We start from the raw sequence: 60740 nt of genomic DNA on the forward strand, positions 1-60740 counted from the left end.
TGCCCTGCCCCCAGCTCTCTTCTCTCATTTTCACCTAAACTCAGCAAAAGCAGGTCTGTCTTTGCTCCACTCAGCAAGTCTTCATTTTACTTCTCTCTGAATTCCAGCAAGAAAGAAAAATAAAAAAAAGACAGAAAAAGAGCAAACCTTGCCCTCATTTTCCCATCGGCCCTGTTTGCATTTCCTGCCGAAAGCAGGTCCAGTGGGTGGGACACCAATGCTGCCTCCAGACCCTGGAAACCAGGTCACAGACAGGCCTGGAGCAGAGAAGGGGCCGGGGGAGAGGGAGAGGCCACCCAGTTCAGCGCTCCTGGGGGCTCAAGGTGCCCCACCTGTCCTGTGCCCGGCCTGCGACCCGCAGTGTCCAGGGCATGGGTGCCTCTCCCTTTTGGATTTTCCAGGTGGTCAGACTCTCCCCGGGGCATGCCCTGCCGCTGCTGTCCCCGCCTCTCCCGGAGATCTCTGGGAAGCCAGCCTTGACCCAGGACATTTTAGCCTCGTGATCTTCGAGGAACAGTCCTGGGACTTAGGAAGCTGGAGACGGGCCGCTGGAGGGGCCTGAGGAGCCCCCGGGCCCCGGCTTCAAGCTCTGTTCGCAGAGGCCTCCCCTGACCAGTTGTTACTGAAGTCACACCCCACACCATGTCAGTTTAAAAAATAGTTTTTGAAGCAATCTCAAACTCACAGAAACTTTTCAAAGGGTGTTTCTCCTGACCACGTGAGGGTGCGTTTGCCACTCTGTGCCCGCCACCCGGGGTCGTCTGCCCCTCAGTAGCGTCTCTGGGGGGCTCAGAACCACGCGGTGTGTTGGTCTTGGTCAGGCGTGACCGCCCCCTCGGAGGGCGCTGGGCGCCGGGTGAGCTGTCCTGGGGCCTGGACGTGGGCTGCTTGGTGACACCCAGGGGTAGCTCTGTCCTGGGTTGGGGGCTGTCATCCCAGCGTCTCTTGCTGCAGTGACACTTTCCCCTTTGCAATGAATAAGTTATTTGGGGGAAATACCACAGTCCCCTTCACACTACCAGTGTATTCATTTTGATTGACCTCTGAATAGACGCACGGTTTATTTTAGCCGGTGGATTATAATCATTATTTTGTTGCTCAGATTATCCTGCTGGCAGGGGAAGCCCGCCCGTGCTGGCCTCTGTGTCCTTCTGATGCATCTGTGACTCTTTGAGCACTCTGTGCCCTGGACCTGGAGCCACCCCTGGACCTAGCGTGGATGTGCTGCCAGCCTTTCAGTGGGCACATGTGTGGACACACACACATCTGGCTTTACTACTTGCTGAGAACCACACGTTCACACTGATGCCTCTGCCTCCAGTCCCCCAGGGTACATTCTAGATCTCTCCCTTTCCGCATGAGCGGCTTCCTCCTTCGGCAGTGAGGGGCCCAGTCTCCTTCGTCTGCTCACTTGATCAACACGTTTCTGCGCCAGGCCCTCCTCACCCTTCCGCACGCGCTCGCCTGGCCTGTGAGCTCTTGACACCCACTCCCGTGGGACGCCCCACACTCCACTCCAGGCCGGGCCTTCATGGGCTCCGTTTGCCCGGGACTGTGGGTTCACAGGATGTGGGGCAGGACAGACCCTGCAGGACTTATGGCCTCAGGACCAGACTCTTCTGCCACTCTCCATCCCAGCCACCGGCTGGCCGCCCCTGCGTAAGGCTGAGTGACATCTTTATTCATTCATTTTCACTTCTGCGCCCAGTCATACACACCAAGATTATTTCTCATACAAGTTTTGCTTTTCTTGTAGATAATTTTCCCGGTCCCCTCCACTAACTTTCTTAGTGTCCAGCGGGCAGCATGCCTTTGAGGTTGTCTCTGGAGGTGTTTTAATTCTACTGTTTTCCTTGATTGATATTTTGTCTGGACCCAGAGGGCAGAGGGAGTTGATTTTCAGCCTTACGGTTTGCAGGTCTGGCTTCGCTGTTGGAATGCCATCCGCCATCCCAAGGATATCTTCCGTGGGTGACCTTCCCGCTGCGGGAGCTTTCAGGCCCTCTCGTTTCTCCTGGTGTTTTAGAATTTCACGGTGCTTGGCTTGGTTGGAGCAGGTCTTTTTTTCATTCACTGTGTTGGGCACTTGATGGGCCTTTCAGTCTAAAAATAGAATTTCCTTTAGTTTTGGGAAATTATTTGTTCTTATTTAGTACATGTTTCCCTCTCATTTTCTTGGTTCTCTCTGGAACTCGGGGGTTGGCCATTAGGCCCTACGCAGCTTTTCCTCCTTTTCTGCCATCTCTCTGTCTTTTTCTTTCTTTCTTTTTTTTGGCTGCACCGCACGGTATGCAGGGTCTTAGTTCCCCAGCCAGAGACCGAACCCTCGCCCCCTGCAGTGGAAGCGCGGAGTCTTAACCACTGGACCGCCAGGGAAGTTCCTCTCTGTCTTTTTCTTTCATTTACTTTTCTAGCGTGTTTCTTTGACTCTCTCTCCCAACTCTTCCACTGGATATTTCATTTCGGTTTTACATTTTATTTCCAAACTGGGGAAGACAGATGTGATGGTGTGAAGCCTTCTAAAGAAACTCCCAGACCAATCTCTACCTGCTCCTGCCGGGGCCAGGCCACCTGCACTCTGTCCAGCCGTTGCTGGCTCTGTCCTGGCTCCCGCTCCGAGCCGCTGTCCACACCGCAGAGGAGGGCCGCTTCCTGTGATGCTTACTTGCTCATCCACTGAAGGTGCCCAGGTGCATTCCACACCCCACCCTGCCCAAGGTTCTGGCCCACAGGTCTAAGGAAGGTCCTGGGAACTCCCTTTGATGTTGGAGGGATGCTAAACCTCCTCCTGCAGCCCTGGGAGCTGTGCAACGTGGCCTGGGCCCTCCAAGGGCCTCCCGTGTCTGGGAGCACCGTCTGCACCTCAGGGCTTTGGGGTCAGAGGTTCTCTGGCTTCAGAGGGTAGAATTCTGGGCTGTGGCTGCACACCCCCCGCTCCCCCGCCCAGTGTCTACTGCGACCTGTGGTCAGTTTTCTGTGGGCCTTCAATTGTTGCTACAGTTTTATTCTGACCCTTTTCTTCCTGCCTTTCTGGGCTTTGCCTTAAACCCGAAGAGCCGGAAGGTGAGGGCGAATGAGGATTGAGATGAAAGTAGGAGAGAATTTTTCCTTTTAAGTGGAAGGTGTGTTTATATCGTCGTCCTTGGGGCTCTGCTGGGGTTGGTTCTAGGACCACCGCTCCAGGATTCCAAAATCCACAGAGGCTCGAGCCCCTCATAGAAAACACTGGAGTGTTTGCCTGTAACCTGCGCACGTGCTCCTTACACTTCCGATCATCTCTAGAGTACTTATAATACCTGATACAACGTAAATGCTGGGCAAATCGTCGCTGGCAAATTCAAGTTTTGCCCTTTGGAACGTTCTGGAATTTTGGGGAGTCTATTTTCCGTCCATGGTTGGTTGAATCCGTGGATGCAGACCCTGCAGATGTGGGGGCCGACTGTACCCGATTCCAGGGCCCAGGCTTTCAGTGGATGTGTTTGGTTCATGGCTTTGAGGTGGAGAATGTTCTTCCAAAGTTGCCTGAGGGCTGGTGAAGGCTGAGGAGGCCTGCCCTCTCCAGGACAGTGGGGCCCCCGGCGTGGCAGCCCCACCGATGCACAGGCCAGACCCGGGGCCACGTGGTCAGTCTTGGGGGTGGGGGAGGAGAGGTCGGCTGCAGCCCTGGCTCAGCCATGAGCTGCCGACGGTCCTGACGTGGCAGAGTAGGGCTGCGTGGGCTGCTTGGGGTCACGGGGCCCCTGCTGCACAGAAGCACTTGTCTTCTCCTGGCCTGTGTCCCCAGAGCTGCTGCGGGGTGGGGTCTGAGACGCCTCGCCCTGCCCCCCAAGGCCCGTCCCACACCGCTGCCGTTAGCCGTCCTCTTCCTGCACCCCTGGACCCATCCCTGCCTCATCTCCAGGTGGGCCCGGAACACAGGCCCACAGAAGCCAGGCTGGGGGAGCCAAAGGCAGCCTGCTCACACCTGCTGCCCCGTACAAGGGTCTTGGGTTGGGGGGCCTCACGGACCAGCCCCAGGCCTCCGGGCCAGCGGCTCACACATCACGGAGGATGCAGTTCACCTCTTGTCCTGCAGCTCCTGTCGTCAGAAATTTATTTTTGATGTGAGCCTCCATTACTTGGATCTCCTACAGCACCCAGAGCACACCGAGCCCTCCTATTGGCTGGACGGCCCTGGCAATCAGAGCATCCCTCGCCCGCCCTGCGCTCCTGGGGTGGACGGGAACCCCTGCCCTGCTGGTTTCCTCAGGTTTGCTCACTTGGGCCGACCCGCGGGCCTCCGCCCTCTTTTTTTTTTTTTGCGGTACGCGGGCCTCTCACTGTTGTGGCCTCTCCCGTTGCGGAGCACAGGCTCTGGACGTGCAGGCTCAGCGGCCGTGGCTCACGGGCCCAGCCGCTCCATGGCATGTGGGATCTTCCCGGACCAGGGCACGAACCCGTGTCCCCTGCATTGGCAGGTGGACTCTCAACCACTGCGCCACCAGGGAAGCCCCCTCCGCCCTCTTTAAAGTCGGTCATCGTACCCATGTCCGGGTGGGAGTTCGTGTGTCCAGAGCTTGCCTGTGGGACTCTCACCATTATGCTCCCTCGTGTGTGCCACTGACTTTTAAAAAACAGCTTTACTGAAATATAATTTACTCGCCACAAAATTCACCCATTAGAAGTACACAGTTCAGTGGTCTTAGCATATTTATAGGGTTAGGCATCGATCACCACAGTCTAACTTCAGAGCAGTCTCGCCCCCACAGGAAGAGACCCTGTGCCCGTGAACAGTCGTGCCCGCTGTCCCTCCCCTGAGCCCCGGCACCACCAATCTACTTTCTGTCCCTATGGGTTTGCCATTTTTGGACATTCTGTAACTAAGGAACTGTACAGTCTGGGATCTTTTTCTTTGTCTGACTTCTTCCGCTGAGCTTCCTCCCCGGAGGTTTCTGAGGTTCGCCCGCACTGAACCCTGGACTTCAACCGCTTTTATTGCCAAATACTATCCCGTCATATCGTGTCGTCCGTTCAGCAGTTGATGGACATTTAGTTTTTTTCCACTTTTTGGCTAGTATAAACAAACCTGTGATAAAGAGTTGGGTACAAGGCTTTGTGTGGACATACGTTTTCACTTCTCTTAGATCTGTACCCGGGAGTAGAATTGCTGGGGCCTATGGTATGTCTATGTTTAATATTTTGATGAACCACCAGAATGTTTTCCAAAGTAGTACCGTTTTACACTCCCATCAGCAACGTACGAGGGCTCCAGGGCCTCCACATTCTCCCCAATACTTGTTATTGTCTGTTTTTTTTAAAAAAAATTATAGCCATTTTAGTGGTGTGTGCAGTGGGATCATATTGTGGTTTTGACTTGCATTTCCCTGACGACTAGATGATGAGCATCTTTTTTTTTTTCTTTTTGCGGTACGCGGCCCTCTCACTGTTGTGGCCTCTCCTGTTGCGGAGCATAGGCTCTGGACGTGCAGGCTCAGCGGCCGTGGCTCACGGGCCCAGCCGCTCCGCGGCACGTGGGATCTTCCCGGACCGGGGCACGAACCCACGTCCCCTGCATCGGCAGGCGGACTCTCAACCGCTGCGCCGCCAGGGAAGCCTGATGATGAGCATCTTTTATATGTTATCTTTGGAGGAATGCCTACTCAAATCCTTTGCCCACTTTTTTTTTTTTTTTTGGCCACACCACGCGGCTTGCAGGATCTTAGTTCCCCGACCAGGGATCGAACCCGGGCCCCAGCAGTGAAAGCACCGAGTGCTAACCACTGGACCACCAGGGAATTCCCCTTTGCCCGCTTTAAAATTGGGTTATTTGTTTTATTCTGGAGTTGTAAGAGGTCTTTCTATACTCTGAGTACAAGTCCCTTATCAGATATGTGATCCTGCAAATGTTTTCTCCCCGTCTGTGGGTTGTCTCTTCACTTGACTGGTGGTGTCATTTGACTTCCCAAAGTGTTCAACTTTGATAATGTCCAGTTCATCCATTTCTTCTTTTGTCACTTGTGTTTTAGGAGTCAAAGAAACCACTGCCTAACTCAAGAAGTCAGGATGATTTACTCCTGCGTTTTCTAGGAGTATTAACTCAGATGTTTAGATCTCTGATCCATTGTGTGAATTTTTACGTATGGTGTGAGTCAGGGCCACCTTTATTGTTTTGGTTATTCTGTGTTCCTTGATCTGCCATATCAGTTTTAGAATCAGTTTATCAATTTTTGCAAACAAAACAAAACAGCTGGAGAGGTCAAAAGTGCTCAGATACTGGTGAGATTCAGAAAATAACAGGCAGGGCTCAGAGCGCAGGACAGGCAGCAGGGAGGGGAGAAGTCAGAGGAGGAGGTGGTAGGATGGCCAGTGGGGCAGAGAAGCAGAGGCTGGGGGCGGCCGGCGTGCCCCAGGCGAGGAGGGAGGGGGAGAATATCGCTGCAGGACGGGCCGGCGGCCAGGATGGTACCGGTGACCCTTCAAGGACTGCTGCTTTGGTGGAGGGCTGGGAGCTGGCCTGGGGAGCAGGGACGGAGTCAGCTTCTCGGGACCCCGTAAGAAATCAGGTTGTGAAGTGGGTGGAGATGTGGAGCCCCGGGGCTGGTGTGCGGAGTCCAGACACATTGTGTTCTGTGAATGTGGACGCCTCAAGCTCGTTGCAGAGTCGAGAAGCCCCAGGAAGGGTCCAGTTAGGGCGGGTGAGCAAACATTTGAGAGGAAGATGGTCTGTGGTTGCTTCTCCGAGGACACTTTAATTGGCATTGGGAAGAAGGGCCTGACAAGCCCCGCGGGGAGAGGTGGGCTCAGCCAGGACGGGACGGAGCGGGGACAGAGGAAGGCGGGGGATCGGGGGCGACAGGTCCCACCGGGTGGGGGCATGGGGGAGCCAAGATGGGGGCTCCCTCTAAGCAAAGAGCCTCCTCCTTTGCTTGCTGGGTGGGAGGCCGGTAGTGACAGCTCTTGGTTCCACCGGCAGGTCACCAGAGACACAACAATCCAGTGAAGACTCTGAAAACATTTTGACAGGAGTTTCTCTTGAGTCCACAGGGTCTCTACTGCCTTCGGACCTAAACAATCCACATGCCAGAGTGGCACGTGCTGGGGAGGCCTGATCTGACCCTGAAGGCTGGCGTCATTAGGAGAGGGACAGACCTGACTCTGGCCCCAGGAGGGGGATGCCAGTGGAGCTCCCAGGAGCCTCCCTGCCCTGCGGGCCCGAGTGTGGCTGTTAACAGGCCCTGGTTGCTTTTCTGAGCTTGTCTGCCAGTGGAGTCCTGCCAAAGTGAGTTTGGGGCCTCTGTGGGGTCAGACGCTGGGGCGACACGGAGCAGGCCGTCCCGAAGAGAGGCCACGGCCAGGGCCAGCGGCTCCCAAGCGGCCTCTTTGTTCAGTGTGTCTGGGAGCAGGGCTTCAGATGAGCTCACTAGAGACCTGAGAGCCCAGGAAAAGGGCCTGTCTGGAGGAGAGCGCTCCCCACTTGTGATCCCGGGCAACGGAAGCAGGCCGTCCTCACGCGGCCACCGTGCGCCAGGGGCTCAGTCTCCGATGGCTCTTCCTTGCGCCCTGTGGCTGGCAGCCCGGTTTGGGCGTGTGTGGGCGTCAAGTGCTGCCTCTATGGCAGCCGGGCTGCTGCAGCTCAGTGCGTCCACACAGCGGAGGGCTTGTCTGCGGGGGGACGTAGGCGGGTCCCAGCGGGGGACCAAGGGCGCCCCCGGGTCATCTCTAAGCAAAGGAGAAGCACCATCATACTTTACCGTGGTGGCTATGGTTTGCTACCAGAAAATTCCCGGGAAAAGGAAGGAATCGTGTCAATTACGGACCCACGTCGTGTGGTTCTGGTCTCGGGGTGTGTGACTCCTGCAAGTTCCCTCCGCCTCCCAGGGCTGGTGCTGGAGACATCGCTGGGGCACTGTTGTGAGGGAGATGCTGGGCACCTGTTGTTTTTACTCTTTTCTCTTAAGCTTTACAGACCATAGTCTTTATTTTATTTTTATTTATTTATTTATTTTAGGCTGCGTTGGTCTTCGTTGCTGCGCGTGGGCTTTTCTCTAGTTGCGGCGAGCAGGGTCTGCTCTTCGTTGCGGTGCGCGGGCTTCTCATTGTGGTGGCTTCTCTTGTTGCGGAGCACGGGCTCTAGGCACGCGGGCTTCAGTAGTTGTGGCACGTGGGCTCAGTAGTTGTGGCGCACGGGCTTAGTTGCTCCGCGGCATGTGGGATCTTCCCGGACCAGGTCTCGAACCCGTGTCCCCTGCATTGGCAGACATATTCTTAACCACTGCGCCACCAGGGAAGTCGGGGGTAGATGTTCTTAAGGCCCTCTTGTGTGGCCTGAGCAGGCGTGGGGCACAGGGAATGCAGGTGAGGGGAGGGCTCCCCTCGACAGGGCTTCGCTTCAGGAGGGGGCGGCGAGGCCCCGTGAGCTGGCTCCCTCCCGTCACAAACCACAGAGGCCCCTCGGCACAGACTCGCGCCCTTCACCTGCTGGGCTTCTCTGGGAAGCACGTGGGACCGAGAGCAGGAAGACCTGGGAGTGGGGCTTCCAGGACACCTGCTGGGACGCCGAGGGGGAGGGAGCCGTCCTGCTCCCAGCGGCACAGACCTCAGGGTATGTCCTTCCCTCCAGCTGCCAGGGAGATATGCCCCGTTACCCCACTTATTCACGTATGTCACCATGGTAAGAAGTTCTGCTGGAGCCCCGCAAACCAGCCCAGGGTGAGGGTTCCTGCAACGTCTCCTCTGACGGGAGGTACGTGTGGAAAGGGAGCCCCATTTGTGGCCAGGGGTCTTCCAGCCTCCACTGTCACTCTAGATGCAGAATTCCTACCACCCGTCTTCAAGTGCAACGCACACCCTGTGGCCAGAGCCGTTCTCGTCAACCCACCTCCCAGGTTTCCTCCCTCCCATCGCCTGTGGAGGAGACTGTCTGCTCCCTCCGCAACACAGGTGCTGTTTGCTGCCTCCTCCTCCTCCGGGGTCCGGGGCCCTGGGCGACTCTTCTCATGGGTTTGGTTGGGTGGGCCTGGCTCCTCTTACCGTGTGCTGATGGCCGTGGGGTAGCTGGCCCGAGATGTCCGGTTCACACCTCTCTAGCGGAGTCCAGTCCTCAGGGGGGTCCCCTGCAGGTGACCCACAGCTCGGTGAGGGTGAGGCACACAGTTGGTGCACACAGTAGGTGCCACATTCTGGTGGTATCACCCATTCCTTTGAAGACCGTGCATGAGGCCGTCTCCTTGACAACCAATCTGCTTCCCTCCTGTGCTGGCCCTTTAATGGGATGGAGACATTTCCAGACAAGAGGGCACTGTGGCCGGAGCACAGGGCTGAGCGGGGCAGGAGTGGTGGAATTATAGCAGAACAGCATTTGGGGCTGCACATCAGAAACGTGAGGGAGGAAGGATGCCGGGTGTTAGAGCAGGTGTGCCTGGCCTGCCTTCAGCGGAGCCCAGACTCACCTCCAAGGAGAAGCGGAGAGCGGAATGCAGGAATAGTCATTTCCTGTTTTTATTGTTGGTTACTTCATGACCTTCCTTTGAAACGCTGCAGTTGTAGAAAGCTGGTTGTCATGGAAACAAGGGAGTGCCGTGCAAGGAATAGGTACACAATGCATTTCTTTGTCCGGTCCAGCTGATGCCTTTAGCCTCTGCTTTGACGTGTGAATTTATGTGAGGAATTAAATATTAGCTGGAAGTATTGCCCTGGAGAGAGGCAGAAACACAGGGAGAGGAAAGATGCCGGGAACCCGGGCCAAGGGGAGGCAAAGCGCTGGACCTCACCTGACTTGTGTCAGGCCTCTGGTCGGAGTGGCTGTTAGTGGAAATCCACCCCCACTTCCTGACATGTTCCATAAAACAGCGCAAGGGCTGGGACGATGGTGCAGGGCTGAGGGTGCTAGAAGCCTCCGAGGACTGTCCGAAGCAGAGAGTGATTTTCCCCCAAGAGCTCCTGTCCTTTATTCCTGAGACGGTCTTGGGGCCATGACCTTGGGTGTCTTTCTGGTGGATTCCAGAAAACAAGGATCGTATGAGTGCTGTGTACAAGAGTGGCCCAAGTTTCTCGATTTCTCCCCTTGAGCTGGCACACCTGGCGTTCATTAGGTTTTCTTTTTCTGACTCTCAGAAAATGAGTTCCGGGGTGAGCTGCTGAGTCAGAGGTGGACGCACGGAGACAAGACCGACAGCTGCAGGGCCCCGAGACTCCTCCTGGGCGGACACGGCAAGGTGAGGTGCTTGGAGCGCAGCCCCCAGCCTGGGGCCCCAGGGTCCGGGCAACGGTCCTTCTCACTCCTTGGCGTGGAGCGTGGAGGTGACTTTTGGTCTAGTCATTATCAGTCTAGATTAGGCAAAGAATAAGTGGAGGCTAGGACCATCAATGATCTTGTTGCTTCAAAATGAAAGGAAGAAAAGTGACTCTGGGTAGAGTAAAACTAAAATGTGACAGCAGGTCCCACGTCTGCCAGGTCCCTGCTCTGGGCCCCGTCCCCCCCGGGATCCCCGGTGCACTTCAGTACTTGCTGTTCTCCCCGCTGCTCGCTGGGCAGCCTTTGCTGCAGGGACTCCTGAGGTCTGCTGGTCTGGTTTATTGCAGTCGTCCCAAGTGGGGGCCTGTGGTGCCCTGCTCATACCTCCTGGAACTCGCTGGTGGAGGTGACTCGGGCACTCCACCTCCACAGGGATGCTCCAAACCCAGACATCCCATGCACTCATAGCCACACCAAACCTCTAATTCTGGATGTGCTCACTCCCCATGATGTGCTCTGGGTGAAGCCAGGTGCCCAGGCTCAGGTGACCCTCAGAGATGGAAGTGTGGGTGACAACCGGCTTGGTGAGCATCCCTTCCCAGATCTCAGGTTCTGATCTCTCATATTCTTTGACATGTAGACACTCTCCGTCAAGGATCCAAGCCATGACCCAGAGCATGGCCACCAAGAAGTGGCAGCCCAGGGTATAGACAGGCAGGGCTGTGAAGTTTTAGGTGGCAGCCTCATTTGAGGGTGCTGGTATTTTACTCTGGAAGCCCAGCATTTTTCTTTCGAATCTGGTGACTGGAGTGTACATGGAATGGGTGTGTCCTAGCACCTCATCAGGCACCTCCACTCACACTCTTATTCCTGTGTGATCATCAGTGCTCTGCTGAGCCATGTTGGAGCCTGAGGCAAAAGGAAAAGACAGTAATGCTGGCCCAGTCTTTATTTAAAGTTTTGTTATTTTGCTCATCATGGAATTTTTGCATTAATTTAGATGTTTTAAAATATTGCATTAATTTATTATTTAATTCGATCACTTAGTTTTGTTTCCCCCTTAAATGTGCACCTGACTGAATGCCCTGCTCGCCTCACCCATCTGGCCCTGAGCACTCAGGGATCACGTGACCAAGAAGCTACTTGATGTGAGGCCAGGGGCTCTGGATGCCGTGTCTTCACAGTGGCTGGCGTTGTGTAAGGGACAGGTAGGAAGGCTGCAGTCACCCCACAAGCTTGGAGCGTGTGGGACCTGCTGGGAACGTGCCTCGTGGCCACGCTTACCTTCTACCCCAGCGCCTCCTCCACTAGGGTCATTTCCTCTAGTTTGGGCAGACAGGGCCAGAGTTACTGCTCTGAGCAGAGAAGCTAAGAAGAGTGAGCCAGAGGAGGAGGGACTATGGGGCTGGTGCCGGGGGCACCTTCTGACTGAGGAGGCCGAGGGGGGGTGGGGACACAAGAGGGCAGAGCTCGCACAACGGCAGGACTGGCCCGAGAAGGAGGCGGGCAGCTGGGGAGCTCGGTGCCCGGAGGGCAGCGGGGGCAGGGCAGCCCTGTGTGGGGGGTGGTCGCGGCCGCCTCGGCCTCTGAGTTCAGCACCGGGCGTGTGGACCGCTCGCAGGTGGGTTTGGAAGAGGCTGTTAGACAAGATTAGGTGGTTGTGTGCTTTGTGGGAAGTGCTGGGCATCGGGCTTTTTTTTAAATAAACTTAAGGAGAAAAGGAGTAGGTATGGATGGTAGGACCTTAAACCTCTTCTTGACCTTGAAGAATGAAGCATTGGGCCCCAGATCATGGGTGTTTGGTGGACGACTAGAGACATGCAAGCCAGGAGCAGGGTGATTGATTGCGTGGGTGCTCAGCAGGGCCTCCTTCCTGGCACCCCAGTGGACGCTCCTGACGAGGGAACGAGGTGGCGCCAGGTGTGTCCTCTGACCTGCCTACTTGGGTGTGGCTAGATTTCTACCCCGAGAAGGTGGAAACTCCATTTATGCTGAAGTTTTAGACAGATGGACCCAGTCATGGCTGCTGTATCAGGGTGTCTATTATATAGTTGTAATTTTAATGTAGGTGTTGGAGTGAGCCATGATCCGATGCTTGGAGATGCCAGGAGGTCCCCGCCCAAGACATGTATTAAATAATGCTCCATGGGGTGTCCTTTCTACAACCCAAGGAGAGGGCTGGTCTATTCAGCTGCCAGTCGGTTGAACAATGGGTGGAGCGTCAGAGATTTTCAGACACACAGTCAGACGTCCTCCAAGGGGACACAGGCGTCACCGCCAGGAACCAGGGGTGCTGTGACAGCTGTCAAGAGGTGCAGGGGTGCGGGTGTGTGGTTTAGCCTCAGCCCTCAGAGAATGGAGAGCAGGGTGTATGCTGAGGGTCCCTGAGACAGCAGGACTTCAGCGTCTTCAAAGCAGAAGGCTGCTCTTGGGTCTGCCCTGCTGCGGCTTGCGGGCTGGGCTGGGAGATGGGGAGGATTCCGCTGGAATGCTTGGTGGGAGACGGAGCAAGGAACGTACTTGAAAGCTGCTCGGAAATCCTTCGGGGGGGCGTCTCCCCAGAGGTAGGAGCATGGATTTGTCCCAGCACTCTGCTCCCAGGCTGTGCGCAAGGTGAGAGGATAAAACCAGCCCAGACGGTGCCCCTCCTCTGCCCTCCTCTCCCCACGTCACCCCCTCCTTCTAGGCAGGCTGCCTGGTCCTGCGAGCCAGCAGACACTCCCCCTTCTTCGTCTGGGTCTTCCCGGAGGAAAAGGGACGCTGTCACCCAAACAATCTTGTGCATTCTAAAAATTGTCCTAAGTCCATTCTAATCCCCAGCTTTGCGAGCTGTTGCAACGCATTCTAAGTAAAATGGAGCACTAGCCTGAGTTGCTGGACTTACCCCTCCAGCCCAGGGCCAGGGTGAGTCCTCTGTGGTCCCAGGGGCCCTGGACTCTCCAGCAGCTCGGGGCTCTGGTCTCTGCTCTGACGGCTCCTGGCCACCTTCCCCAGCTCCAGGGTCTCAGAGACGTTTCAGATTGTCCCAATTTGTCTGTCCCTCTGCCAGTTTGTCTGACCTTACACAATACGACCCGAGCAGTAAATGAGGTCTCTGCAGGGAGACACTGACCTCAAACACATGGATGATTGAGCTTATTCCAGATGGAGATGAGCAGGCCCGGGGGAGAGTGAGAGAGGGTGTGCAGAGAGTGAGGACGCAGGCCTGACCGCTGAGAGGTGCTGGCCACCCAAGGGTGCACCTTCTCCACGGGTCAGGGGCACCCGCCCCCTGAGGCCCTCTCCCTGAATGTCCTCAGGTCCTCTCTGATCCACGGGGCCTCCCCACTCCCACCCAGGCTCCCACGGCGGAGCAGCCCCTTCCTCTTGAGCTCCGCCCCGACGCCCTGACATCTCCCCTTCTCTGCAGTGAGGGACCTGCTGCCTCGGGTCCCATAGCTGGTGCTACTCAGGCCAGGACAGCCCGCAGGGGCCAGAGCGTCAGGCGACGTCCAGGGCTGCTCAGGGCCAGGCTCCAGCGTGGAGTCCGTTTTCCGTCTGGCCCTTAGCCGTGGTGCAGAAGGGCGGGGGCGTGGTACAGGGTGGAGACGGGGGGAAGCTCTTCAGCTGTGAAGGCCCCGGGAAGAACCAAGAAGAAAAGAGAATGAAAGAGAAACAGAGAGAGACAGAGAGAGTCAGAGAGAGGGAGACAGGGACGGAGGGAGGGAGTCGGAGAGACACAGAGAGACAGACAGACAGAGGGAGGATGACTGAGCAAGAAAGAGAAGCGGGGGAGGCGCCCCTCCGGAAACCACCTGCAGGTCCCTGAACGTGGCAGGGGGTGGGCAGACCTGGATTCTGGGGGTAAAGTTGAAGATCGGCGCACAGCCCGTTGGGCCTCTGACCGGACACTCCTAGGGGAGGGTCCACCCTGTCAGCTGTGTTACTGGCTGTGCGTCTGGATTCTGAGAGCCCTTCTCACAACCACAGCCTAGGACGCTACTGGTTTCAAGGTTGCTCAGCACGTTTGCTCTCTTGGTCCCCGTGTTTGTAAACATCCAACTCGGGGAACTCAGGTTTGGCAAGGGTGCCATGTGGAAGGGGCTGGTTTTGGTAACAAGTCATTGTGAGAACCGTTTACATTTAAGAAGAGCTTACACGATTACCCTTGACTTTACTAAAAACTACAAAACGGAACCAAGCATTGCCACCCCCTTGAGTGAGACCATCACGTGACACAACAAAGCAGGTTCAGAAGAAGGGCGAAGAGACTGTTCTCGCTGGTTAAGAGATGTGTCCAGGGACTTCCTTGGTGGCACAGCGCTTAGGAATCTGCCTGCCAATGCAGGGGGACACGGGTTCGTGCCCCGGTCCAGGAAGATCCCACATGCCGCGGAGCAGCTGGGCCCGTGAGCCATGCCCACTGGGCCTGTGCGTCTGGAGCCTGTGCTCCGCAACGGGAGAGGCCAAAACAGAGAGAGGCCTGAGTACCACAAAAAAAAAAAAAAAAAAAAAGAAAGAAAAAGAGAAGCCACCGCAATGAGAAGCCCACTCACCGCAAGGAAAAGTAGCCCGCCCTCACAGCAACCGGAGAAACGCCTGCGTGCAGCAACAAAGACCCAACGCAGCCAAAAAATAAACAAACAAACAAACAAACAAATAATTAAAAAAGAGAGATGTGGCCAAATGGGGTGTGTTTGCATTTGTAAATTATTCTCCCATAGTTTTCCTACTGAAGACAGAACGACTGAAATATTAATTAGAGTGAAGAGCTGGTGTAGGGAGCCCAGGGCGGCCGTAAGACCGGCCGCTGGAAGGCAGGTGGCATCACAGAAGCAGTGTGGACCAGTTCTTGAGAGATCGCTAGCCCCACAGCGGGGGCACTGAGGCCGGCTAGGCCGGGATGGGGCCTTCCACCCTCCAGGTTGGAGGTCACTCAACTATGTGTGGGCCTTTCAGAAACAGACTTGACTGGTTTGTGCTCGGAACAAGGGAAGAATTTTAAAAAATAAAGTAATGACAAATTGGGAAGTGTCTCACTGTCTTGGCCTGTCTTGCTGTGGTCGGGGCAGAAAGCGGGGTGGCCAGCAGGCTGAGCAGGGCCACCCGTCCACCCGTGAGGCACCAGTGCTGAGGGTGGGAGGATGCAGAGAACCACCCTCCGAGGAGGAAAACAGTGAAAACCCGGTGGAGCTGGCTCAGAAACCAAGGCTTCCCTGCTTGCCCGTCGACGGCGGCGTCCGGCTCTTAGGAGCTCGTTCTCGTATTGGAGCGCTAACCCTAGGTCTTCCTCCTGTAGTTCAGTTTTCCCCCTTTTCACATCAAAGCTCCGTGCACTGGAGAGAACTTCTCAGTTATTGACCATTTGATGCAGATACATTGCAAATGGAAAGGTGCTTGGCAGAATGAATGCCACAGCTGTCAGCTCTGTCAACGGGAGCTTGCAGTGTGCAAGCAGCGCCCGTACGCATCCTGCAACCCTCTCTATTCTGTGCTCTTTGAATAATTTATCTTCAGGAAATCCAAATTGCCAAGGCACGCTTTAACCTAGCAGAATGCTCGCCAATTTCCTTGGGAAAACTGACAAAAAAAAAAAAAAAAAAAAAAAAAAAAAGAGCTGTAGATTGCATTTCAGCTGAGAGCGGCCTGGCAATCAGACGCCTTGGCCCCTTTGTGCCACTGCATCGGAAGCCGCTGTGCTGGGCTCAGCGCAGACGACATTTGAAGACTCATAAATGTAATGAAGTCCCTTTGACACCTGCTCCTCTCTTCACTTTAAATGTGAGCCATTGGTCCATGGGGAACTCTGCTTTAAAAATAGAAATTATAGTAATTGTCTTCCGTGCTGTCAGGAGGCTGTAAACGCACAGCTCTCAGCTCTACCGCCTGGAGTCGACGGCCGCATAAATTACCCCAGGTTGTGATTTCCGTCCTTAACACAGCACATGAATCTCTGTGCGTTCGCGCTGCCCGGGGTGGGGGGCTCACTTTGCAAGTTCTAGCTGACGAGCGGGGGAGTTCACGGGAGGGGTCCCTTGTCTTTCTTCCTGAGCGGGACCTTAGCTGCTTGTCCTGTGCTGGCCTCTGGGGACTGAAGCCCCATTCCCCGGCTGCTCCTTTCCCACTGGCTGGCTTTGCTCTGATGGCCTCTTGGGGGCCTCGGAGGTGGGGCTGCTCCCTCCCCCCCCAACCACAGGGCACACCTGCTGGGAAGAGGGCCCCTTCTATCTCCCGCTCCGCTCCTGCCCAGACCCGGCTAGGGATCCCGTGTGATGACCTGTGCCCCGGGGCGTCCCTACCCTCCCGGGGCTGTGCCTCGTTCCCTGGAAGGACGCGCGCAGCATCCCCCATGGAAGTGGGTCTGAGGCAGAGAACGCGGGACAGGAGCTGATGGGCTCAGGCAGGGGAGCCAGAGGACGTGTGGGGTCTGGACAGTGCGGGGTCCCCGTCCCCCTCCTGAGGCAGAGAACGCGGGACAGGAGCTGATGGGCTCAGGCAGGGTAGCCAGAGGACATGCGGGGTCTGGACAGTGCGGGGTCCCCGTCCCCCTCGAAGGCCTCCACTCACTCTCTCCTGGGGGAGTCAGCATCTCTGGGAGGGTGGCTGTGTGTCGGGTCCAGGGGATGTCTCGGCCTGCACTCCTACCAGCTCTCACCCCCGTCTGCTTCCCACCTCCAGAGCCAGTGCCGTGGCCGTGGGCCCTTGGCATGTGGCTGGTCAAACTCAGAGGGGCTGTGAGCCCAGGAGATGTGCAGGATTTCTAAGAGTTAGCACTAAACAAAATCCCATTCATAACTTTTTCTATTGATACTGTAGAAATGATAATGTTTTGGAGAGATCGGGCTAAGTAAAGTTTAGTATGAAAATCAATTTCACCCGCTTCTTTCTACACTTTTTTTTTTTTTTTTTTTTTTTGTGCGGTACGTGGGCCTCTCACTGTCGTGGCCTCTCCCATTGTGGAGCACAGGCTCCCGACACTCAGGCTCAGTGGCCATGGCTCACGCGCCCAGCCGCTCCGCGGCATGTGGGATCTTCCCAGACCGGGGCATGAACCCGTGTCCCCTGCATCGGCAGGCGGACTCTCAACCACTGCGCCACCGGGGAAGCCCTCTTTTTACACTTTCAGTGTGGCTATTAGAAACTTTTAAATGATGTGGATGACCTGCACTCTCTTCCACTGGGCAGTGGTGCCTGGAGGCCCCTGTGCTGCTGGGAGCACCTACGCATCAGGGTGCCCATCTCATGTTGAGGGTGATCAGGTCCCCAGGCTCAGGCTGCACCCCTTGGGCTCCGTGGGACAACACACGGTGGACAGCGAAGCCCGCTCAGGTCCCAGGCACCTGTTTCTAACAAGACGACCCTCGAGTGCCGGGGTCGCCAACTCCCAGGGGAAGCTGGGCTCTCAGCACGGCGGGGTCAGAGTCTGCGGTGGGCGGTGTCGCCAGGGGACCGTGTGTTGCGACACCCCGACGTTAATGAAGGCTTGGTGGCTGCAGCTTCCTCCTCGGATGTGAGCCTGGGGGCAGCAGGAGGGCCCAGAGTAGGAGGTGAGGGACACGATGGGGCCAGTGGTCTCCGCCCTGAAGCGCCTCCGCCTCACGTGCTCGCAGGCCATTCCTGCCCTGTGAGCTGTTCCTTGTCTCCTGCGTCAGATTCACAGGCACCGGTGAAGCTTGAGACAGAGAATGCCTGGAGGTGACGCTGCAGACACAGGGGGTGGCTCTGCCCGTCTTCCTGTTGACAGCGCAGTTGTTTTTACTTGCAGATGAGCTTAGAAAATGACGAAAAGAGAGCTCGTACAAGATCCAAGGCCGTCCGAGGTGAGTTCCACCCTCCCCTCCCAGCAGGGTCTGGCCTGGGCCGTCCACAGCCTGTCTCTGGCCAAGAGTCCCGGGTCCTAAAGCCGTAAATGCCACTTTCCGCAGCAGTTGTCCTTAGGAGGACAGAGTCCCGCAGCAGTGTGTTGCCCCTGGGACGCTCCTCCCCTACGCCGGGCACCTGGTGGCCTCGGGCTTCTTCAGCCTCAGGGTGCATTTGAGGGCCACGGCCACTGGGGGGCTTTTGGCCCAGATGCACCTGCTGGGGAGCAGAGGAGGTGGCAGCCCCAGCGCTGCAGAGTGGGGGAAAGCAAAACCTGGTTAGACCTATTCTGTTTGGGAAGGAGAGGCCGCCAGCCTCGCATCACCAGCCTCTCTGCCTCCCGGGAGATTAGTCTTGGCTCTGAGGGCACTGGGATGTTGCTGGGTTGAATGGCACTGGGGTGGGGAGAGGCGCTGAGGCCCGGCTTGCTCTGCAAGGACCAAGTCCCGACCCCCTGGCCAGCCTTGCCACCCCGACACCACAGGGCACACACTGCTCCTGTGCGTGGGTGGCCCTCAAGGAGGGGCCAGACGCCCCGAGCTTCTCAAGTGTCTGCCAGTCAGACTAATGCAAGTTCTTGTCCCAGTGGCCCCATCACTGAGGGACCAGGTGCTTGGACCACCTGTTCTCTTCTCTGGCCGGCTTTATCCTCTGGGTCCTCTTTCCAGCCAGAAGCTGACTTCTCCCTGAGATTAGAGAAAGAGATGCTGTCCCAGGGAGCCTGTCTTAGCTGGGGCCTCTGTCCGACTCTGCAAAACCAGCAGCCACCGGGCGGGGGTGGGGGGGTCTGACATGAGCACCGGCTTGGAGGAGGCAGCTCCCTCCGTGAGACCCTGGAGAACATTCTAGGAGGCCAGGGAAAGCGGGGTTCAGGACGGGGGTCGCCCCCGCTCTTCAGTCGCTTGTGCTGTGAAGACACACGTACCTTTTCAGTTCTGCTTCCCACACGAGTTTCCCTGTTTCTCTTTCTCTCACTCAGCTCCCCCAGAGCCCACAGGTGCCGACCTCAGGTAAGAAAGGCTTCCTGCCCGCACCCAGCATGGTGCACGCCTGTGACCCCGTTCGTCCTAACTGTTGCACTGGGCGCTCGGAATTGAGCAGTCGCGCCCGGGCCCCTGCTTTCCCTAACGAGGCCCCTTTCTGCCTGGCCTGTGTGCATCTGTCTTCGCCCTGCCTTGTCCTCTCCCACCTTGTCCTGGCACCACCACGCAGCCAGCCTTGCACAGTGGCACAGATGTGCTCACACCTTGTCACCCCTGGGGCATGACTGTCACCACGGTCCTCAGCCAGCAGCAAGGTGCTGTCTTAGTGGCTCCTCGGCCAGAGGTGAGGGGACAGGCTGTCCCACGCCCGAGTCTTCCACTGACTTGAGGGCAGGCAGTGGCTTAGGTATCGACTGGGCACTGTGACCTTCCAGATTCCAGGCCGGCCTCACAGGGCCGGGCATCCTGAACAGGAGAGAGGACAGACACATGGCAGTTTTCTGGGTTGAAGCTGGAGGGGCCAGGCTTCCTCCCCAGAGGTCGACTCGCCCTCGTCTGCTGGCTTCCGGCCTGGGCTTGGCCAAAGCCTTTGTGTGTGTGTGGAGGGGAGGGGCTGGGGGAAGGCCAGAGAGAAAGCCACCCCAGTGCTTACGGGCTGGGCTGCCCCAGCATCACCCCACGTGGCCTTCGGACTGCAGGTTCTGTGGGCCTGGGCTCTTCCTGGGGCCTCCAGGGCCGGGCCCTGGGCCGTCTTGCCCAGACAGAGCTCCAGTGAGTGGTGTCCAGTGACTGGCAAGGAAACCAGCCTCTCGCATCCCCCCTTTCCGGGCGAGAGGGTAGTGCCAGTGCATCTGGCTCAGGACACTGGAGAAGGAAGGGAGGGCCCCCAGTGTGCCAGGTGGGCTCTGGATGCCCCGTCTAATTTTTATAAATGTCCTGTGAGACGGGGCCAGGCTTGAACGGTGGCCAAGGTAACCTGCCTGAGGCTTGTTGGAGGGCTGAAGGGGCTCCGAGCCCAGCCTCCCGCCCCTGGGGCAGCTCTGGTGCTGAGTTCACCACCGTGCTGCTCTGCCTGTGCTGCGGGGTTGGGGGTGACGGCCACTCCCTGACGGACATTTCTGTGGGCTTCCAGACTCGAGGATGGAGACGGACAGGGCTTTCTAGTTACTGAGGGTGGATGCTGCTCTTCCTGCTCCCTCTGCCCCAGCCTGGAACAGCTCTGTCCACCTAATCGCATGGTTCCAGGGCGTGAGCCACTTCTACATTCTTAGGTGTGCAGATTCTCACTAGACAGTGAACACATCTGGGGCTGGGACCATCTTATTCTTCACCAGATAGTGGTTGAGTGGATGGCTTTTGGCAGTCAGGAAAATGAGAGGACCCCAAAACATCCCAGCATCTCTTCAACCTTTGAGGCTGTAACTTGGAGGCGGGAGGGAAGCACATGGGAGCGGTGCTCAGAGCCCCGCGCACGCGGCGAGCCCTGCAGCGGCTGCACAGTGCAGTCCAACCTCAGGGATTCTCATGGAGGCACTGGCGGCTGGTGGTGTTTCCCCACTTGTGAAGTGGGGAAACTGAGGCTCGGAGGGTTAGAACGCACGCAGCCAGAATAGCTGAATCACACACCCTCCTGCTCAAAGGCCAGTCCTGGCCGCAGGGCTGGAGGGTGGGGGGGGCACAGCAGCCAAGCCAGGCCCCTGGGAGTTGCATGAAGCACAGTGGTCGGCTCCCCGGAGGGTAGGGGCCTGCGGGTGGACCACTGGAGGAGACCCCACGTGATGCTCAGAGGGGCCACAGACCACAGGGTGGAGAGCAGGTCTCCCGGGGGAGGTGCTGCTTCCCTTGGGCTATGTGACATTCACCTGGGGACATCCTGGGGACAACGAGGGGGAGGAGGCTGGGCACAGGACTTGAGTTTTGGTAACAGATGAAGTAATGGAGGAGACTGGAAAGGCAAACCCAAAGGGCAAAGTTTCTCTTGAAACTTTGAAGCAGAAATGACCCAGAATAGATTTACTTTGAAATAGTCTAAGAGCGGACTGGACCAGTGTAAGTAAGGGGATTGTGTGAGCATCTGGATTTTGTGCAGCGTCATCGATCTCTTGGTCTCACCCTGTTTACATGGTAATAGTGAGGCCCGCACGCAATTTGATGGAGAAACTGGGGAGAAATGCATTGACGTGTTCTAGCGACGATGTCCTCAGCAATTCTTCCCATTTCTGAGAATCGATGCTTAGAGGAAAATCCACGTGGAACGTGCCACTCACGCCTGAGTTCACAACCGTTTGTTGGCCACGAACCACCCGTGGTGCACGATCCCCGAGGCACTGTGATTGTGCGCTCACCCCGCGGGAAAGGGCAGGTGCTGCAAGCCCGACTCCTGCCCCCAGCACGTGGGGGGCTGTGGTTGGTCCCGCGGGGCCTCCGCAGTGGGCGCCAGCACAGGCAGAGCGACCCTGGAGCAGACTCTCCGCTGGGATGTCAAAGGAACCCCTTCGGAATCACTTGACGGGAGGACGGGTCACAGGGAAGCCGCACCCACAGGACACTCTGTGGACGAGGGACTTGCGCCCTGTGGACCCAGAATCTGTGGCCCCCAGCGGCCCTTTCCCCGGCTCAAGCAGAGACTCCGGGAGCCACTTGCCGGCGAGTGGCGGTTGCTAGGACACGAGCTGAGGAGCGGGTGGGCCTGGACCAAGCAGGACTCTCAGCTGCCTCCTCCCACCCGGAGCCCCTTCAGCTCTTGCTCTGACTTGAAGCCGAGTCCCTGAGAGAAAACGAGCGGGGCTGGTGGCCTTTCCCTTTGCGCAGTGAAGAGCCAGCAGACACCCCCCTCCCACCCCCTGCCCCGGTCTCCACGGGGCCCATCTGCTGTCCACGCTGTGGGAGGTGGCTTATGCAGGGAAGGTGGGCGCTGCCCTCTCTGCAGAAGGGAGTGGGTGGACCCCTCTTGGAGCATCCTTGGGGCGTCTCCCAGTCCCGGGAAGGACGCCCATCTGCCACGCCTGCGCCCCAGTCCCCAGCCCGCCTGTCCTCACCTGAGGGCCTCCTCTTGAGCCACTGGCCAGCTCCTGCCAAGGCGACAGAAGGGAGTGGGAAGCCCTCTACCTGCCTCCACGGGGCCGGAGGGAAGCCAGTCCCTTCCAGGGGCTCCCGCTGGGGCACGGCTCCTCCCAGCCTCCGCCGTGGCCTGAGAGCTACTGTTTATGTTCAGATCCTCAGATCCCTCTGAGCCATCGCCAGGACCCCGCTCAGGCTGAGGGCAGGCAGGGCCTCTGCCCACCTCCCTGTCTCTGCCACACTCGGAGCCATGCTGGGGAACAGGGGGAGGGCTTGGCCGGGTCTCCCTCTTCCCCCCATGCTGGGGGGGGGCTCCAGAGGCCTGAAACCAGAGCTGGTGCCTCACCCTGCCCTCCGGCCCCGAGCACACAGAGGGCATCCTACCAGCACTGGGGGTGCCCATAGGGTGACCTGCTGGCACTGAACCCCTGGGGCCCTGGCTGGGTCTCAGGTCGCTTTCAATGGGTACTGTCTCTGCTGGCACACGGGGAGAAGGGGGTCTCCAGATTCCCCTCCCAGAGCGGCCCTTGGCAGCTCTGCACATGTGGCGCATGCCTGGCCCACTGCCCTTGGAGGCGCTGGCCCTCAGGGCTGGAGGCCAGGTGCTTCTGAACTGGTGGGCGGAGGTGTGGCTCGGAGCAGGTGACGTGTTTGGGGGCAGTGCCAGTGCCACAGCAGCTGGCACCTAATTGCCTGAGTGACTCAGTGATTAATCGACTAATTGGGACCTCAGCTTCAGATCCCCAGTAACAAGGAGCTTTTGTGAAGAGTCTCAAAGCTAGTTCTTGAGAAAGTGACAGCAAGTGTGGGGCATAGACCTCGGAGGGAGAGGCCTCGGGCAGCAGCAAGTCCTGTCTGTCTGGAAAGGAAACGCACAGTAAAGTTGGCGTGTTCACCCCCCATCCTCCCCCTCCCTCTCCCTCTCCTCCCTCTCTCCTTTCCTCTCTTCTTTTAAACACCAGGAGATGAGCCACGGTGGCCTCATCATGCGGAGCTGCAGGGTGCGTCCCCCTCAGAGACCCCGGCTCCCGCAAAGGCCACCATTGCGCTGGGGGGCGCGACCCTGCCTCCACGGACTGTTCTGTTTCTTGCTGATCCATCAGCGAGTGTGGGCTGCCGGCCGGTGGGACCCCACAGTCCTCTGTAGTCAGGTCTGTGATCAATCAGATTAGACACATCAGTGTGTCTGGACAGAGGTCCGGAGTGGTGCCCCTTTCTGAGCCTCAGGAGCCCACTGGTGTCGGCGGGTCCGCACAGCCTTCCTTCCCAGGCTCTGGGAGAGCCTGCTTGGAGGTGGGGGGCTCAGACCCTGTGACGACAAGGTGGTCCCTTCCTGGATGGGGGCACCTTGCGGTGATCCCTCCCGGGAGGCGCTCGGGCTCCCCATGTTCCCACCATGGGTTCTCCGTCTCAAAAGCCCACAGGACCCTGGCCTCAAGCCCCACACAGGCCCCTTGCTGCCCTGGGGAGCTGACTCCTGGGGAAGTGGGTTGGGTGGTCTGTGCCTGTGACTGGAAGTTTCCAGAGCTTCCCACCGTCTGGTTCTGTGGGGAGACAGATGATGGTGAAGGGAGAGGAACTCCTGGAGCTGTAAGAGGCCAGGCTTCGCCCCACCGAGGTCTCAGGGCAGCTCCTGGGTCATCGGCCCTCCTGGCTTCACCTCCCTTCATGGGAAGCCGGGATCACACCAGGCTGCAAGTTCTGGGGAGGGGTCTTTGCTGCCGCCTCCAGCCGGGGCCCTGTGGCTCGGGTCAAAACTGCACCTTTGCAGAGTTGTTCCTGCGGGGGGGCTTCGGCTCAGTGCGCCAGCGAAGGGCACGCCTGGCAGGGCCTCGCAGCATCTTGAAGGCCATGGAGGATCCCCGTGTTTGTGCTTTGCCCTTGGGCCAGCTTCAGGTGCTGGTTCTGGGGGCACCCTGGAGCTTCCTTGTTCCCACACCGCTGGAAGCCTGGTGGTGGTTTGCCTGCAATGGGAAAGACTCATTGTGGAAAAAGGAAGTCGTCCAGCCTTGATTTCATACACACAGATCTTTAATTAAACACTCTCATAAGATTGTAATGAGCCACTCATTCATCTAAATGGGGGTGACTTATTTCATTAATTTTTTGCAAACTGCAAGCAGCCATTCTGAGATGAACTGTTTGGAGACAATCTTCTGCTTCCCAGGGTGAGGGTCTGGGGTGGGCCCCGAGGTTCGGACCCTCTCCCCACGCCCCACGGGGCCTGCCCCCAGGTGACCACCCCTGCTTGTCTCCCCCCAGCTGTCCCACTCCCGGATGCACGGGCTCGGGACATATCCGGGGCAAGTACTCCAGGCACCGAAGGTAAGGAGGCTGGAGGGCCCTCAACAAGGTTCCTGGGAAAGAGGTTGGGCTGCTGGGGGGTTGGAGCTCCTCTCCTGCTCTGGGACCCTTTTGTGGGTCTAGAACCTTCCACCTCTGCTCTTGGCTGCTGAGCTGTGGTGGCCTCCCATGTGACCCTCTTACTGGGAGGCCGAGCGCGGCTGTGGCGTGCCTTTCCGGTGTCTCCCCTTTGGGGCCGCTGTGAGGCCAGAGGAGTCTGTAGGAGAGCCCAGAGCAGAGCCGGCCCACGCTGGGTGGCTGTTCTCACTGCTGTCATCCGGGGGTCTGCTGGGCCTCAGGGGCCCCCGACTGCGGTGCCAGGCTCAGGAGGTGGGTGAAGGTGTGAAGGGTCTGGAGTGAAGGAGGAAGGGCCTGGGCACTCCTGACGACCTGCCTGGGGGGGCGTGGGCACGGAGCAGGGCAGCCTGGGCCGGCCCCCACCCCCCCGCCATCCCAGGGGGAATGACTCTGGTGTGGACAGGGCCGTCGAGGTTAGGCCTTCCCAGAGAAGCAGGAAGTGAAATGTAAAGCACAATCAGGTCCTTTTTAATGCGGACAATTACTGTAAAGTTTTGAACACATCAACCTGCCAGTCTTGAGTTTGGAGCTTTGGCGGAGGGGTGGTGATGAGATGCAGAGAGAAATTTCCAGGACAGGGAAAGCGCTGCAGAGGGTGAAGGCCGGGGGCCCGGGAGGTGCTGACAGGTGGCCTGGCCTCCTCCCTCCCAGTTTACTGAGCTGCCCTCTGGCCAAGAAGAGGAAGCTGGAGGGTGCCGAGGCTGAGCACCTGGGGTCCAAGCGGAAGGCGCACCCCCTGAAGCTGGCTCTGGACGAGGGCTACAGCGTGGACAGCGACGGCGGCGAGGATGCCGAGGTGAAGGACGCCTCTGTTTCTGATGAATCGGAAGGAACTGCGGAGGAGGACGAGGCTGAGGCGTCAGGACAGGAGGAGATTCATCGCCCCGAGCCAGCTGAAGGTGCTTTGTTGCTCTTTCTCCCCTGAATAAAGGCGCTTAGTGTGGCCCCGGAGAATCGCAGCCTGTGAGCAGGCAGGGCTCCCGCGAGCAAGGAAGCCCTGCTGAGAACAAGCGCCTCTTGTCTGACGTTTGCAAGGCTTCCTGGGGAGGGGCTGGCGCTTGGGGCTCGGGGGGCCCAGAGGCTCATCTGTATGTGAGCATTGTGCATCTGGATGTGTGTCTGTGTGTGTGAGAGACGGTCGGACAGATGGATGTGGCTGTGCGTCTATGTGGCGGGGTCTCAGATAGACCCGCCCCACTTGGCCTCAGGAGAGCCACCTGCAGGCGGGGCAAGGGGTCTGCTTGGCATTAGGGGAGATGGTGCAGGTGTTCAGGGAAGCTGGGCCGGGCAGGGGGAACTGAGGGGGTCTCCCTGCTGGCACCTTCTTTCCTGCGGGGCCCCCTGCCCTTGGCAAACACTAGTGTGAAGGTGGGACACGTCCATGTCCCGAGACCTTGGCTGACTGTAGGGTCCTGGGGATGTGGCTGAGGCCTGAGGCCCAAACCCCCTGACACCTCCAAGCTTCTGGTGGTCTCACCTCTCAGGGCCTGAGGTGGATTTTTATTTCATTTTGGAGCCACTCCAGGGAGGGTCCTCATACCTGCCTCCCTCCTGGGGACCCGGCTCTGCCTGAGAGGGTGCAGGGCCAGGGGACTCTCGCTTGCTGGGTTCCTTATAAAGGAGGGAGTTTGGCGCTCAGGCATCGGCCCTGGCTCGGCCCCTCCTAGAGTGGGAGGACGTGGGCTGGCTGCTGCGCCCTGGCGGGTGGGGTCCTTGTTGATCATCCCGGGGGCCTGGGTGTGGTGAGCACCCACTGCGTCTTAGCCATGGCAATTAAAAGACTTAAACTTTAAAAACAACTTTTGCTGTTTCTCAGTTATGAAACCATTTTTAAAAAGGGCTTCTCACTGTTGTGGCCTCTCCCGTTGCGGAGCACAGGCTCCGGACGCGCAGGCTCAGCAGCCATGGCTCACGGGCCCAGCTGCTCCGCGGCATGTGGGATCTTCCCGGACCGGGGCACGAACCCGTGTCCCCTGCGTCGGCAGGCAGACTCTCAACCACTGTGCCACCAGGGAAGCCCTGATCCATTCTTTAAGCTCCACTTTATGAAATGTAGATTCGCCTGATTTAAGAAAGTACACATAACAGGGAGGACCATTAATCAAAAATATCAGAGTAATTCTCAGCTTCAAAATGCAGCAGTGATTTCTCCCTCCACCTCCCGACATAAGTTTACTGTGATCTCCAGATCTGGACAGAGGGGCTGACCAGAACGGCCACCCCGAGCCCATTTCTGGGGGTTTGGTGTCCCCCAGCGGCAGTGGGGCAGGCTGGAGGAGCCCCGCCTGGAGACCTGTCCTCTCTCCCCGTGTACCTCCCACACAGTTTCTAATTTTGTGCAGGAAGGAGCCCCGTCAAGGCTCGTTTCGGATCCAGTCCCATCAGCAGCCTCACGGGCTCCTCCAAGGGCAGCTACAGCAGCTATCAGGAGATCATTGCAACTTCTCTCCTAAATTTGGGCCAAATCGCTGAAGAGACACTGGTCGGGGAAGACTCGGGCCAGGGGGCCAAGCGGGGCGCCGGCATCGTGCGCCTGGTTCGGGAGGAGGCTGAGGAAGGAGCCACCAGCGACGAGGGGGAGAAGGATGTCTTCATCCAGCCGGAGGACGCAGAGGAAGTGATCGAAGTCACCAGTGAGCGCTCCCAGGAGCTGCGTCCCCAGGCCCTGGAGGGTGTGGCCAGCGCGGAGTCCAGCAAGCAGAGGGTGGCCCTGGGCGACGAGGACGAGGAGGACGAGGACGAGGGTGGGGAGGCCCCGCCCGCCCCACGCCCGGAGGCCTCTGAGCCCCGGCGCCCGGCGCCGCCCAGCCCCAAGCCCGCGTACTCCGTCCTCGTGGAAGTGCGCTCGGACGACGATGGCAAGGACGAGGACTCGAGGTCCCAGAAGTCCACGGTCACGGACGAGTCGGAGATGTACGACATGATGACCCGCGGGAACCTGGGCCTCCTGGAGCAGGCCATCGCCCTGAAGGCCGAGCAGGTGCGGGCCGTCCGCGAGCCGGGGTGCCCACCCGCTGAGCAAGGCCCGCTGGGCCCGGGCGAGCCGGGGAAGGTGGCGAGGCCCCTGGACGCCACCCGGAAGAGCTACTGCAGCAAAGGTAGGCCGGGCACCTGGCCCTGCCCCGCCCCCTCCCAGGGATGCGCCGTCCCGGACCCATGGACCCGTCCTGAGGCCTTTACAGGCTGGAGGGCACGGGCGGGGGGAGGTGGTGTGGGCCACACAGAAGCAGCCTGTGGTCGGTGAGGCAGGTGGCCAGGCTGGGAGCACTGGGCAGTGTAGAGCAGGCCCGAGCCACGGAGGACAGTGGGACTGGTTCTCAGGGACTGACTGACGCTGAGGTGCAGACGCCGGACAAGCCCTGGACAGAGCGGCCGGCGACAGCGAGCGCAGGAAGGCGGTGCCCGGGAGAGGCTTGTGAGCCCCTTAGGGTGCCCCTGCCTGCCTGGTGGTCAAAGGACGACTTCCTCCCAGTTAAATCACACAGAGCCCGCCAGGGCCCTGCCCTCCCTGGGGTGGGCTTTCTGAGCATGGTCTGTGACTTCTGCATTGTGGCTTCCCTACCAAAGGGGACGGACGGCTTCACTGGAAGCTTCTCTGGGACACTGGCTATGCTCTGGGGACCATGTGTGTCCTGAGAGGCATTCCCTTCTGCCCCACACTGAAAGTGACCTCTCTGGGCCTGCAGAGGCTGTACGAGGTCAGTAACTGAGATTTGGGGTCAAATTTCTGCCCAGGCCTTTATTAGCTGCTTTGGGTAAGTTACTCAGCCCCTCGGTCCCCGTTATTGTCAAATACAAAGGACGTGTGCTGGCAGAGACCTTGTCACACAGCTTGACCTCTCTGTGCAGAGGCCTGGCTCCCACCCCGAAGCCAGTGGCCCTCGCATGACATTAGCAGGACTGGGCAGAAGGTGGCAGCCGCCATCCAGGGGGTCCCCCTTAAAGCCCTGCGGGTCCCGCTGTTTGTGGCTTGCCGCAATCTGTGGGGAGCTTTTCCACCCAGACGGCCAGTGTGGACGGTCTCTCCAGGGTCCCCGTGCTGTCCAGCCACGGTCCCTTTTGGGCTCATGGGCAGTCTGGTCACTCTCCTCTCTGGACAGCCAGCGTGAAGGGTCATGAGCTGCCCGGCTGCCGCCTCCCTGTTCACCACCTCCCACCCAGCTTCCTGGCTGCCCTCCGACTGATAGGCCTTGTGTGTTTAGATCCCTCAAGAGCTGAGAAGCGTGAGATCAAGTGTCCGACCCCAGGCTGTGACGGCACCGGCCACGTCACCGGGCTGTACCCGCACCACCGCAGCCTGTCTGGCTGCCCCCACAAGGACAGGATCCCCCCGGAGAGTGAGTAGCTCTGCACGGCTCAGGCTGCCTCTGGTGTTTGGCTGGTGTCCACATAGAGGAGTGGCCACCCAGGACCCTGTCCCTCTGGACTGGCACGTCCAGAAGCCCAAACTGGGGCCCTACAAGCATGGCGACATGGAGCATGCCCAGTTATTCACATTGAAACGGCAGCCTGGATCAGGGCCCCTGGAAACCGGCCACAGACACGGGCACACAGGAGGGGAGGCCGGGCCCTGGAGCTGGGGAGGGGCCGCTGTCTGTGTTCTGAGGGCTCAGGAGAAAAGCTGCCCCTGCTTCTAGGCAAGGGGCAACGATCGTGACCGGTAAGTTTAGAGGAGGGAGGTTGTAAGGTTTCTGCCTCAGGGAGGCCAGGGCCACACTGAGAGGGGGCGTGGCCTGACTGAGGGTGGGCCTGGGGCTCCTGCACCCTCCAGGGCTGGTGGTGCTCACCGGCTCCCCCTGGTTGTCTTGCAGTATTGGCCATGCATGAGAACGTGCTCAAGTGCCCCACTCCTGGCTGCACAGGCCAGGGCCACGTGAATAGCAACCGTAACACGCACAGAAGGTACGGGGCTGGGCTGGGAATGGTGAGGGCCATGGAGGGGGGTGCCTGCAGTGCATGCCCCAGCCTGGGACACGGTCTCCCTGTGTGCTGCCCTTTGGGGTGAGTGCACGGTCAGGGCAGACAGAGCAGCACCTGGAGGGGTGGTCACCTGTGCCACTGTGAGTGGGGGTCCCGAGAGACCAGAGGGCGGCTGGAGGAACGGGCGCACGCAGCGCAGGGAGGCCTGCAGCCTGTAGGGAGAGCAAGGTAGAGACCCCGCCCTGCTGAGATTCGGGAAACCTCTGGACACTAGCTTTTGCTCAAGGCAGAACCTCAGCAGCCGGGACCGAGCCTGGCTGCTCTGTAGCAGGGCTGAGACCCTGGTGCTTGAGCTGTCTGCCGTCTTCCGGTGAGAGGTGGCCGTATCCCCCGCCCTCGCCCCGAGCCGTGGGTAGCTGCAGCCGTGGTGGGGCGTGAAGTGGCTCCAGCAAGTGACACTCAGCTGCAACGATTGGCCAGGGTTTTTGAGGTCCAGTCACTGAGAAGAGACTAAATTCCCCAACACTGCTGGGATTATGTCACCTCTCCTGGCTGATCACAGTTTCTCAGTTCTGACAGTTGAAGCTGCACCCGTGGTGTCTCGGATTGGGTGCTTTCCTGGGCAGGACCTGTGCCCTCCTCTTGTGACCCTGGTGGCCCATGTCCTCCAGGGTCAGCACCCAGTCCGTGGCCCGTGGGCTGATAGAATGTGAGCAGCTCTGGTTGGTGGTGAGGGGAGAGGAGGGAGGTGAGAGGCGGGCCCGGGCCCCACACCCACCCAGAGGAGGTGCCTTTGCTCAGAGCCTTGAAGAACTTTAGGGTGCGTTTTGTCCCTGTGTCATCGGCTTAGAATTTCCAAAAACAGAAGCTGACTGAGCAGCAGGTGCTTTGAGGGCTTGAGGACAGACCTGGGGGAAAGGCCCCTCGATAGGCAAGGCAGCCTGCCCTGAGCTCCTGCTGACGCCTGGCTCCCGGCTCAGATGGGTGGGGCCTGGAGGAGGGCTCAGCTGTCCTCTTGTCCTTCCTCTAGTTTGTCTGGGTGTCCCATTGCTGCTGCCGAAAAATTAGCCAAATCTCACGAGAAGCAACAGCCACAGACGGGAGATCCCTCCAAGAATAGCTCCAATTCGGATCGGATCCTCAGGTGAGTGAAATGAATCACAGGCCGGGAGGGGTGTTTTCGGACCCACGTCCATGTGCCTGATGTGCAGTGAGGCCAAACACACCAAAACCGGGTCAGAGTTTGGAGCAGAGGAAGGTTTGTTCCAGGAGCTGAGCAAGGAGAGCAGGTGGCTCGTGCTCAGAAGACGCGACTCCCCGATGGCTCTCGGGCAGGGTCTTCACAGCCAGTGCGAGGGGAGAGGGTCCAGGATGGTGATCAGCTCGTGGGCCCCGGATGGTGATCAGCTCGTGGGCCCCGGATGGTGATCAGCTCGTGGGCCCCCTTCTGATCAGCTGATGGTGAGGTAACTGGGGGATGTTTCGGGAATCTCAGCCTCACGGTTCCAACCAGTCTGGGGTGCACATGCTTGTGGTCAGCATGTCATCACCATCCTCCACCGGGTGGGGGTCTTAGTTTCTGCAGAATGACTCAGAGATACGTGTCAGGTTGTCACCTCTGTCTCTTCAGGAGGAACTATAGGAGCCCTGTGACTCTGTCGTCCTATTAACTGGTTGAACCTGCTCTGGAACTGGGTGGGAAGGCCTAAGCTGCTGAAAGACTTTTCTTTTTCCCCTACAAACAAGAATCAGGGACACGCAGGGGCTTTTTTACCTGGGAAGGCCCTGCAGGGTCCTACTTGGCTTCATGGGCTGCCTCCCCAAGTGCCCAGGGGGCTTGTCGCCTCTCCGCTGCTGTGTGTGTGTGTCCACGCTCGTGTGTACGTGCACGTGTGTGCTGGTGTCTCCCAGGGTGGACTTGGAGGGTGGTTTTGTGGGCACCAACACCCGCACGGCTGCCCCTGCCTTGCTCACTACTGTGGCCTCTCCCGTTGCGGAGCACAGGCTCCAGACGCGCAGGCTCAGTGGCCATGGCTCACGGGCCCAGCCGCTCCACGGCATGTGGGATCTTCCCGGACTGGGGCACGAACCTGTGTCCCCTGCATCAGCAGGCGGACTCTCAACCACTGCGCCACCAGGGAAGCCCCTTTTTTTCTTTTTTTTTTTTTATAACTTATTTATTTTTGGCCGCGTTGGGTCTTCATTGGTGCGCGCGGGCCTTCTCTAGTTGTGGAGAGTGTGGGCTACTCTTTACTGTGGTGCACATGCTTATTGTGGTGGCTTCTCTTGTTGCGGAGCACGGGCTGTGTTCAGGGACTTGTTTGTGGAGTCGCTGGTCCTGTTTGGAGAGAGTGGGCTGCACCAGCGAAGGACCCCTGCTGTCTAGGGAGCCCTGGGAGCTGCTCACCCCGGGACGGACCCTGAACTGGGGAGGGGAGTGGGTGCCAGCAGCACCCTCCAGAGTGCCACTCCCTGTGACCCTTGAGGTGCTGTGTGTTTAGGTGTATATGCACACGTGTGAGTGTGTGTGCACCCGTGTGTGCGTGTAGACATGGCTCATCAATGAGGGGGCTTCTGAAAGACCATTCAGACGAGTCTGCTTAGTGTGACCTCACCTGCAAGCTCCTGTAGGTGCCACGCACAAGGCCAGAAGCTGAGGAACTTTCCCAAGGCCACACACTCCCCCGGCAGCGCCCTTCAGAATCTCCTCCCAGTGGGACCGGTTCTCTGGCGCCCACCATGCTGGGGGACTCTCCCTCACCCCCGGGTCCTCGCTCAGTGGACTCCCTGCTCCCTCATCTCCGAGGAGCTGGAACTGACAGGTCGTCCCGTCCAGACTCCTGTTCCACGTCTGTCTCCCAAAGGAGAGTGTGGGAGACCAGGGCCACTGTACCCTGCACAGGGCCGGCGTCTGGCAGTCACGAGCACGGGCGGCGGCACAGACCGTGGTCTGGAGGTGGGCGGGCCACCTCCGTCACCCACCTGTCCCTTCCCTGGCATGTGACTGGCAGAGCCTCTGCCTGAGGAGCCTGGCCTCCCACCTTGGCCTCAGAGGGTCACGTGCAAGTGGTCTCCGGGCTGGGCCTCGCCCTCCCGCACTGGGCGGCCCTTGCAGCCCTGTCCTTGGGGCGCCCTGCACTCCAGTTGGCTTCTTTCAACCAGGGGGCGCTCACGATGGTGGAAACTGCTTCTTTCCTCCATCTTATTCCTGTTCCTTCTGGCTTCTTGTCGGTTTTCTTGCCTTGATCCAAGTCACTGACAAAATGTCAAACTACCAGGCAGGTAAGGCTTGGTGAGGCCAGGGTGGGGGCCAAACAGGTGCCAGATGTGGAGGTTGTGCCCCAGGAATGTGACTCAGTTTGTTTGCCCGTAAAAGTGGGACAACAACGTTATCGATTTCAGAAGTTTCTCACGAGGCTTGAGTGAGACGGGGACGTTTTGTTCCCCGGGCCCTCGGTGAGGAGGCCAGAGTGGTAGCAGTGGCGGCCGGGGTGCAGAGCTTTCCATGCAGGCTCCACGTGTTCCATGGGGCCGCGTTTCTGGATGTTGTACCCCAGGGTGTGGGGAGAATCTTTGCAAAGCTTTGTGGGCCTCACGGACACTGAGTCTGCTGCTGGCGGAAGCCCTGGCTGAGGAAGCCACCAAAACGTGGCACAGACATTAAGTGTAGGACTTGTCTCCCCGCAGGGGTGCCTGAGCACTCACCAGCAACTTCTCAGATGCCACTGGCTGGTCCAGAGGGGCCCCCCTGCCCTTCCTGGGGAAGGAGAGCCTGCTCGCGCTCTGGTGGCATCGGTTTCCCAAGGCCTTTCAGAGCCAGCCTTATCGTGGTTGCAGGGTCTTCCTGGCACCCGGCTCCTATTTTCGGGTCACACTCAAGTTCTTATAGTGCCTGGCCCCTTGGGGGCCTCACCACTGGCTCCGTCTTAATTCCGCCCACCCACCTTTTCCAGACTAAAGTCACTGCCAGGCTCTCCCAGGCCTCCCCCGCTCTCTTCTCTCTGAGCTGACTGGTGCACAAGCCCCTCCACAGAGCGGTACAGACCCTGTGGCCTTTCTATGCTAGGCTGGTCTTCCTCCTGCCGTGGCTCCAGTGCTGTCAGGCCTGGTGCGTTCGCACCATCTCTTGTGCATTTAAAAATCTGAGCTCGTCCAGAGCTTCAGTAACAGTGACTGAATGCTTGCAGCGTCCTTTCAGGCCTGTCTTTAACCCTTGCAGCAGCCCCTCCAGGGGCATCTCAAGTGACTTTCAGCAGAAGACCTGGGAGGGCTAGGCCCCTCGCTGGGAAGGGCTGAGTCGGCCGCCCTGAGGCTGATTCTCAGAAACGCCTCCATGTCCCCTCCAGGCCCCCCAGCTCCCTCCCCTCTGGGGAATTGTAAGTTATTCCACCACCAGAATCCTGCCTTGGCTGCCTGCCGCCCTAAGGGCGCTCCTCCAGGGCTCCCTGCAAAGGGCTCTGAAACCTGCTCTTCTCATTCCCTTCTCTGCTGACGCGGGCCGCAAGGGGACACGCACTGTTTCTTCTTCTCCTAGGGCTTCGTCCCTGCGGCAATTCTTCCTGCACATCAGCCCCTAGGCCCCCTGTAGTAGTGGACGTGAGGGAGGGCCTGCCTGGGTCTCTGTCCACACCGGGGTCTGAGGGATGGCTGGGCCAGGCCATGGCACGGGTCCCTGGGATGAACAGCACAGAGTGCTGGCGTCCTGTCTTCATGATTCTCATCTCCGTCTCACACCCCAGGCCCATGTGCTTCGTGAAGCAGCTTGAGGTCCCTCCGTATGGAAGCTACCGGCCCAGCGTGGCCTCCACCACACCCAGGGCCAACCTGGCCAAGGAGCTGGAGAAGTTCTCCAAGGTCACCTTTGACTACGCAAGTTTTGACGCTCAGGTTTTTGGCAAGCGCATGCTTGCCCCAAAGATTCAGACCAGCGAAACCTCACCGAAAGCCTTTAAATGTAAGTTGGGGAAAGCGGCTCCCGGAGGTGTAGCGTCTGAGGGGCAGCGGAGGGGGAACCCTCAGCAGCAGCGTGTCGGTCCTCTGCACCCTGGGGCCCCAACCCCCCGTGGCGACTTTCTCAGAGTCCGTGTCTCACCCACGTTGCTGCCCAAACGCTCACCATCAAACTGGATGTGTCTCCTCACTACACGTGAAACACACCCAAGTCCATTATGCCGTGCGTGTCCACAGACTTAACGACGTCGCTGCCGTGGTTCACCCTACGAGCGTGCCCTCCCCTGGCTGTCCGTTCCCAGCCAGTTTATTCTAGCTCAAGGGGTGGGGGTCTGGGAGGATCAGACAACCGCTGTGCTGAGCCTGGGTACCGGACAGATGCTTCCTGCGCGGGGACCATCTTGCTGGATACAATGTGCCATTTGTGATATTAGCAGCAAACTTTCTGGGTGCTCAGCACTAACAAAATTCACTCCGCCAAACCTTCCCGAACAAGCCTTCCTGTCTTTTTTTTTTTGGGGGGGGGGAGGGGTCGCTTATTGCACTAATTTGTGAGTTGCAAACCTATTAGCCCTGGAAATACAGATAGAATGGAAAAGCGCCCCAGTGCACACATGAGATTGGAGCTGGCAGCTACTGGTGGCTGTTGTCAGCCCCCAGAATTGGCAGTGATGAGTTTCCTACAAGTTAATAATAGAAACACTGATCAGTACAATTGCCACCTGGAGTGCCAGCGTCTCTCCAACTTGTTAGGACTGGGGGCTTCATGCCTTCCCGCAAGGCACCCACTTACGCTGGGGTGCTGGAAATTTGCTGGCGATACCCTGATTACTCAGAAATCATACCTGAGGGTGATCTTATGGTTATAGCACAGTTACTAGAAAAGATAACATTTTATGCCTTCCTGTGTCGTGTTTATTTGAACAATAATGTTATTCACCAAAGCTGTGGCTATTGGCGGAGGGGGGCGGGGGCGACACCGAAATCAGCCTTTTGTGATGTTGTGATAAAATTGTCCTACTTGAATGATATTCCAGACCCTCCTCCTATGTGCAGACTTTAGTCTCTCAATAAGCATTCACCGATAGACAACTTGTTTTGTTTGAAATGTCAGGGACGCTAGAACGTCTTTGGAGGCTTTGCCGTTTCTGCCCAAGTTACGGTCAAGATAGAAACGGCCTTCTCAATACCCGACAAGGGTGGGGCTGGGGTGGGTGTGCAGGCTCCCGGCAGCGGGTGGGTGACCCAGCCCTGGGCTCACCTTCACGTAGCTGCGCCCTGTGTGCTTGCTCCCAGCCACCCCAACGTCCCCCCGCCCCCCATGTCTGCGCGGCAGCCTCCCGTCCAGGTTGTCTCTCAGCCCTGCTGTGGTTCCCTTTTTGCAGCCCGACCTTCCCCAGAGGCCCCTCCCCCCAGGCCCAGCCCCTGCACCTCGTCCTCTCCTACAGGCTTCGACTACGCCCATGACGCGGAGGCCGCACACATGGCCGCCACGGCCATCCTGAACCTCTCCACGCGCTGCTGGGAGATGCCCGAGAACCTCAGCACGAAGCCGCAGGACCTGCCCAGCAAGGTTGGTGTGTCCCCCGCCAGGAGCCCCTTCGGAGGCAGAGAAGGGGGTTGGGATTTGCAGTCAGGGGCACGTGCCGCCTGCACGACGGGGGCTCAGCGAACCCAGGGTCTCCTAGGTGATCACCACTCTCTCCTCTTCTCCCGCCTGACCGTTGACCCTGCTGGGCAGAGGCATTGGATGGGTCCCCTCTGAACTCCGTGCGCTGTGCCTAAGGGGGTCCCAGTGGCTGTGCACACGTGTGTTCCCGTATCTCGCCGAGTCTGCGGGCCCTGCACGTGTTTGGGGGCCCACACGAGCTGCCGTGTCAAGGGTCTGGTTTTACGGCGCTGGAAGCCTCAAGGGAGTGGGCAGAGTGCAGTCCACACAGCACCTCAGGGCGCTTTCTTCCCTCACAGGCTCTTCTCTGCTTGCTGGGCTCTGCTTCCTTTGGAGGAAGGCACTGTCTGGGCTTCCGGGGAGCTGAGTAATGGACCAGAAGGCACACACGGGAAGGGGGTGGTGTCTAACACAGACGTTACCTTTGCAACGCAGGCCACAGACATTGAGGTGGATGAGAACGGAACCCTGGACTTGAGCATGCACAGACACCGCAGGCGGGAGAACGCTTTCCCCGGCGGCGGTGGCGGCCCTGGAGTGACCTCACCTGATGCCTCCCAGGGCCAGAGCATCACTGGCGCCCCCAGCAGCTCCGTGACCTCGCCCCAGTCCAGCCATGCCTCCCGCCAGGACGAGTGGGACCGGCCCCTGGACTACACCAAGCCCAGCCGCCAGCGAGAGGAGGAACCTGAGGAGGTGGGTCCTGGGGTCCTGAGCTGGCGGAAGGTTGAGCAGGCGCTGGTGGCCAGTTTGCCTTACCCGAGGCCGGGTGTGAACGCACCTTCGCTCCAGGCAGAGCCTCCGTGCGTCCTGCCCCTTTCCACCCAGGGTTCTGCACCCTTCGGGCAGCTGAGCCCACCTTCTTGGAGGGATTTCCACCATGGGGCCAGTCTGTGGCCTTGTCCCCTGCGAGAGAGAGGCGGCCTTCTCACCTCTGCAGAATCAGTGGTCAGCACCAATGCGGTTCTCCCAGAGCACGGGGAGGAGAGGGCTTTTGTTCAGATCCCACGGGGGATGATTTGGGAATGGCTCCAAATTCCTCATTTCTGTGGGCCTCCCACCAACCTGCTGTCCAGATTAGGGACACCCTGAACACTGGCAGCAGCCTCTTCTCACTGTCCCCAGGACACTTCAGGCGCCTGGCTCCCTGGACGGAGGCAGGAGAAAACTCCTGGACTCAGGAGACCCTTGGGTGGCCAGTGGCCAGAGTCCCAGGACAGTACTGCCTGGTAAAGAGCCGCAAACCAGGCCGCTGTGTTGGAGCTGTAGTCTGGGGGCAGTGGAACGCTCCCTTCCCAGTTACCCCACCCAGCTGAGATGGGGGCTGATGGAGGGCTTTTCCCCAAGGAGAAGAGCCTCCCGAACAGCAAAGCCCCGCTCTGAGGGCTCAGACCAGGTGGCCTCTGCACAGTATGGACGGGCCTGTGGGTGCCCTCCCAGCCCCCACTCCCAGGAGGGCAACGGGGGCAGGTCCCTGTGGGGGAGGGGGTGGTGGTGAGGGTCCCTCTGAGAGCCCAGCCCCTCCGCAGCCCCATCCTCAGGGCCAGCTAGGGCCCCTCTCTCTACAGGCTTCGCATGCAAGCCCACTTTACAGAGGAGCCGACCGAGCCCCAGGCCTAGGTCTTCTGCCTCAGTCACATGGCTGCAACCCAACGTCTGGCCTCAGAAGAGGGCCACCTCTCTCAGAGGGAGCCCCCAGGGGAGGGAGGCTGGCTGAGGGTGCCCACCTGGGGCCGGCAGGAGGGTTTCTCCCTGGCAGGTGGGGCCCCAGTCTGAGCCTGGTGACGCCCTCCTGTTCCTGTTCTGGGCCACCAGTGTAGCGTCCCCACGTCTGCTGTCACCCTTATTCAGTTCTGCCCCTCCGGCCCCTCCTTTGGCTCCTTCCCTTTCCCTGCCCCTTTCTTTGACCCCAGCTCAGGCTGGCCTCTCTGGCCGCGTTGCCCCCCGCCCCCTCCACGTGCCCCCGGAGCGCCCTCATCCCCTCCCAGGGCTGTCATGTCCTCTGTGGGTGACCCTGGTCTCAGAGGTCCTGTGGTCCCTGGCCACAGAAGCCTGCCACTCTGCCCCATGGTCCACAGTCCACTCTCCAGCAGGAAGCCTCAGCTGACCCCCAGCCCCTTCCTCTCCTCCCCTGTGCCCTGGGCACAGGTGCCCACATCCTTTTGGGTGACCCCCCAGAAACAGCTCCTGGATCAGGCCTTCCCAGTCCCTCTACCATGGCCCTGGATTCCCTGCTCAGACTCTCCTTCTAGCTCTGTCCGAGGCTCCTTGAGCATCCTGGGTAGGGCTACTGCCCCACTCTTTAGCCTTACCTCACCCAAGTCTGGCAGCAGCCCCCCCCTCAGGTCCCCCCCTCAGGAGACCCCCGTTTCTCCTGCAGACTGGGCTTAAGTTGAGGGACTTCGTCCACCCAGCTGTGCCTTGTTCAGTAATAGTAACAGTGGCAACAGTGACAACAGCATGACATGGTGCCAAGGGCCTTTCCTCCTTCCATCCCCAGACGTCCTGGGAGGGGCTGCTATTTTTTCCAGTTTAAAAGTGTGGTGCCCAGGAGGTTGGACAGCGTGCCTGGGACGCACAGCAAGTACCAGTCCTGAGATCTGAATTGTGATCCACCACGGGGGCTGATGGTCTGCTGCAGACTGACCTGTAGGGCACTGACCTTCCTGACTCGTGGACTCCTTCCCTGCGCCTGGGCGGAGGGACTGCCCTTGTGCACCCTGCATCCACGGCACCCTGCCCTTGGGGGGCGATTGAACACTTCCAGGCCCTGCACTTGAGGTCAAAGTGCTTATTCGGTGCCTGCTGCGCTCAGGTCATCGTGCTGGCTGGGGTACGGTAGGGCCAGACGGTCCCAAGGTCACTGTGATTATTTTTTTATCATTCTCTGCACATTGTGCTATCTCATCCTCATAGCATTTCAACAAGCACTTAGTGCCACTGCCTACTGAGTGCATCCCGAGCCCCAAAGGAGCCGCACTTGGTGTACACCCTGGCGTGTAGATTGCAGCCCAGGGCGGGTAGTTGGCGGTGACCCGCCTGCCTGAGTCCGCGGAGGGCGTCAGAAGCCGCGGTGCTGGGCAGCGCCCGGGGCTGCTCGTTCCCGGGCAGCTCAGGAGCAGTGGCTGAGCTGAGGGAGCACCCAGCCCCTCGGGGTGCTGTTTTCTGTGTCTTCCTCCTGCTTCCAGAAGACAGGAGACTCCGGAAAATGCCTCTGTGGACATCGTTCTGAAAGGCCCCTCTCCCTCAGCCCCCGGGTCGGGCGCCCGGCCCCCCGCCAGCTGGTTAAAACCTCTCCCTGCTGGTTTTTTGCAGTCAGAGCCAGCAGCCCATTCTTTTGCTTCTTCTGAAGCAGATGACCAGGAAGTGTCGGAGGAGAATTTTGAGGAGAGGAAGTACCCCGGGGAGGTCACCCTGGCCAACTTTAAGCTGAAGTTTCTCTCCAAGGACATAAAGAAGGAGCTGCTCACGTAAGTCCCCACCTTGGACGGCAGGACCCCTCAGGGGACCGCCACGGCCTCGAGAGGAGCGCGCCTCAGCGGGAGCCCGTGACGACCGGGCTGGCCCCGCGCAGCCCCGCGCTGGCCGCCCTCCTGGCCTGGCTGCTTGGTGGGCAGAGGCTGGGCCTCCGCTACTAGCACCCTCCTGGGCCGGGCAGCGGGGGAAGGCGTCCTCTCACCCCTGTGCCACGCTGGCCTCTAAGCCACTCCTTCAGGCCGATAAAGAGTGAGGGTGAGCCCCCGTGTGGCCCACAGAGCAGACAAGGCCTGAGGGGAGGGGACCAGCCCCGAGCGCCCGCTGCGCTCCTGGCCCTCGGCGCCCCTGCCTGAGGTGCGCTCTGCCTTGGGCTCCGTGTCCTCAGCTCCGGCAGCCCAGTCAGTTTAACCAGAGGCCACTGGAGAGGGGGCAGCTACTGGTAGACGTGAGCTACCCCACAGCCTTCTGGCCAGCCCCCGCCGAGAGCCACCTTCCCTAGGGGACGTGAGAGGCCTGGCCCCAGCCCCTCAGGTGATCCAGCCCCACCGACGCTTCGAGTCTGTTCCTGGGGTTCCTCTTCCTGCCCCGAACCCCGCCAGCTTCCAGCTTCCTCCTGCCCTGTAGCTGGCTCGCCCCAGGATGGCTCTGGTCTGGGGCCTTGTCCTCGGGGAAGGCCCTGCCACGTCAGGAAGGGGCTCCCTGCACACCCATCCCCCAGCGCGCACACGTGTGCATGCACAGCACGCTTGCTTCGGAGGCACCCCAACTTTAGGCTGAGCTTCACGTGGGTTCCCATTGCTTCTTGAGTTAAGTTGTGTGGGAGAAACTTGTAGTCGGAGAGGCGAGGGCCCGGCTCCGAGGGCTGGCGGGGAGGAGACGCGCCTTGGCTCTCGGGTGAGCCAGAGGCAGGTGCCCGCCGCCCTCTCCGAGCGGGCTCAGCCTGGGGGGCGGGCCTGGCGGGGCTGCCTCGCTCTCTGTTCTGACGCTCTGTTTCCTTTGTCCAGCTGTCCCACCCCCGGCTGTGACGGCAGCGGCCACATCACTGGGAACTATGCTTCCCACCGCAGGTTCGTCCCCGACTCGGGTCCGGCCCGGCCTGGGTGCCGCGTGGTGGGTCTTCCTCCTCTGCGCCTCTGCCCCCGCTCTTAGCTCACCCCGATATCCCATCTCTTCTCTTTCAGCCTCTCTGGTTGCCCTCTTGCTGACAAGAGCCTCAGAAACCTCATGGCTGCCCATTCTGCTGACCTCAAGTATGTCTGCCCTCCTGGCCTCCCATCTCTTGGGCGGCTTCCTTGCTCTGCTCACTCCTTCCGTGAGGCTCCGGCCAAAAGCAGCCTTCTGCAGGGCCCTGGCACAGGCCGGCCCCAGTCCGAGGCACAGGGCCGTGGGGCCGAGGGGCAGGGCCACGGAGGGGCTGATTCTGCTTGGCTGAGCTGTCGCCACTGCTGCCTCTATCTCCCTGCTCTGAGCGCCGCTGTCTGCCTGCCTCCTTGGGCCCAGGGCCGCTACACGCTCCCGCGCTCCCCTCTGAGGGCCAAGCAGGGGTAGGGCCTGGCTCTGGCTCGTGGTGGCCTGGCCCGTTCTCTCCCTCTCCCGAGGACCCCTGCCGGGCTGTCTGGGCCTGCTTTCCTCCTGCCGTGGAGATTCGGGAGGAGTCCCGAACTGGCCTTGGCTCGTACGTCTCACCGTGGCTCAGAGGCCGTGCAGCTCTTGCTAAGTGAGCTGGGTGCTGGTGACGGCAGAGGAAGCTCTGTGCGCTTCCCTCCTCATGCAGCCCCTTCCCGCGGCTTCCGTCTTGGCCCCTCGTGCCCTCCCCCCAACGCCTCTCCTCCATGCTCACCCCTTCCTTTGGCCGTGCCCTCTCTCTGCTCCCCCTGCCCCTGACGTCTGGGCAGGGCCGCCCTGTGGCACCAGCCACTCTGCTTGATGGTCCTGCTCAGGCAAGCAGCAAGCACCCGGAGGTTTCCCGGCTCTCAGCGTCCTCTTGGGGCTGGACCTGGGGACTGTGACTGCCTGTGGTTTCATGCCTTCTGCAGAGCTAAGCCCTAAGCCACAAGGCGCTGGCTCTGGGTTTCCAGGCTGAACCGAGGTTGTGGAAGGAGGGCCCCCTCTTAGCCCCTCGGGTCGCCCCCTCTTCAGGGGCTTCCTCCCGCCCTGGGCCTCTGTGCTGGGGGCCTGAATCCAGGCCGGGTTTCCCCGGCTCATCCCCATCTGGGGCCAGAGAGGAAGTGGGGCTCTGGTGCCTCTCAGGTGAAGGGCCACGGTTGCCGCAGGCTCCCAGCGACCAGAGCCGACTCAGAAACGGGGCAGGAAGCTCCAGGTCTCTCAGAGTGTCCGGTCCTGCCGGCCTCATTTCTGTGGCTCCGGGGAGCCTGTGTGGTCCCAGCAGCCAGGAGAAGCGTGGCGTTGCCTCTTTGACCAGTGGGGCCTTCCGTGCCCGCAGGCACAGCTGGGCAGGGTTCATGACCAGAAGCGTCTTTCTGGGAACTCTCGGCTTTGACACCTGCGTGCTCTGAGGCTCAGCTCATCATGGCAGCTTCACACACATGCCCGTTCACCCCGTGTCCAGCCCCAGAAACGCAGCGAGGCCCTCAGTCCTGTAGGTTCGAAGCACTCTTCCCCACCGTCCTCTTCCCGTTTTCCTTCCTCTCTTCTTCTACCATCTTTCTTGTGATCCTTTCTCCTGTTATCTTTTCCAATTCGACTTGCTTTTCTAACTGATCAGTTTTCATGGTTTTCCAGTTTGAAGGCCTGCCTGAGTGGTGGTGGAATTCTAGAAGTGACCACATACCCCCAGTAGCCCTTTTCCTGCAGAGCCGTTGGTCGGGGCTCCTGGAAGGAACACGCGGACTTGGTCTGGGTCCAGAAATGTGGCCGACAGGGAGGGCCAGTGCCCTTCTGAGGCTGAGAGCCTGTGAAGGACCGTAACCCAGGCTTGCCTGGAAGTTAGCAGTGGAAAGTTTCCCTCGCGTGAGAACAAGTTACCCCCCAACTCCCTGTGACGTGCTTCTCTCCCCCAGGGGTCCTTCCGTGGAGCGAGCTCCTTGCTTCTCGCAGGCCGCAGTGTGGATGTGGCCTGGCTCCCCCATGCCCCTCTCTCCTTCCCCCGCTCGGTGGGGGTTTGGCACCCTGATCAGCCTCGTGGCAGTGCCAGCTGAAGGTGACCTGTCCACGGGGGGCAAAGGCACCTGTGCCATGCCTTGCAAATGAGTCTTTTTTGGTGGCCCCCCATCAACACCCGGTTTGCAGTGACAGTTGCAGGCGATGTGTTTTCCGTGTTTTAATCAGATCCCAAGGGCGTTTGTCCTTCCCACCCACGTGCCCAGTGTGGCCAGGAGCTGGGGACTGGGCTGCCTTGGGCTGCGCAGCCCACTCCGTGTGTGGGCGTTCAGAGTGCAGCCACCAGCCTGCAAGGGCGTCATGGGGGAGCTCTGCACAGGTTGGGGGACAGCCCCCCGCCACCCCGCCCCGGCCACAGGACAGGGGTGGGGGTGGGGTGACGTCTGCTGTGCACCAAGCTGCATGGACTCTTCGTCTTGCCCAGACAACACCCTCAGAAGAGAAGGCGGGAGGGCTCCTGGAGCTGGCCCTGGGGTTACCCAGGGCCATAAGAGTAGCCGAGGCTACTGGTGCCCAGAGCACACACCTGCTTCTCCAGCCGTGTGATGTCATCCTCTCTTGGACATGCCTCTTGGGGAAAGGCCAGCAAAGAGGGTGGGGCTGCCCCGCCTTCCTGGAGCAGGAAGGCCCCAACGTGCGTGTTCTCACCGAGGCACCTCCCCCAGACCTGAGACCCGCTCACAGGCACCACCAGAGGCTGCAACTCGCAGGGGTGTCACCCACAGACCAGAGCTGTGCTTATGGCCACAGAGGCCTGGGACTGCTGTGGACCCGCCATCCTGGCCACTGCCTGCAGCGCCCAGCTTTTGTGTTCCGAAGCTGCGAAGGACAAGGAAGGAGAAGCACTGTCCTTCCAGAGGGTGTCACAAGGCCTGGGCCTCAGTGCAGAGAGCCATGCGAGGGACACCCTGGTGCCCTCAGTGCGGCCCAGAGGGCCTTTCTGAGCAGCTGGCGCCCTGGGACCGCGGGCCACGCAGAGACGCAGAGTGTCAGAGCAGGAGGTCCCAGCAGCTGAGGTTCATTTGAAAGGGTGATGCTTACCTGGACAGAGGTGGTGGGTGGTTTCCGTTAGAACACAAAAGCCTCTTTGCCCCAGATGTGGGGGTTGGAATATGACCACACGTGACGGGCGGGAGGCATCCCAGCCTCAGTGGGGTCAGAGTTACCCCAAACCCGACAGAAGGGAGATGGACCTGTTGGCTGGCTGCCAGGCCAGGGAGGCGCTGATGTGTGACACTTGGGGCAGGGGTGAAGAGAGGGCCTCAAGAAAGCCCGAGGGGTCAGGAAGGAGGCTCCTGGGCATCTAGCCCCTCCGTGTTGCCATGCCAGCCTGAGATGGGCGGGCAGTGTCGCCCACTGACGGCTGGGAGGAGGATGCAAAGGAAGGGTCTCGGACGCTGCCGGAGCCTGGGCGCGAGGGAGCCCTCTGTGGATTGACGGGCCACCTGTGTCCTTCCCGGCTGGCACTCGGCCCTCTGTCCTTCTGGGTCCACATTTTTGCTGAGGAATGGCCTTGGCCCCACAGTCCTCTCTCTGTGTGAGGATGAAGCCAGGAATGGCAGATAAGCACCCAGTGAGTGCCAGGCTCTCCAGATGCAAGCACCAAGGTCCTGCCGGGTCCCATAGGACGAAACCACGCCCTCACGAGGGACACGGCACAGGCGGCAGATCCACCCTGGAGGAGGCCTCCTGAGGACCCACCTGCAGGATTGGGTGCTCTCCCCACTGACGCCAGCAGGAAATGATTCATTTTTCTTCAGTGGACATTCAGGGAAAAAATAAGAAAACCCAAGCTGGTGTATCAGAGGAGAATTGTTACCTTCTACGTGATATACTCATCAGGCAGTTTGGGGGTACACAGTGGGCTTTTGTGGTTTGTCCCTCCCCTCCCTCCCCTCGGCTGGGGCCAGCCATCCCGCGAAAGCCTGCGTCCGTGTGGACTCGGTGCTCAGCAAGTAGGACTCACGCCCCGACGTCGCCACTCTGGGGGTGGCACGTCTCAGGTGCTCAGTGCTGTCCGTTCGTGCTCACGACGATGGCAGCCCTCGGTGAGAAAAGGCCGTCTTCCTCCAGCCAGCTCAGGAGGATGAACCGGTCCTAGATGTGAGCTTTGCATCCTGAGCGCTTGTTTAAAGGCCCACATGTGTTCTGGAACCTTCTAGTCCAGCCTAGTCCTCTAGCCTCAGCAGGAGGCTGAGTCAGGAGCCCATCATCCCGCAGCGGAAACGTGCTCTCCTCTCCGCCCTCCTGGGGCCCCTTGGGGAGAGTGGGTGGCCAAGCTTTGAGGTCCGGAGGTTGTGGCAGCAGGCCGGCCGGGACACACGTGGCCGTTTGTGAGACCTTAGTGGGTGGACGTGTAGGGGGCTGAGTACAGAGGCGTCTTCTGTGGCCAAGTGACTTCCGTGGCTCTGGTCCCAGCTCCGCTCTCCTCCGCAGGTGCCCCACACCTGGCTGCGACGGCTCCGGCCACATAACGGGGAACTACGCATCGCACCGGAGGTGAGCCTGCCGTGCCCTGGGTGCCAGGCCGGAGCGGGTGGGGACGGTTTCCTCCTCAGACGAAGTTCCAGGCTCCAAGTAAGACATTAACGTTGCCGCATCCAGAGACAGTTTCGTCCCTTTCATCGGAACTGCCAGTGTTCCCAGAGCCTGATCAGGGCGCCCTCTGACCAGAGCTGGGGCCACACGGTGCCGCTTCCTGCGTGTGGCCCTGCTGCCGGGGCCCGCCGGGGTGCTGTCACAGAGCTTAAGGGGAGGGGTGAGGCAGGGGGTGTGTGTGAGACGTTGCTGTCCTGGGACCACTGTGGCATTGTTTCCTCTTTCAAAACCAGCTTGTCAGGCTGCCCTCGTGCCAAGAAAACTGGAGCCAAGGCTACACCCGCGAAGGATGACAAGGAAGACCCTGAGCTGATGAAGTGAGTCCAGGTCCTGCTGGCCTCTTGGCCGCTGTGCAGACTTGGGGTTTTCCTGGATTTTATAATTTTAAAAGCTCCTTCTAGATTCTGCTTGCATTAATATAGCCGTGACAATGCCCATTTTTACAGACGCGCTCATACCGTGCACGGGGACACCCTTGCAGGCGGGAGCCGTGTGCGTTGTGTGGAGGGCGCATGCGTGTGCTGGCTCCTGCTTGGGCTTCTCAGGTTTGCGGTGTCTGATGGGCCGGGAGAGGCAGAGTGCCCTGCTGCCCGTGCACCTGGGCACCTGGGCACCTGGGCACCCGGGCATGGACCTCGGGGCCTGGCAACCCCAGGCACTCACGGGCATTGTGGTCTGCACGGCTCCTGGCCTGCTGGGAAAGGTCAGGTGCAAGGGTCGAGGAGAGGGTGGTTAGAAAGACAGCAAGTCTTTGAATCATGTGTGCGTGCTCCCACACCTCTGCAGGGAGCTGACGTGCAGTGAGGGAGCCTGGGAGGGTCACCTTGAACTGGGACCTCAACAGTCCTGTGGGGAAGAGAGAGGACATCCTGGGCCTTAAGTGGTCGGAGGGCCTGAAACCCTCTATGGACCTTCTCACTGGGGGTGCCTGACATGTCATGAACCCTGACCCAGACCCCGACTCGCCTGGTGGGGGCTGGTATCGCTGAAAACTGGTCCTTCCAGGCGGGACCGCCCGAGCTCCCCACTGTCAGGTGGGGGCGAGGCTGTGCCACAGGTGCAGACGGGGTGACCCACCACCCCATTTGCCCAGGACTTTCAGAGCTGACACCAGGTAGAGCAGGCAGTGGGTGCCCCCAGGCGGGTGAGGACTGGAAGACAATGGCTCTGGCTGCCTGGTGGCCCAGGAACTCGGGTGGCTTGGCTGGGGCAGGGCACGCCGTTCCACGGGAAGCAGGTCTGCCCTGACTGTGTTCCCTGTGGACCAGGAACAGCTGGACACTCACCTCTGTACAGGGGGATCAACCTGGCCCGAGGTTCCGTTGCTCCTCCTGGGAGCTCAGCCCAGCTGCTTGGCCACCCAAACATCTGCTTGGCCGCAGAGGAGGGGCCTAATTGACCAGCATTATGCCCTTCAAAGGGGACAGCCCCACCGGCTGTTTGCTGTAATAAGGCAGTGGCTTGTTTATTTAATTTATACAGTAAAACTGTAATGAATGCTAAATCAAAAATGCAAAATACATGGTTGTTGGTGTTGTGAATGCTGCCTACTAAATGAGAGGGTGGATAAAGAATATTTTTTCTCCTGAGAACCTAGGAATTTGCCTGTGATCATACAAACGCATTGCTCTTATGGGTCTAGCAAGGATCCTGCTGGCAGGGATGATAAATGAATTGTGCTGCATTTGCAAATGATTAAAGTCAAGATCAGCGCTTTTCAAGTTAGTGGGGAAAAATGGGTTTCCTTTCCCTGATGTGCTGTCAACTTTGCTTTAAAAACAAACAACAAGATTTTGCAGCCAAGTGGAGAATGTGACTTGTAGAAACAGTTCAGCATTTACAGGATGGATGAAGTTTCTACTGGCTCCATGGCAGGGAGGGGGGGCTGCCCACTTAGCACCTCCGCTGTGTAGGATCTCCTCCCCAGCCACAGACCAACCGTACTTATAACTGACGAGCATCGTAGACAAGGGCAGGTGGCCGCACAAACCTCCATCGGTGTGCCAGGCCCTGCTGCGTGGCGTGACTTGGTCGGCCGGCACTGGCGCGGCTGCGGAGGGACCCACAGAGGAAGAGCTTCCTCTTAGGCGTCTCGTGTCTGCAGCGTTTGAGTTGGTCAGCACGTTGCAGTAAATCCCTTTGCCCACGACTGAATAACTGACCTAGACAGTCTGTGGAGGTGGCGGGTGGGATGACTTGGGAGACTGGGATTGACGTGTACGTGCTAATACGTGTAAAATAGATAACTAACGAGGACTTGCTCTATAGCGCAGCAAGCTCCACTTCGCTCGCCGTACAGTAGGAACTAACACAACATTGTAAAACAGCTGTACCCCAATAAAAAGAAAAGAAGGGGGCTTCCCTGGTGGCGCAGTGGTTGAGAGTCCGCCTGCCGATGCAGGGGACGCGGGTTCGTGCCCCGGTCCGGGAAGATCCCACATGCCGCGGAGTGGCTGGGCCCGTGAGCCATGGCCCCTGAGCCTGCGCGTCCGGAGACCGTGCTCCACAACGGGAGAGGCCACAGCAGTGAGAGGCCTGTGTACCACAAAAAAAAAAAAAGAAGGAAAGTCTGTGGAGGTTCCAGCGTGGCGGGTGGGGAGCTGCATATCCACTGCCTGTGGAGAGGCCTCGGTTGCCCCCGGCCGCCCTGGCACCTGACCAAAGAGCTGTGCCTCTGACCGGGGGTCCCCTGGGTGTGCCACACATCTTAACGTGAGGTCACCTGACAGCTCTGAAGATTTGGACCTGGGGTGTGGAGGGAAAGACTCGCAGTGTCACTGTTGACATAGCTGAAATACTCACCATGAAGGCAGTTACTGGGAAGCACCAGCAGTCCCTCCTGAGGAGAAGGCAAGGGTTTCGCAAAGAGAGTGGGAAAAAAGCGCTTAGACTCCGCTGCGTGTGGTGACTTGAAGAGCTGCCTCTCACTTGGCCTTTTGATCTTGTAACGTCAGGTACCTCACAGGTACCTCAGAGGGCCAGGCCCAGTGGTCCCCCTGGGACCTCACAGTTGGGAGGCGTCCAGGCTTGGTGGTGGACATAGAAGGGAACCTCCCCAAGTCCCCCGCAGGGGCCCCTGGCAGTGACTCTGCTCTGGATCGGCGGCGAAGGTGACCTTGGGCCGGCTTGGTGGACAGCCCATGTTAGGGCCCACGTGGCTGGGATGAGCAAGAAAGGAGTGAGAGCCGATACAGGGGACGTATGAGGATGGGCCCGGCTGAGGAGGCCGCCTGTGACATGAGTCCGAGTGTGCGGGCCGCGAGGCAGCACGCTGTCCCCCAGCCCTGCCCCCTCCCGGGGGCTTCCTGCCTCTGACCCGTCTCTGTGAACTGGGTCCTCTGTGCTTGCTGGGTCTGTGGCACGTAGAAAGCGGTGACAAACAGCTAGTGCTCAGGGGAAGCTCCCAGCAAGTGGCCTCTGGGATGATACAGAAATGATGCTGGCCGCATGGTCCAGCTGTGGACCTGGAGGCCACCAAGAGCCAGCCCCAGGCCCCAGGGGTCACTGCTGCTGAGGGACGGGACGAGAAGGTGGCTGCTGAGCCCCCAGCTGTGCAGGGGACGTGAGGCCAAGGCTGGGGAGGGAGCATGAGCCCTGTGCTGGGCAGGCCCAGGTCCTTCTGTGCTTTCTGTGCTTCTCTTGCTCCAAGGCCTGGCGTTCATCCAGGAGACCCCGGCGTGTCTTAGGGTCTGGCCTGGGGGGGGTCTCTCAGAGGCTCCGGTGCCTGGGGCTCACCTCTGACCTCTTTGTGCCCAGGTGCCCAGTTCCAGGCTGCGTGGGGCTTGGTCACATCAGCGGCAAATACGCCTCTCACAGAAGTGCGTCGGGCTGCCCTCTGGCCGCCCGAAGGCAGAAAGAGGGCTCCCTCAATGGCTCGTCCTCCTCCTGGAAGCCCCTGAAGAACGAGGGGCCCACCTGCCCTACCCCAGGCTGCGATGGCTCCGGCCATGCCAACGGGAGCTTCCTCACCCACAGGAGGTGACTATCCCAGCCTCCCTGCCCCTCCATCACCCAGGAGGGCCCCAGCTGCGGGGCTGTGGGCAAGGCTCCCAGGGAGGGCCAGACCGGGGCTCAGGTGTAAATGGTAGTTTCTCGAGGAAAAAGTAAGACCCAAACTGGTAGCCCATTCATTCCACAAGCCATTACTGAAAGTCCATCAGATATCAGTCTCTGGAGCTAGATGGTCTCTGGAGAACAAGAGGACAACCAGCCCTCCCTGCAAACCAGCACATAAGTTAAATACCTAGTTTGGTGAAGGATGGTACACACTGGGGGGAGATAGCAGCAGCGAGGGGGTAGGAAGTCCTTTCTGAAAAGGTGGTGGGGCGCTTGCCCCGAGCCGTCCGAGGGACGAGACTTCAGGGCAGTGGCTTGAGCTGAGAATGGCCTGGGCTGCTGAGGATTGAGGGAGCCTGGGGGCTGGAGTCGGGAGCGAGGGGCACCGGGGATGAGCGACGACATTCCAGACAGGATCCCAGCGGGCCGCCAGCTCTCACCGTGACATGTGACCTCAGACTGGCCCGTGGTGCGTGAGCTTGGACTGGCTTTTCACGTGTGACCTTTGCTTCCAGCTTGTCTGGCTGTCCCAGAGCGACCTTTGCTGGAAAGAAGGGAAAAGTCTCAGGGGATGAGGTTCTCGGCACGAAATTCAAGACGAGCGATGGTAAGGCTGCCCTCCGGCAACCCCTGCACGTGGTCTGTGCAGCCAGAGTGGGCGGGTGGCACTGGCGAGAAGTGGGTCGGGAAGCAAAGCCACCCTGGAGTGAGTCGCGGTGGGGACAGGGCTCCTGAGCTGAGCCGCTGGTCCTCCGGACCTCGGCTCAGAGCCTCTGGCTGCCCTGGCCCTCGCGTGGTCATTACGGCTCTAACCCGGGGGTTGGTGAGCCCTGCTGGCAGCGCTGGAAGCCGTAGTGTGGACCTGTGAACTCACTCAGGCTCAATGAAGAGGGAAGCTGAGGAAATCAGCACCATCTGGAAAAACTTCCATTTTTATCTCAGCAATTAACACTGGCCCAAGAGGCGTCTATTTTCCCACCAAGACCCAGGGCCAGGAGGCAAACAGCTGACACACGTCTACTAAGTCCTGAAGGCCACCTTTCCCAGCCTGAGCTGTGGGCCATGAGCCAGGGCTTCTGCTTGGGAAGGGGGTCCCTGGGTCCATCTAGAAATCAGGCCTCGGCTGACCCCCACATGCGAGAGCCGCGCCTCAGCTTTCTCTCTGGGGCAGTGCTGGACAACGACGAGGAGATCAAGCAGCTGAATCAGGAGATTCGCGACCTGAACGAGTCCAACTCCGAGATGGAGGCCGCCATGGTGCAGCTGCAGTCCCAGGTGGGTGGTGCTGCCTGCCTGCCCCCGCCCCGCCCTCCCAGCCCAAGGACGTCCTTCCCATCCTCGACCTCCTCTTCTGGGGAGTGTGGGGGGAGCCCAGCGCCTTGTCAAGGTTCTGCTCAGCACGTGCTCTGCTCCGCGGCGTCAGGAATCCTGAGGTGCTGGTGGTGGTTGGTCCCGTGGGTTAGTAGGACCAGATCCCCAGTGTGGGTCCTCAGAGCCCGGCTGGCGCTGGGTTCCAGCCCAGCGCTGCCACAAACCACCTCCGTGACCTTGTGGGGCTCTCATCTGATCTGTACCTGGATGTCCTCCCAGGAAGAGTGCAGATAATCAGAGAACCTACTGCATTCATTTGTTGTAAGGTGACTGCATTTCTACGAGGAAAGCGATGAGCACGGTGTCCCACCCAGAAAGAACTGCTGTGCTGAGGGACAGGGCTACACATTACTTTAGGTGTCTGCATCCCATCTCTCTGATTTCCCCAAAACGAACATTTGCAACCAGAAAAAGAAAGAACAAAACCCCACAAAGAACAGTGATGGTCTATTTTGAAAAGAAGACCATGCCCTTCCCTGGGCTGCTGAGTGGGGGCCAGAGCAGAGCCAGGGGCACAGGAGGGGAGGCTGCACACAGACATGTCCCCAGGGACAAGGAGGTGACCTGGCCCTGCGGAACTGGAGGGCAGAGGGGATGCATGGGAAGTGTGAGATGTTGGAGTCCACGTGACTTGTGCCGCCCCTCCTTCCCCTGGCAGACGGGCTTCTACGCTGACCTCCTGTTACCCAGAAGCTGGTGTAAAAATAGCATCAGCCCATGGGGATCAGGAGGGATTTTTGTCCCGCTGTGCAGCGTCTTCTCCACGTGCCCAGGCAGTGGAAGCAGAGAAGGGGTGCAGGGACTGTCTCTGGGGACCGAGACACCCCACTGGGTGGCTGTCCCCCCATACCTCCCTGCTCCTTTCCTTCTCAGAGTCCAAGGGATCTCCCAGTGTCAACACCCTTGGGAAGCACCTCTGATTTCTCTTTATTTGCCAATGCCCACCTATTTATAGACAGATTATTCACTGTCCTCCTTTTGGAAGGACTTGGAGTCCCCTGTCCCGTCCAGGGAGTTTTGAGCTGTGTGCTTCCCAGGAGGGCTCAGGCAGAGAAGGCAGGCTCCAGACCGCGACTCAAAACTTTTAAAGCCAAAGGCTTGTCACTAGGTGATGAGAGAGTGATGCTCCTCAGCCGCAGGTCACAGAACCATAGCCTCCTAAAAGGCGGCTCACCATCCTGCCCCTGAGGGATGGCTTGGTGTGTCATACACACTGCATGAGCTTGCCTCTGCCCTGAGGCTCCTTTGAGATGCAGTGGGGCTGGGAGCTGCCCTCCCAAGCATGTCTCCTCTGGGCCAGGCCCCGGGGTGGGCTTCTCGCCCACCTTCCCCACAGGGTGGTGACCCTCTGCACAGGGTTCTGCTCACGCTGAGACTCACGTGGTGCCTGTGGCACCTAGAGCAGGCGAGACTGCCCATGGCCATCAGCCCTGTCATCACCATCCTCTGCTGTTCCATGTGGAACCCTTAGAGCCCCTGGGAGAACTTCCAGGCTCCCTCCCAGTGCCCTGCTGGGTCCAGAGAAGGAGAAGGGTTTGTGCCAGAAATCCCAGGATGCTCTCTGGTGTGCTGGAGGGATCATCGGCTGGTTCCACTCGGCCGTGAGTTGCAGAGAGCTGCAGCGGCCTGCTTTGCTTGCCTTCACAGCATTCATAAGGCACTTGGTTGGTCTTTCTGGTGGGGGAAACCCAAAGGCAGGCGGATGTCCCACAAGGTGTGTACGGTGTCCCTACCGGAGAGGAAGAACAGGAAGCTAGTAGCAGGCTGGGACTTGAGCCCAGGTGCCTCAGTCTGTGCTCCTCTCCACCCCGTAGGACAGATGGGGCACATAAAGCCGTGGCACCCCCGCCCTGGCTCAGTCACTGCTTCCCCTCCTCCACCCAGGGACCAGGGTGCTGCCAGCCCTCACTCGTGGCAGGGCCCCTGCCTCCTCACCCTCTCGCAGAGGGACGTGAGGCGTGGCCCAGCAGGCACGCCCCGCGTGCTCCCAGGGGGATGCGTCAGAAGGCAGCTCCCATCTCTGTCTGGCGCAGATCTCGTCCATGGAGAGAAGCCTGAAGAACATCGAGGAGGAGAACAGACTCATTGAGGAGCAGAACGAAGCCCTGTTCCTGGAGCTGTCCGGCCTGAGCCAAGCCCTCATCCAAAGTCTTGCCAACATCCGCCTTCCGCACATGGTAAGTAGCAGCGGCCCCGTGGCCACCACAGCTGAGCTGGCAGCCACGTCCTGGGGCTCTTGGGAGGGCGGGCACCCCTCTGCCTCTGGGGTCTTTCTGGAAGGGCCCCGACCTGGGGATTCTGCCTGGGCAGACAGCTGGCCACGGCGGCTGTAGCATCCTGAGCAGCCTGTGCCATGTGCTGCCTGTGGTGGGTCCATGGGCTTGTTTCTGTTGGCGTGGGCATGTGGGTCTGAGATTTCCCCCATCGATTTCCCTTGCTTCTGGAAACCCTGGGGCCCCCTGCACGGATGGGCCTCGCTAAACTGGTTCTGTTCTCTAGGAGCCAATATGCGAACAGAATTTTGATGCCTATGTAAGCACCCTCACCGACATGTACTCCAACCAGGAGTGCTACCAGAACCCCGAGAACAAGGACCTCCTCGAGAGCATCAAGCAGGCCGTGAGGGGCATCCAGGTCTAGTCCTCCTCGTTTGAGGAGCCATCGTGCTGATCCGGGGCACCTGGGGTACCCTGACTTGCCTCCATCTTTTACCTCCCTTGCCCTGCCCTCCCAGTGGAGATTCCCAACTCACAGTGACTTCTAGTTGGCAGCCCAGGGCGGCCTCGGGGGGTTTACCCAGAGGGGTGCCTGGAAATCCGTGTCTCCCTCGATGCGATGCACTCGCCGGGCCAGAGGCCTTGACCTCTCCACACGAGTGCGGGGCGTGAAGTATTACAAAGTGATTTATTTTTGCTTCTGAAAGCTCGAAGTCTCCAGGGGAAACTCAAGGACAAGGTTCTCAGGGAAGTTTTGGAGCTGCAACCACAGTACTCCTTTGTCTGTCAAGGCTGAGAGGGCAGCCCAGCCGGGCAGTGGTGCGTGTGATGAGTCAGCCTGGAGTGGCCAGTGCGCCTGCGCGGTGAGGCCGCGTGGCGAGTGTGTTTCCTGTTGTCCTTTAATTCAGTTTTTACGTTAAGGGTTGAAGAGAGCAGCGTTCCAGAGGGTCGGTTAGGAGTAGGCCTTGAGGAAGCTGGCCCGGGACCCCCTGAAAGACAGCGCCAGCTCCACATGGAAGCACCCCCGGCCGAGCCTGCAGACCCTGTGCTCAGGGTTTGGCTCCCTCGAGGCTGTGGCCTTTTAGACCCATGTTGGGGTCAAGGCCAGGGCCTCTGGCTCTCTGTGTGCCCACGTGGCCCGTGACCCGCCCATCACCCGGGTCATGGCTGAGCTTTACCGAGGTGGGGACAGTGTCAGCGCGGTCAGGGGATAAATTCCTAACTAGAGACCACCAAGGTGTCACTTCTTTTTAGATCCATTCGAGATTCGAAAGAAGGTAAATTTTGATTTAATGTGTTAAAAACACAATGTTCCTAACATGTAAATAGAGTCCAAATCAACTGTGACTGCGATTCCAAGTTAGTATTTAAAAGTAGAGAAATTGCACTTCCTGGAAGAAATAAGAAAGTAGTTAGTTTAATTATTCTGTAAATTATTTAATTTTGTCAAAATGTAAGTATTTATATTCACAGCCTCTTATGTTAACGTTTGCTATTTATTTAACATTTTTATTTATTAATTTTATACTATTTTACCTAGACCCCACACTGGGACACGTGAGAGGGAAATAAATGAAATCAAAGCAAAATTAACGATTTCACTATGAGACAGGCCACACAGAAAAATCTTGCTATAACTTCTAGTTATGATTTTAATGCAACTGAGTTATTTTTTATATATTTTGTTATTTATTCTTTTAATAATGGAATTTTAAAACAGTATTTTGTAACAGGCATTTTGATAATTTGGGGATATTTCCCCCTCGGTCCAATGGAAAGAAGGACTTTTTGGTTTTCTTCGTCCCTTTTGGCTCCTCTTGTTTCAGGCGCGACGACAGCAAATGGAATTCTGTATTTATTGTTTATTTAAGCGTAGTGCAGATGTGTGTGCTCTGGCGTGTTTCTTGTGTCGCGTCTGTGTGCCGGTTCTTGATGGCTGAGTCCTGTCGCTGTGAGGGGTGCTGGCCGCAGGCCTCCCTGAGCAGCTGCCCGCTCTAGGCTCCCGTCCCTCTGACAGCTCTGATACTGTGATTCTCCTTCCTCAGGAAATGTTGAACCCACAGCACAGCACTTCTCAGTGTGTCTGCAGGGTGATTTCCTAATAAAAGTCCACTCTGACTGCGAGTGGGAGCTGTGTCTGGTGAGGGTGCCGTCTCTGTCCCGAGAGCTCTAGGGGTCCCCTTCCTGGGGAGTGGGTGGTGGGTGGGCTCTCCTTGATGCTACACGTGGAACCCACATCTCCTTTGTGGAACCGCCCTCCCCCCCAAGGTTTGAGTCACAGACATGCATGTGTAAATCAGAGTTTTCTCTTAGGGTCAGAAGAAATCTTCCTGCTGGGGTTGCTAGACTCAGGGTGTGAAACGGGGGCTGCCCCAGGCCACCTCTCCTGGCTGCAGGAGGGAGCCATCTGCAGAGAAGGGAGTTTGGACATTTAGGAGGAAGGCAGAGCTGGGAGAGGGAGAGAGAAAGGTGGAGGTGGGAGGGGGAGGCAGACAGAGCTCCTGGATTTAGCCGTACCTGAAGGAGGCAACAGCTGTAGTGGCTCCTTACTCTTTTACCCTTTTGTGTCAGGTGGGGCTCTCCCAGGTAAGACTTAGGTTTGGGCCTTCTGGTCACATTCAACCTGAACTGTCAACACACTTTGACCTCATTGGGAATCTGGCCCTTGAGGGCAAACTGGAGCTCCCACCCGAATTGAGAAGGAAAGGAGATTCTTAGGAATTCTGGGCCTCACTTCCAAGACCTGTCCCAGCTGGACAGCTGAGGGTCTGGAGGGCTCCAGCTGCTGGCTGTGGGGACCAGAGCATGTGGCAGTGCATGGAACCTGTGCAGCCTTGAGGAGGGGCTCCCCGAGGAGCACAGGGGACCAGTGGTCCGGGTTGGTACTCATCTGTGTCAGCACGCAGATGCTGGGGTGACAGGATTCTGGAGGCACGAGAGTTGGCAGAAGACGGGCAGAGGCCAGGACTGCGGAAGAACGGGCAAAGGGCCATGTCCGTCCCACGTGCGACATCCTGCTCCCACCCTCTCCCTGGGCTTCGCCCGCTCCCTGCTGAGGGTTTAGCGGGCCTCTTAGCCTCCTGACTCTGAAACGTTGCGCTTCGGGGGGCCCAGCTTACCACCTCCCCCCCGGCACCAGTTCAGCCAGAACCTCTCCCCAGCGCCACGTGGCATGGCCTCAGCACAGATTTCCAAGGGCTCCAGCAACGTGAGAAGCACTGGTGCCCGTGGAGGTGACGGTTGGGTGCCGGTGCACTTGCCACGCAGGTCTCTAGCTGGCTTCGTCGCGGTAAGCTCTGCCTGTGGGCTCTGCAGAACCTGGTTGGTCCAAAGAACCACAAAGACAACACGGCTGGGAAGAGGGCCCCAGAGGTCAGCCTCAAGAGCAGGTGAGTGTGCAGATGTTGGGGGGGGACAGAGGGGCTGTGGACGGTGGGGGCAGGGGCGGGCCAGAGGCTCCCTCCACAAGCCGCATCTCAGTGAAGTCCTCTGTGCATAGTTGGGGGACAGGTGGGCCATAGCGAAAGGACAGCCTGGGGAGAGGTCAGTTCCAAACCAGCCCTGAACTGGCCCTGGGCCTGGGCTCCAGCAAAGATGGACTCAGCCTTGCCCTCAGGGCTGCTCAGGCCCGTGGCTGGCCGGGTGGGCCAAGGGCGTGGCCCCTGGAGTGTGGGATCTCGGAAGACCTCTCAGAGGCCGTGTGCTGGATGTGGCAGGTGGATTGGAGGAGAGGGGGCTTTCTGGAGAGGGAGCACTGTGGGCACGGGTGCTGGTGTGTAGGACCCTGAGGTTGAAGAAGCACAGCACTTAGGAGGCTGCTTTGCTCCTATAAGACCTGTAGGTTTTCCAAACTGTTCTCTGGCTCCAGGATTCTGGGAGGTACTAGGGAACCTGGCCTCGAGGTTCTGGGTCCTCAGTATCTCTCGGCTTCCATCTACGATGATATCCTGGGCTTCTGAGGCTTTGTCCACTGTGGTGTCAGCAGACCTGGGCTTGAATGGGGCTCTGCATTTACCTGCTGGTGTCTGTATGTGATGCTGTGGGCAGAGGGACCACGGCAGCCCCTCTGGCTTCAAGCAGATGCAGCATCACTGTGATGCTAGAAGGTTGTATGGTCCCACAGTCTGATGATGACGTTAGCTGTTCACCCCCCAAAAAGCTGATCCCACCTCCTGCTTGGAGGGTCTGCCTAAGCCACCAGCCTCCTGGGGTCCAGGGTTGGGGGAGGGTCTTGGTGTCGTTGGCATATGCTCTCTTAGGATTTATTTTTGGTGTGGGGACCTCATCCACAGCCAGGTCTCCTCTCCCAGCCTGCAGACCCTTCTTTTACACCCTGCAGAGAATAAAACTCAAGGCTTTATCCTGAGGGAGGGGAACGTTCACCAGCTCTCAGAGACACTTGCCACCAGCCATCTTTGTTACAGGCCCTTTCTTCCTTCTGCAGCATCACCTGAATCTGCCAGTTACCCGGGTTCTGAGGTGTGGATGGCCTTGGTTCTGAGCTTCCCACACTCTGGCTATAATTCAGGTTTGGGGTCTGCTAAGTCATTCGCTGCATATCTGTGTCTTTTCTGCCTTCTAAATCACATTGTTGTCTCCTTTTCCATCTTCCCATTCCTGCCAGTTTATACCTTTTTGTTTAAACATGTTTATTGGAATATAATTGCTTTACAATGGTGTGTTAGTTGCTGCTGTATAACAAAGTGAATCAGTTATACATATACATATGTTCCCATATCTCCTCCCTCTTGCGTCTCCCTCCCACCCTCCCTATCCCACCTCTAGGTGGCCACAAAGCACCGAGCTGATCTCCTGTGCTATGCGGCTGCTTCCCACTAGGTAGCTATTTTACGTTTGGTAGTGTATATATGTCCATGCCACTCTCTCACTTTGTCCCAGCTTACCCTTCCCCCTTCCGGTGTCCTCAAGTCCATTCTCTACGTCTGCATCTTTATTCCTGTCCTGCCCCTAGGTTCTTCAGAACCATATATATTTTTTGATTCCATATGTATGTGTTAGCATACAGTATTTGTTTTTCTCTTTCTGACTTACTTCACTCTGTATGACAGTCTCCGGGTCCATCCACCTCACTACAAATAACTCAATTTCGTTTCGTTCTATGGCTGAGTAGTAGTCTGTTGTATATATGTGCCACATCTTCTTTATCCATTCATCTGTTGATGGACACTTAGGTTGCTTCCATGTCCTGGCTATTGTAAATAGAGCTGCAATGAACATCGTGGTACATGACTCTTTTTGAATTATGGTTTTCTCAGGGTATATGCCCAGTAGTGGGATTGCTGGGCCGTATGGTAGTTCTATTTGTAGTTTTTTAAGGAACCTCCATACTGTTCTCCATAGTGGCTGTACCAATTCACATTCCCACCAACAGTTCAAGAGGGTTCCGTTTTCTCCACACCCTCCCCAGCATTTGTCGTTTGTAGATTTTTTGATGATGGCCATTCTGACCGGTGTGCGGTGATACCTCACTGTAGTTTTGATTTGCATTTCTCTAATGATCAGTGATGTCGAGCATCCTTTCACGTGTTTGTTGCCTGCCAGTTTATACCTTAAACACGGGCACTTTAGCCGGGTTTTGAGAGGCGTGTCTCCCTCACCTCCTTACCTGGACCCACAGGTAATGCCCCACGTGGGTGAGCATCGGGCTGTGTGTGGAGGCTGTGTCGATGCCACCCCATGATTGCAGGAGAGACTTTCCCCTTAACCACTGCACCCCTAAGGCTCACGGCTCCGTAGAGGCTGTTACAGCTGTGGATGTGGCGGGTTTCCCAACACTGGGCAATACGGGTCCAAACCTTGCCATACGGGTCTGCAGGTGTTATGGCGCTGCCTTTCTCTTTGCTCCTCCTTGAAATAGGAGGTGGCTTCTCCGAGAGAACCCCAGCCCCTACCTCAGCCAAGTGCCTGTCAGGTTAAAACACATAGGGGTGCCAGGGGATCCACGATTCTGGGCACACCACCAGTGCTGGCAGCTGACCCTAGGGACAGGCCCCTGCGGTCCCTTCTGCCCCCCAGACCCGCCCCTGCTAGCCTTGCCCCTCTCCCTGTCCCCTCTGGTCTAGGGTGTGGGCCACTGAAGCCTGGCCTCTACCCTTCCAGCGCCTTTTATGGCTCCCTCCATCCCTCCCTGTGTGCGCCCTCCTCCAGCCTGTCCCCCTTGCGCCCTGCAGAAGCTGCCCCGGGTCTCCTCCTGGCCTCTCCCCTCCCTTTCTCACCATCCCTACAAGAGTGTGCCACGTGCAGAGAATGCCCACACTGTTCCCCAGGCCTGCCTTTCCCAGTTCTAGAACCTTCTGGATCTCCACTTGGGTGTCCCACCTGCCACAGGAAGGCTGAGCAGGGTGCCCCCTAGATCAGGCCAGAGTGGAGAGAGGGGTGGCTGCACGGGGCAGGAGGTGGGCCCAGGGCCCTGGCTGTGAATCAGGAGGGTCCAGTTGTGCCCCTGGACACCTCGGCTAGGAGCAGCCCACAGGTGGGAGCCACGCCTGGCAGGAGCCCCAGGAGTTAAGAAGTCCCCAGACCTGCTTGGACCGTCAGGAGAGAGACCCTGAGCCTAACCCTTCCTGACAGGTGGCTCCACGGTGAACTCCAGAGGAGTTCTGGTCCCTCCTTCCAGGGTGCTAAGCTCCTGAGAGAAAAGCAATCAGTGCTTCTGATTTATAAATAACTTTGATTTAAAATGTGAAGGAGTGGCTACAAAGAGAAAGTATTTGTCTCCCTTCACCTCAGGCTAATTACAGACTGGGTCTTTTTTTTTCCAGAATGAGGAGAAGGCTCTTTGCAGATCAGCTTGTCTGTAGTGTGGCCCAGGGTACCTGGACGCCCCATTGCAGTGTGGGAGGAGCCAGGTGGAAGCTGGCCTCTGTGTCTTGGACACAGAGAGGGTGACGTAGCCGCAGGGGGCCCCACCTGAACGTAAGGGGTCTGGGGCCACCAGGCCCAGGAGATTCCCTTCTCAGCTTTATTTCCAGGTTCGCACAGTCCATGCCCTCCGACGGGAGGAGGACAGACCAGCCACATGTTCTGTCTCCTCTTTCTGGATCCTCCTGGAGAGGGTCCTCCTTCACTGTGAGCTGGGGATGGTGGCAGCCACCAGGCAGGCCAGACCTGCTGTCACAGTGGCCCCTCTCCAGTTGCTGTCCGGTGAGGTTTCACTGTCACTGGAGTAGCCGTGTGTTTCCCTCAAGGGCGGCCAGGCTTGTCCACGATGTCTTCTTTGGACGCCTAAAGGCGGCCTCCTCCGATGCACACATTTTCAGTCAGAAGCAGAGAGGAGTAAGACATGGTCCTTGCCCTGGGACCACGTTTTCCAGAACCTTCCTGATCATTCCGGAGTCACCTCGACACTGTACCCTCCCTGGAGGCCCCTCCACATTCATGCTGTTCCCAGAGGTTACAGCGGCCTCCTGGCCTCATCCCCTGTGCTGACCCTGGGTGGGGGAAGGTCTGTCCCACGTGATTCCTGCCAAGCTTGGGTCTGGGATCACGACCAGACCCTCAAGCGCGTTTCCTTCTTAAAGTGCTGAGCCTAGGGGCCTTTTAGAGTCCAGACAACTTTAAATTGAGAAATGATGTGTGCATGTTCAGAGGGGTTCTTTCCCTGGTCCACAGCCCGCCCCAAATTCTTTAGTGCAGCAGGGATACTTCCCAGCTCACAGTCCCCACGTGTCCCGTGAACACAACACTCAGAGCAGTCCAGGCCCTGGGCAGGTCGACCCTCTGTGCGGCAGTTTCCTCATCATTTCAGGGAGCAGACGCGCTGAGACACGTGCGTGCACTGCAGTGGGGACCAGGCCGCCCTGAGACATCTGGACAGCCCACCCCTG

The 60740-nt window shown here is 58.8% G+C and overlaps 1 protein-coding gene across 1 annotated transcript; it reads left to right on the forward strand.

Moving 5' to 3' along the window:
- Positions 1-10097: 10097 nt before the first annotated feature.
- On the forward strand, positions 10098-53317 carry MYT1 (myelin transcription factor 1; the record flags this gene model as incomplete). The annotated part of the gene is made up of 22 exons (XM_079719591.1): positions 10098-10193; positions 17958-18012; positions 19032-19062; positions 24358-24420; positions 25168-25415; positions 26859-27614; positions 28719-28853; positions 29328-29418; positions 30467-30580; positions 34176-34390; positions 35835-35959; positions 36491-36751; positions 39371-39525; positions 40537-40599; positions 40714-40782; positions 45089-45151; positions 45484-45567; positions 49007-49228; positions 49822-49913; positions 50478-50581; positions 52711-52854; positions 53177-53317. Exons 2-22 carry the CDS (start codon positions 17958-17960, stop codon positions 53315-53317), a joined length of 3231 nt encoding a protein of 1076 aa, XP_079575717.1. The 5' UTR covers positions 10098-10193.
- Between the last annotated feature and the right edge of the window lie 7423 nt (positions 53318-60740).

Source organism: Hyperoodon ampullatus (assembly GCF_949752795.1).
Source record: "Hyperoodon ampullatus genome assembly, chromosome: 14".
Classification (NCBI taxonomy): domain Eukaryota; kingdom Metazoa; phylum Chordata; class Mammalia; order Artiodactyla; family Ziphiidae; genus Hyperoodon; species Hyperoodon ampullatus.